We start from the raw sequence: 64209 nt of genomic DNA, 5'->3' as shown, positions 1-64209 counted from the left end.
CCGCTCGGCCCGCCGCTGTCAGCTGGAAAAGATTGAGCTGCTACGTGCTGCGGAGGGTGCTGCCTGTGTGTGTGTGTGTGTGTGTGTGTGTGAAAACATCTGCACATTCAGTGAGTTAATTACCTGCACCAGTTCCCCAGTCCATCAACACACACACACACACACACACACACACACACACACACACACACACACACACACACACACACCTCTGTAATAAAAACTCCAACATTTGAGAAGATGAGTAATTTAAAGGATCAGTTCACAAATAACAAAAGAAACCACAAAAATCAAACTAATCACAGCATTTTGTTTTTGTTTCTCTGCTGATATTTGCCTTTATTGATCGTTTGCTTTTTACCTGCTGAGATGTTCAGACCTCCATATTGTCTGTTTCAGCTCCATCTTTTACAGGTTGTTTGACTGGAGACTCAGCTGTTAGCAAAAAGCACAGTTTACTCAGGCACATTGTATGAGTTTTGGACGTTAAAGGGGACCTATTATCCTTTCCTTTACTTTCAGACAGACATATATGATGTTAAAATGTTGGATGTTCATGTTAAATGTGGTCAGAGAGTGAAACAATGAGGTAAATGTATATGGGAGCTTCTCACTCAGGTTTCAGTTTGCCCTAAATGCATCATTTTCAACATTTTCTTCTATTTCGAGACTTGACATAACCCTCACCTTGACACCTTCATCCTTCATCTTGACACCTTCATCCTTCATCTTGACCCCTTCATCCCTCACCTTGACCCCTTCATCCCTCACCTTGACCCCTTCATCCCTCACCTTGACCCCTTCATCCCTCACCTTGACCCCTTCATCCCTCATCTTGACCCCTTCATCCCTCATCTTGAGCCCTTCATCCCTCTCCTTGATGCCTTCATCCCTCACCTTGACCCCTTCATCCCTCACCTTGACCCCTTCATCCCTCATCTTGACCCCTTCATCCCTCTCCTTGATGCCTTCATCCTTCATCTTGACCCCTTCATCCCTTCCCTCAATTTTTTGTGTTGTTTTTGTTATTATGTCTTTTATGGCGTTTTCATCTTGTTATGTATTTTTATGTTGTTTTCATCTTTTTACATAATAATTGTCTTGTTTAAATACTCAAGTAAAGTACAGATACTTTATTTATCTACTTAATCACAGGAAAAAGAATTTTTACTTACTTACCTCCAACCTGAAAATATGTCTGAGTATTAAATACTTTGTTTTAGCTTGAAATATGACCTGATGTCCCTGATGTCAGATTTTCACCATCCATCGTCTCACTGTCCCGGGACAGCCCTAAAATCATCTCTGAACAAACTGTCCATAAACGTGTCTCCCTGTAATTTGGACGAACCGACTCTCCAAACATGAAATTATTCAGACAAATGGTTTTAAATGTCCTCTTAATGTCTTCAGCTGTTTGACTTTCACTCCACAGATCATTGATTGATCTATTTGGACACGAAATGTTTCTTGTTTTGGAATAAAAAAGATTTATTCCTCCACTCGTCCTCCTCGTCTTCGTCTCCTAAACTCCTTAACCGAGCAGACAAACATCTTCATTTCTTGTTTATTTCGCTGGTAAATCCCGGCCGCTCTCTGTAATTAAAATGCGACTGAGACGACAGCAGCTTTACTCGAGCTTTGATAAGAGCTATCAGTTTGGAGTTACTTTGGCTATTGATTTGATTAAGAGGCTTATACATTGTTTAATGAGTTTTCCACTTCACTGCGCTCCCTCTAATCAGGCACTCTGCCAGGTCCCTCTCAGTCTGTCCTCCTGTCTGTCTCAGTGTGTCTCCGCCTGCTCAGACATCCACCAGGCTTCACTCTCACTTTAAAAAGACAAACGTTCCCCTTCTGTGGACTTTTCACTGCAGCTGAGACGAGATTATTACTCCAGGACTTATCTTTTTTAACTATTTATTTTGCTTTTTGCTGCTAAACTCTTTATTAACTGCACTGAGAGATAAACGTTCTTTAAATCTGATGAAATGTATCTGTAAACATGAATAAAACGTGCAGCAGAGAAATAAAATCATCTCTTGCATTTTAATCTCTGTGGATTTGAACGTGGTGGAGCATTCAGATGTCTTTTACGTGTTGAATCAGTGTCCAGGTGTGGGTGAGGTGGGCAGCAGGTTCGGGGATTTTCACGTCACAGATCTTAAATAAACCCACGCTACATCTTTAAGACTCATTTGAGGGTTTTGTTTGGTGATTTTCTGGTAGGAATATTTTTTTTTCTTGATGCTGATTCATGGAGGAAATAAAATCATCGATGGCTCCAAATAAACATAATAGTTTCTATGATCTCTGTTCACATCAAAATTAAATCTGTTCTTGTTCTCTGTTTCATATAAACAGTATAACATGATCAGAAGAAACCCATCGTACCCCATCAGACTTTGATTGGCTGTTGCACAGTGTACATTTTTACATTTATTATTTTATTATTACATGTATTATTATATTTATTATTTATATTAACTGTACTAAATCATAAATGACCATCATATGTCATCAGAGGTTAAGAAAACATCCTTTGAAATTTACATTCAGGTGCAGAACTTTTGTTTTTGTTTGTCCGTTTTACATGTGTTAGAAGTAAAATAGTATTAAAATTAATGCAGAGTTTTCACTGGATGAATAAGTGTCTGTTTATGAGACGTCATTAATGATCCTTTAGAAGTCATAGATGTTTATAACAGTTAAATTGATCAAAATGTTAATGGAGTTTGGCAGCAGTGAACTCCAGCAGTGCGTTTTTGTTTTCAGGATAACAAACTGAACTTTACATCTTGAGAGTCATTTTTCATCTCGTTATGGATTTTTTGGATTGTTGCATTTTTTACGTCGTGTTATGACTTTTACGTCTCGTTACTTATTGTTAAGTCTGTTTTTGTTCCGTCTTTTATATCTTTAACTCTGTTACATCTCTTATGTCATTTTTTAAAAATCTGTTAACTTTTTGTCATTTTTTTCTTGTTAAATCTTTTTTCATCTTTTGTTTTCTACATCTTGTTTCCTCTTTTACGTATTGCTCCAGTGTTTATTATCTTGTTGCCTTTTTTGTTCTGTTACATCCTGTTACATCTTAGTTAATCTTTTACTCCTTGTTACATCTTTATGTCTTTTTGTTCTGTTCTGACCTTTATATTATGTTACCAACTGCTAACAGACAGAACAAGTTTCAAAGTTTCATGTTTTGTTATCCCTTTTACATCATTTTTCATCTTATGTATTTTTATCTTGTATTGTCTTTTACATCTTGTTACGGCTTTTACATTTTGTTGCATTTAGTTACGTTGTTTACATTCTGTTACCTCTTTTATGTATTTTTATGTCTTGTTACATCTTTTATGTTTTATGTCTTTTTAGGTTTTTTACATCTTTTTCTTTTTCGATGTTGTTTCACATCTTGCTACATCTTTTTTCTTCTTTCGTCTTTTACATCTTATTTAATCTTTTTTGTTCTGTTACATCTCGTTAGCTCTCTTATGTCGTTTGTTGTCTTGTTACTTCTTTTACGTGTCGATACATAATTTTTCTCTCGTCCCGTCTGTCCTGTGTGACGTCCTCTGATGGATCCACCAGGATCCACGTTATTGTTTCGTCCATTTAGGTTGAAATCAGTCTTGATGTTGGAAGTCGGCGCACAAAAGAAATATCAATAATTAACCACAGATGCATTAAAACTAAAGTCTGTTTTGAAAATGTGAGGAGTAAAAAGGTGTCAGAAAAATAAATTCTCATGTAAAGTACAGATACTTTTACTCAGTTACTTCCCACCTCTGCTGACCAAACAGTCCATACAGCAGAAGTCAGACATGTTTTTCGCTTCATGTTTCTGTATTTGTTGAAGTTCAGTGTCTCCTGCTGCAGCTCTGAGCTCTGAGCTGACTGACAGACATCTGAATGATTTATACAAACAGGTTCAGGCTCATATAAACGGCACTGAGAGGAGATCCTGTGTGTGTGTGTGTGTGTGTGTGTGTGTGTGTGTGTGTGAGAAGAGTAATATGAATAATATTCTCCTGTGAGGAGCGGAGATCTAAGCACTTATATATCAGTCTCATTTAACACGTGACGCCTCTCAGCACCTCCGTTATGAAAACGGCCTTCGCACGGCGCTCAATCTCCGCCATGATTGACAATTACAGCCGCGTAATTCTGCCTCCTTCACTCTGTGCGGCCCGAGTGACAGCAGACAGATAAATATGTCATAAATGGCGTGCGGTGGTGGCGGTGGGCTCCCGGGGGCTCTCTGGGGAGTAATCTTCCGCTGCCTCTCCCGGCCACTCTTCATCATTAGACAGAGAGTCACTCACGGCCTCTTTACCGCCGGTGACAGAGCGAGCCGGGAACAAAGCCCTGCTCGCCACCGCCAACAACCCACCATCATGAGATTGCCTTCCCCTCCTCCTCCTCCTGTTTATTTTTTCCCGCGGTGAGATAACTCGATTTGATGTCGACAGCGTCCCTTTTTTCTCGCCAGCTTCCAAGAGGGGCCGGTGTCAGCCATTGTTAGCCTCCTGAGTTATTAGCAGCCTTCAGCTCCGCCGCTTCTCGCTGTCACTTTCGTTAGCCGCGGCTAGCTTGACAGTTGCAAAGTTAATTAGCCTCGCTAATGGGGAGCCGGTGTTCGGCCGGATGTGACATTTGAGGTGTGTCGAGAGAGAAAACAAACAAATCAAGCATTTCATTAGCGGGCGGTGACAGTTTCTCTGTGTGAGCTCCTCGCCGCTCCTCTCTGCCGAATCTTTACTCCTCCTCTCGTTAAAGCCGCGCGGGACCCTCCTCTGAAAGGAACCACACACATTAATAATGTATTGGTGTAACGGCGTGGAGCAGAGAGCCGATCTGAAGCCGGGTAATGACGAACGGGGCGCGAGGCTCTGAGGCCGCCGCCGCGTGACGCTCCTGATTATATTTACTGCTGTCAGCTGCTGTCACTCGGTGGTAATGAGAGCAGCGGAGGCCTCTGAATATTAGCTGCCCGTCAGGGGGAGGTGCTGAGAGTAATTACACAGCCCAGGTGGTGACAGGACGAGAGTGACGCCACGGCGGCGTGTTAACAGCTCCGGACTCACCGAGCTACACCTGACAAACATCAGTGTCAGTACCTCACATCCCTCAGTCTGCTGACAGCCGATCAGACGCTTAATGGCGCTCCTTTCTGTAACGAGAGCCGCGTTTCATTCAAGTTCTTCACAGGGAGACACGGGAGAGACTGACTGACTCCTGTCCCGTCCCGTCTGTCCACACACACGTCCTGCTCTGGTCAGGAGGCTGCGACCAATCAGCAGAGAGACAGGAGACGATGGAAAAAGAATAAAGGGGTGTTACTGCGATGGCTTTTTGGATTTATGTTAAATATTTGTCATATGATGCTTGATAAATATTCAGTGTTATTAAACATATATGGATGATACTGATGTGTTGCACAGAGAGTTTATAGCTGTTTCTAATTTTCAACTCTTGTCCCTAATTGGATTTTTAAATGTAGGCTTAAAGTGTAATTAAACATATATATACCAGAATAAATATACCACATACATATACTACAGTACACCAGTATACACTACTATACACAAAAACATTAATGACATCTTGATATAAAACTAATTTCTAAATAATGTGATTTAACATTTATGATGCATTTGTCAATCATGATACATTTCATGTAAATTTTTTGAATAAGCCTATATATTCTTTACCAACTGATAATGTTAACTACACATAACAACCACTAACGTTAGCAAGACAGACAACCGCTAATGTTACCTGGACAGATCAACTGCAACGTAACAAAATGAAAAACAACAAGACAAAAAAAGACGTAACAAAAACAAAAATGCAACAGAAAATGATCTAACAAGATAAAAAACAATAAACAAACAAAAAAACAATAATAAGACATAACGATGAAAAAGACGAGGGAGACGGAGACTCTGGTGAAGAAAAACTGAGGTTCAGTTGTCTTTGAACAGAAACAGTAGAAATGTCCTTCAGAGGACGACTTTTTACTTTTATACTCTGAGGACATTTCAGAGCCTGAACCTTTTTACTTTTACTGCAGTAAACAGGTTGAATCAGTACTTCTACTTTTACTGAAGTATCTGTACTTGTACTGCAGTAAAGACCGTGTGGACTTTCATCAGTGGTGATTGGATTGTGCAGAGTTTTTGTGAATTGTTGTGACCAACTTCCTGTCGAGGCTGATGAATAAATAACTCCAGTCCAACATGTGGAGAGTTTTTAGCTCTGGTTTAACCTTCAGTCACTCAGAGTGAAAAATCTGAGTCCTGGTCATCAAAAAGCCTTTAAGCTAACAGCCACTCTTCATCTTCATCTTCAGAAACCTCATTTCTATCCTCAGTGATCCTCAGTGGACGTCTCCATTCCTCCTGCCGTCTCCCTCATTCACACTCTTTCACTTTAATTCCTTTATTTTCACATTTCCGAGCGTCTTGTCTCTGTAAATAGCTGCTGTCGTCCTCTTGGTCGATAAATCACAGGCTGAGCTGCTCCTCTTCGTCGCCGCCTCTGCCTCGCCGTGATAACCGGCCTCATCTGTGGCTCAGCGCTGCAGATTTATAGCTCTTTGATAAGCAACAAGCTCGCCATCACTCTCAGCCAAACAGGCCGCCGCCGCCGCTCACATTTACGCCTTTATGCTTATTGTGTTTGTGTGTTTTTTTCCCCCTCAGGAGGTCTTCACAGGCTGCCAAGGCGCTCATCACACACAGCCTGTGTCATTATTTACTATTAGATAAAGAAATAAAGAGGAGAGGTGACAGGATCTCACACACACACACACACACACGCACACACACACACACACACACACACACACACACACATTCATCTGTAATTCAGCCACTAAACACGAGATTAATATTACGTTGAGGTATTTGTAAAATTAAAATATTCTGTTTTTGTCGAAGGCCGTGGCATGCAATCAAATTTTGATGTTCGGCCATGACACAGGAAGTTGCTTTAACTTTAGTGTAGAAGGTCCAATCTGCACCAAACTTCACGTGTTTGATAAGAGTCCAGGACAGAACACGCGTTGCTCAGTGATGCAGAATGGCTCACTAGCGCCCCCTCCAAAATATCAAGGCAGCAGCACGTTTCACCTCCAAGGACAAAAATCTGTAGGCACATGTATGATGTCCAGACATTTTTTGTTTTTCTACGTTGTTTTTGTCTTGTCTCTTCTTTTCTGTCTTTTTCTGTCTTTTTTGTCTGGTTACGTTTTTTTGTCTTATGTCTCTTTTCTTGTTACATCTTTGTCTTTTTACATCTTTTTTTTTTTTTATCTTTCTTGTTCTATTAAAATACAAGAAAGGAGAAATAGAAATGAAAATCAGAATCATCCAAATAACACCACTGCTGGTTTAACTGAAGTAGAATATCTGAATTCTTCCATCTCTGATTCCTTTTTAACATAAAAATATGGATTTGTGGAGTTTTAACTGCATGTTGACACACTTCACGAGTCACTGTAATAAATAAGACGAATCAGACACTTTCTCCTTTTCTCTACACGTTGTTCCATCTAAAAGCATAAAATCAGACGGGTGAAGCTTCACTGCAGCACAAACTGCTGATGTCCTGATAACAAACTTCCTCTTTGTCCAGCACAAAGTTATCAGGCCGAGCGCCAGAGGAGGAAACATTACAAATAACAGGAATATTTGGGTGTATTTGCATATAATCTGGAGCTGGTATCTCAGTAAGAGATGTACGGTGGCCTCGAGCTTCATCCTGTGACCCCGGCGAGGGCCCGACACAACGTTCCGCTTTGTCACAGACAGAAGAATTAGAGTAAAACACGGCACCCTGCTCCTCTGCTGCACCACGTTCTCATGATAATTAGTGTGATTTCCCTAATCGTGTTCCCAGTGAACGCAGCACCGATCTGCTGCTTAAAGTGACTCTGCCTCATCGCCCAGGAAGCTGCCGCCTCGCGCCACATTATCACCGCCATGAGGTCATAAATCAAACGACGGCTAATTTACCTTTGAGAGGGAGCGATGAGAGTGGAGCGGAGTCAATCTGGCTGACATGATAATAAGTGGAAACGAGGCTTCGGACGGTCGTCATCACATATATCTGTCAAATGTAAATAACAGGCAGAGTGAGGGGATGTGTGTGTGTGTGTGTGTGTGTGTGTGTGTGTGTGTGTGTGTGTGTGTGCGCCATACGCTCCCTTCATGCAACATTAGCTGCTGCTGCCTCAGTCAGGACTCTGCCATTTACATGTCAACACACATCTGTGTGCACGTGCCGATGACAAACGGCTGTTAACACGGTGAGCGTTAAAAACGCCGCTGACGGACCATCAACAAGAACCCAGACAGCAGCGAGGACCAGCAGTAACAGATTACAGGGAACAGGATTCCACTATTAGGATACAAAAGAGGTAACTGTATTCCATTACAGCTACAGAAAAAATAACGTAATCAGATTACAGTGCAGTAATAATAATACTTCAGAGTCTCAACACCACTCTGATCTGAGTGAAACCAACTAATCTGACAGGTGAAAAAATACGTTCACGAGGTGGAGATTTCACCATGAACTTATCTCAGCATCGAATTTAAACAAACATTTACAAGTAAAACCAACCGATGACGTGAACCACACAGAGCAACCGCTAACATAAGACCTTCTGCTAACATTAGCTATACAGAACAACCGCTAACAGTCGCTACACCAAGCAACTGCCAACGTCAGCCACATTGATCTACCGCTAACATTAGCTACACTGAACAACTGCTAACATAAGACCTTCTGCTAACATTAGCTACACAGAACAACCGCTAACATAAGACCTTCTGCTAACATTAGCTACACAGAGCAACCGCTAACATAAGACCTTCTGTAACATTAGCTACACAGAGCAACCGCTAACATAAGACCTTCTGTAACATTAGCTACACAGAACAACCGCTAACATAAGACCTTCTGCTAACATTAGCTACACAGAGCAACCGCTAACATAAGACCTTCTGTAACATTAGCTACACAGACCAACCGCTAACGTCAGCCACATTGATCAACCACTGACATTAGCTACACTGAACAACTGCTAACGTTAGCCACACAGACTAATCAATAACATTAGCTACACAAGCCCACTGCCAACAACTGCTAATGCTAGAAGTAATCCAAAAGTAACAGGAAGTAATCTACATCATTTTAATATTGTGATACTTGGATTAGTTTCCTGACTACATTTGTAAACAGTTAATGAGTAATTTTATCAGACGTGATTTTTAAAGTAACCTTCCCTGGTTCTAATATCTGGGTCAAAAGATCCAGGGTTCTGTATTATGAGGACATGACACCTGAGTTATCAACCTGACAGGAAGCAGCTCTGAAGTTTCTGTAGACAAAGACAGGTTGAGACATTTTGAAATCACTAAAAATAATCCACAAATATCTGTATGACAGCATGTTTATTATTTCTAAAAGAAACTGTAGTGAAGAAAAATGAAGAAAATTTTCCAGCAGCTTTTTGACTTTTTAAAGGCACGTTCTCATGTTTTTTGCAGCTCTGTTGTTCTGTTGGATTTAACTCGACATCATGAAGCTGATAAAGTCTCTGAAAAACGCTGTTTTGCTGTAATTATGAGCCGAGCCTGAACACACGCACCTCAAAGCAACGTGGCCGGTAAACATTTGTTTCCTCTCTGACAACATTTATTCATCAGATGCTAATTTCATCCGACACGTTCCTCAAAGGCAGCAGAACACATGTCGGCTGTTTGATTCGTCCGGCTGTCGGCGCCGAGTCGCCATTGATCAGGAGGAAACCGTCCTGTTCCTGCGCCGCGTGTTTTCACCAGAGCAGACGACGGAGCCGAGAGGTCGACGTGTTCAAATCAAGGCCCGATTCATCCTGAAATATACAGAACCAGTGTTCTTTACTGTTCTTTAGTGGTCTTCATTAAGACTTAAAGCTGCTCAGCACAGGTGATGTCTCTCTCCTGACGGCACGACCGACACCCTCAGAAATAAGGGTTCCATAAAGGTTCTGCCTAAAGGGCTCAAGTTCTACCCAGAACCATTGCCTTCTGGAGAACCCTTTTTAGAAAAAAAAAAAAGAGTTCTTCAAGGAATTTTGGAATCCTCAAAGAACTCTTTTACAAGGTTTTTTGTACCCTAATATAAAAGGGTTCTTGGTAGAACCCCCTGGGTTTTTTTCTAGATAAAACCCTTGGACTATAAATATGGTTCTTGGTAGAACCCCACCAGGTGGGTTCTACATTAAACCCTTGGAATATTAAAGGGTTCTCTGTATATGAACATGTCTTCGAGAAAACACTTGGGCCATAAATATGGTTCTTGGTGGGTTCTAGATTAAATCCCTGGACTACAAATATGGTTTTTAGTAGAACCCCCATGGTGACGGATCTTCTTAGTTCTTCTGTTCTCCGTTATCTTCATCATCCGTCTATCAAATCAATCTGAGCCTCTGATCCACTGATAACTGTTTCACTCGGAGGAAAACATGAGAACGTTTCAGACAAGATAAATGATGCTCTCGTATCTCAGAACATTTTTCATTTTTTAAATTCAGAGTCTGTTTTTGTTAATTCGGTCAAAACGATAAACTGTGACTCTTCTTGTTTTTGTGTTAAAGAAGTTTTTTTGTTCTGCAGAACAAAGAGGATCAAAAGTTTAAAATCAAATGTGAATAATGAGTACAAATATCTGTCACTGCAGTACAAGTACAGATACTTCTGTAAAAGTAGAAGTACTGATTCAACTTGTTTACTGCAGTAAAAGTTAAAAAGTTCAGGCTCTGAAATGTCCTCGGAGTATTAAATTAAAGAGTCGTCCTCTGAAGGACATTTCTACTGACGGAGAGTCTCTGTCTGTCTTTATGTCAGTTTCATCTCATGTTTTTCACGTCTTCTTACGTCTTTTATATCATCACATCCAGTTCTCTATTATACGTCTTTTTCATGTTTTTCTGTCTTCTTAGGTTCTTTACAATGTTTTTGTCTTCACACATCATTTACATACTTTATCTCTTTTTATGTCTTTTGTCTTTTTTATCGTTTTTATCTTGTTACATCTTTTATGTCATTCATTGGAAACACCGACTCCTGGTTTCAGGTGTTTACTGGTGCGTTGTGCCTGGATTTTTTTTTTTTTTTAAATCAGGGAGATGTTTTTGAAAATAAACACAAAAATAAATGAAAACGATAAGACTCTAATCTATCAATAATTATTACAAACATAATAGTCAGTCATCGAAGCAGCAGCAGCTCCACAGTTCTTCTGATTATTAATTCACATTTTCTGCCAAAGTTTCATCATGATTGTGTTGCAGTGAATTTAAGGCTCAAACTCTTTTGAAAAAACATTTCCTGATGTGTTCAAGGACTGTCTGTCATTTGAAATTTTACGGTCAACTGTCGAACAAAAGCTGATAAACAAAAGACATGTCCAAATTCGCATGTCCGTGTTTGTCTTTTTGTCTTGTGTGGTTCGTTTTCCGAGAGCGTCGATTGTGAATCAGATTGTTTTCAGAAGCTGCTGCTCAAATCTCAAAGGTTGGAGCGTCCCTGAAGGGCTCACAACATGCCAGGCTCTAATCATGGCCGACCAAAACATAACCGAGCAGGAAGTCGCTCTGGGTAAAATCATCGTCTCTGAGCTGGAAACTCTAACATACAAACATTTTATCAGCCTGGACTCGTCCTTCAGTCGATTCACTTCTGTTTACACGCCGGTTTCACTGTGAAGGGAATTTGTACCGAGCTGTTTTTCTTTTATGCTTCCTGGAAAAACAGGATCCATTTTCTCTTGGTTTGTCTTGTTTTCCTCCTCAGGTCCGTCCGGGGAGTGTTTATTGTCTGGGTGAATATTTCATGACCCTGGCCTCTGATCCACAGGAGCACAGTCTCACACTGCTGCTCACACACCACATGAATAAATGAGAGGAGACAAGAGGAGAGGCCGGCCGGCTGTCTGAGACCATGTTTTCCTCAGCAGGTGAATCCATACCGCGGTCTGCCGCGGTCTGCCGCGGGCTTCAGCGTCCGTAGTTCTGGGTAAAGGTTCAGATCGACAGGTTGTGTGACGATGCCGGCTGCCCCGTTCACTGTTTTAACCCAGAAGGGAACGACTGAGGGGTCAAAGGTCGTCACATGTTCTCAGTGTTCATGAATCCACGACCAGCCGACCTGCTTCACTGCCTCCTTCAGCAACTCATTTAAATAAAACGATAGAAGACAAATATCATTCATCAACTCCAACAAAAAAAATCAGTCATTTTACCTCACAGAACCAGAGGTGGGAGGTAACTAAGTACAAATACTTTGTTTCTGTACTTAAGTAGAGTTTTCAGGTCACTGTACTTTACTTGAGTATTTATTTTTCTGACATCTTTTACTTTTCCTCCCTACATTTGAACACATATCTATTTCTTACAGTCCATTTTCAAAACAGGCTCGTTACTTTAGATTTATTTTGCATCACTGTTCACAGCCTTCAAACATCAACACTGATTTTTTTCTGAATAGAGCAGGTGTCTGCATCAGTGTACATCACAAAAGACAGACGTCACAAGTCCAAAAAGAAGACAAAACAAAAAGAAATAAAAGATGTAATGAGACTGAAAATGATGCAGCAGGGTGAAAAAGAGGAAAGCATACATAATACATAATAAGTCAAAAAACATAAGTTAAAGGTGAAAACGGCATAGCAAGAACAAAAACATTTAACAAGATGAAAAAGACAACAAGATAAAAAATAATGTAAAAGACATAACAAGAGAAAAAAGACATAAGAAGTCAAAAACAACATAAAAGAAAAAAGAGATAACAGGTTGTATAATAACATAAAAACAGAACAAGATGAAAGACGTAACAAGAGCAAAATAAAATGTGACAAGGCTAAAAAGACGTAACACAGTAAACAAGTTGAATCCGTATCAGTACTATCTGTACTCCATCTGTTTGTTTGTTTGTGACTTCAGTAAACCTGAATTAAACCTTTAAAATACAGAAGTCACACAACAACACAAACACACTAACAGATGGAGGCATCAGACCAACAACTGCTGTGTTCTGTCAGATAAAATCACTGATTTCTTCAGTGGAGTTTGGTTGGTTTGTAGAGAGTGATGTTCATCTTATGTAACGGTGGTTTCCTGTCAGAAAAGTCTGTCTGACAGCGAGGTAACGTAATTTAAAAGAAGGTACAAAATACATAAAATAGTAATTAAACAGGAGTCATTAGAAGTACTGCAAAAGAAAATGAAAAGCACGATCAATGACATGAAAACATAATGACAGTGACTTCGACTGGATGTTAATTATCATCTGAAACACCAAACAGAGGACTGTGGACCAAAAACGTGCCAGCAGAGACGTCGCTCCCAGCAGGACTACAGGTCTACTGCAGGATTATTAGAGTTCAAATTAAAGCTGAATGTTCTCTGAATGAGACGGTGTCTGTATACGAGTCATCAGAAATCATTAATAATCTCTTTTAAAGGAGCAGATGGAAATAACTATTACGGACAGTCAGTGAACTCAGAGTGTGTATTTTCAAAGCAGTGGGCTTTTGTTTTCAGGCTAATCAGCTGATCAGCTGATCAGCTGACAGCGGAGGACTCGTCCTCACTTGTTATCACCAAATTTATGATGTTGTACCTGCCTTGTGGTCCTGCAGCCTGCCTGAGCTTCAGTGTGAGGAGGAGGCGGGTGGAAACAACTCACATATTGAACTGAATTTAAACTTATTTAATTCACAGTCCGCGACTCCAACTCACTGTCTGGTGTGCCGTGCAGCTGCAGTGGTGGACTGAGACACACTTCATCACGTTATGTCCACTGGAAGGGGATCATTACTACATGGTGTGTGTGTGTGTGTGTGTGTGTGTGTGTGAGCTCATGTCTTCGGCCTGAATGGATTCGTCTCTCTGAGGACACAAAGGTTGAAAATCCACCATGAGATCCTGAAAAATTCCATATCTAATGTTGTTTCAAGGCAGCTGCACGCCTCAATCAGAGCGTAATTACTGAAATTAAAAGACCGATCCAATAAATTCTCTCCTCCTGAAAGGGTTTGATCTGCTAATTTGTTAGATTTTTTTATTTTATTTATTTGGCTCTGCGCTGTTTACTGCTGAGATTCTTCTACATTTCACCTCTCAGATGACAAACAGAGAGCAAGCAGGTCTCTTATTTTTATTTCCCTTTAAATCAGTTCTCCTTCATATCAAGTCTTTTCTGCGTGTCCCTTTATTTTCTAAGCACCACGTCTTCAACAGCAGGAGACAGTGGGAAAAATCTATTTCTTTATTTTTATTTAACGGAGCAGTATGTAGCAGTTGTGCACTGGTGGACCAAAGGGGAGGGTGAGGAGGACGCTCACATCCTCTGGTGCTCCTGTGTTTGAGACGAAACATTATAAAGTGCATCACAACCTTTCTATAGACACACCTGGTCTGAGTCCGTCACTGTTTTCTGTCCCTTTATTGCAGATCTGAGCTGACTGAGGGAAACTGAACCGATGGACAGTTTTAGGAACAAACACTTCAGAATAAAAGCTGTTTCTGACTGGAGCAGAGCCCCGAGTCTGTGCTGGATATGAAAGCTACTGAGAAATTATTTCCAGAAACTCCAGCGAAGACAAACATATTGTGTTTCAGAGGGAACAACAGATGGAGACTGACGGACGAGAGAGTTTCAGTGAAAAATAACTTCAGTCGCAGAGAGCCGAGCCAACCAGCACAACTTCAACAACAATAAATTTGGCACTTTTTAAAGTCACATCAAAGTGATGAAGCATCAGATTCTGTGTTTTAAAAATTTCGGTCTATTTTTGCAGCTCGTTTGTGATGATTTGTGATTCCTCAGATTTTCTCCTCGTCCCGCTCAGATCAAACTGAGGCTCTGACGGATTTTGGAATTCGTTGTCGAGGCGACTTTAAGAATTTAGATCAGTATCAGGTTTTGTATTGATCCTCTTAGTGCAGCTGAGCCTAACAATGACAACTCCATTACCCATAATCCTCTGATATCCAAGCACATATGACACCTCTTTGACCTCTTTGAGATTTGTAAAGTTTGTGTTTACATGTTTAAGGGTTTATTATAGGATTGTATAGTGGAAGCAGAGTTTTCAATAAAGTTTAGTGTCACTTTCTGGAGCAGCGTGATGTGTTCACTGACCTGTATGAACTCTAAAAGGAAACAATAAGAGTGATGATCCCAATCTTCTCTATTTAAACACTGTTATTGTTTTGGAACAAAAAACTGTTTTTGGCCTCGGGAGTGAGACACGCCGGAACATTAGAGAACCACTGATGTAGAAGATCTTATTTACATTGTGCTCTTTAATTTAAAAGATTTTGTCATTTATTTAGAACATTTTGTTATGTTTTTAGAACATTTTATTCTTCATTTACAGCAATTTGTTCTGTTCATCTTACCATACATCTTACTTACTTTTTTTATTTAGAACATCTTGTTATTAATTTATAATATTTTATTTATTTAGAACATTTTCTTGTTCATTTAGAAGATTGTGTTAATTATTTAGAACATGACAAGTAACCAGGCGGCTTCACAACAACATAAGATACAAATATAGAAATGAACATGAAATGAAATTTTTGGAGATGAAACTCTAAATAATTGTCACCTGATGTTTGATGTTTGTTTCGTGTCTCAGTGAAACTTGTTTGTTCAGGAGCTTCATGTTTTGTCACAGAACTGATTAGAACACAAACACAGTAACTGAGACCTCCATCGTGTTTGAAAAAAACTAATTTGATGAAATTTTGTTCAGAATTCAGAGAGATGCAGTGGATTTTGTGGTGAAGTTTGCAGCTCTGACTCGTTTACGATCGGACCTTATTGATCTGGGCTGGTGTCTAACCTTATCGATCAGAACATATCAGGTATGGAATTAATCCGCAGACGCTTCGACCAAACTTTTCTATGGATGTCAGTTTTGAGCCACCATAACAGAAGAGTGAGGCTTGTTTTTAGCCTAGCAGTTGTTGATAACTGTCGGCTGGTTGAGAGGAGTCAGCAGCTGTTTTTTTTTTTTTTTTTAATAATTCATACACAAATAAAAGAGGTCAGAGGAGAACAAACACTGAGACAGTCTAACGAGAGGACAGTCGATCGTTATGGAAGTCGGCCGCTCTGCTTTGTTTTCCGGTAAACTTTGGCGAAGTGTGTGGTTCAGTCGAGCATGTGATTACCCAGCAGCCACTGGGCGTCCAGGCCAACACTCCACTGATAAATATCCCCATCCAATTACAAGATGTAATAATTTTGCACTCAAGTTGGTAATGAGGTCTAATGCCGGCCCCGTGTGATAATTCCCCTGCCGGATGCCGGCTTGATCAGATGTTGAGCTTTGTAATTAGACTGGCAGAAAATCATTATTTGGTGTTCAAATAGAAAATGAGGTTGGTGGGAAGTCAATTTGGCGCGGCTCTGTGGAGCGTAGACGGGAATTTAATGATTTAATTACAGTTGTAAGCTCCTTGGATGAGACTTCAGTGGAGCCGAGACTCTGGCCAGGCTGCTGCACCGAGGAGGAGGACGAGGAGGAGGAGGAGGAGGAGGAGGCGGAGGAGGGACTAACCGAGCTCTTGACATCAGTTTAGGAGCGAAACGGAGGTGTGACTGCAGGGCGAGGAGGTGAAATCCCTCAGAGAATTAATTCTCCCTCTGCTGCTCAGAGATTTAAGTATCAACTATTTTAAAAATATTTTCATCAATAACTATTATAAATATTATATAATCAATAACTATTAGAAATATTATAGAAAAATATAACACTCAGCTTTTATCCATAACGATTAAAGGTTCAAGTAACTAATATTAGGTCTACAAAGAGAAATTCTAAATATGTGTCCAACTTGTAATGACAAAAAATTAACTGTATTCTATTACAGTTACAGAACAATGTAATCAGATTACAAATACATTTTGTAAAAAATGGGATGATTAGTGGGATTGCAATTTTAAAATAAAGGATGACATACTACCATGCACAGTGTTCACCCTGCTACACAGAACAACCGCTAACATTAGCTACAATTAGCTTCACGGGCCAACTACTTACATTAGCTACACAGAACAACCGCTAACATTAGCTACACAGGTCAACCGCTAACATTAGCTTCACAGGTCAACCGCTAACATTAGCTTCACAGGCCAACCGCTAACATTAGCTTCACAGGCCAACCGCTAACATTAGCTACACAGACATGACATGTTGCGTTCCAGGCAATGGCAGAGGACAGAAGTGAAATTTCCAACTTTTGACCTCAAAGCCGTCCAGGTTCTAATCCATAAATCATAAAATACAACAAACAGATTTTCTCACTTACCTGTTGTGGTGTCCAGTTCCATTCAGAAAGTTTTCATTATATTCGTCCTCCTGCTGCTGTTCTCCTTCTGCAGAGCAGCTCACCTGTCAGAGGATAATCAGCAGCACGAGACACACCTGGTGTGTCCCCGCCTTCCTCTCCTCCTGACACACCTCTGATTCCTCTCTTTTTCTTTCTGTTCTTTGCTGCTGACTCTAAAATTACATTTAAAGGGAAAATTCATCACTTTTCATCCATCAGTGATGGTAAATGTCATCAACTGAAGCAGTAACTTCCTCAGTGCTGCTATACTGACGGAGAAAACTACAAAACCTGTTGTTCTTCCTGCATCCAGTGATGTCACAGCGATGTCAGTGGTTTTGAGGAAGAACGTCAGGCAGCTTCACCTCAGATTTCTAGTCCCGCACTGTAACAGCTACAGGTTTGGGTGATGATAACACGCCAACATGGAGATCAAATGCTCATGTGCAATGCATCTTGGTACATGTAGGCACTGCTTGCATGGGTTCTGCAGCAGGAAATCTCGGTTTTCTGTCAACATAGCAGAGCAGAACTGAGGAATTTTTCAATTAACTACAGCGGGGATACTTACATTGGTTTGTCCAGATAATTTACAAACATAAATAATAATGTTATTTATCAGATGACATGAATAACTGTGAAAAGGTCCATGACTCACCTTTCTTTTCTTTCACATTTACTGATTTATAAACTTAACTTGGTGTAAACATTGACAGATACTTAAATCTGATATTTTAATAACTGTAACTGCATTTTAATTGTAAATTCTTTGCCAAAATTTGAAAGAGTTCATACAACTTTATTACTCACGTTTATTAAATACTTGATTCTCACTGATCACTTAAAGCTTTCTAAGGTCTGTTATTACCTGCTGTGTTTAAAGGGAACTCATGAACTCATAATTATGATGCAAAGGTTGTAAAATAAAGCGCTGTGAACGCAGAGCGAACAGCAATAACAAGATAAAACAACATAAAAGATGAGGACAATGAAAAAAAGAATGAAACAGTAGAAATGTCCTTCAGAGGACGACTTTTTACTTTTATACTTTGAGGACATTTCAGAGCCTGAACTTTTTCACTTTTAGTAAACAGGTTGTATCAGTACTTGTATCTGTACTTGTACTTCAGTAAAGACTGTGTGGACTTGTAGTTCCTCTGTTCACTGACTGCAGCAGGAAAACAGTCACCTGCCCACATAAAGAAACCTGCTCACATTTACATACAGATGGCAGATTTGATGCATTAATCACTGCGACAACAGAGAGTGAACGTCCGTCTCCAGTGAAATGAATCAGGAGGTTTTTCACTCAGTGTGATCCTGATAGGCCGAGCAGAAGAAGAATAGAGCTCTGATTGGTTTCATTGAGGCTGTAAGTGCTTTCATTTTCTCCTGTCATCTCTCATAAACGTTTGCTTCACGTCAGAGATTTCTGTGTTCGTCTGGGACCGACGCTGCGTTAAGAAACCATTAGAGGCAGAGCCGCCATGAAGCAAACAGGAGCTCAGTGATGGAGGACGACTGTTGGTGTAAATCTGACGTCTGTTGTCTCTGTCTTTGTCCTGCAGACGTCAGAAGATGGACCAACAGTCCAGAGACGGAGGTAACAACCTGCTGGGGACAAATAACAACACAGACATCTTTAAATATTCTGGGTAAATGTGTGTTAAAGGGACAGTTTCTATTTCACGTTGACTGTGTTACCTGCAGTAGATAACGACACGCCCCCAGTTTGGAGAAGCAGCAGGAACATCACTGTAGAAAGCCATGGAAAAGACACAACAACATAAAAGAACATAAAAAGACAAAACAAAAAAGACAAGACAAAAAAAAATGCAAAAGAGGCAACAAGATGAAAGATAAAACATGAAGGACGTAACAAGACAAAAATGTAACATAAAAGATTTAAAAGACAAAAAAAGAACAGAAGACAAAAATAACATGAAACAAAAATTATGTATTAAGACAAAAATGACATCAAAGATGTAATAAGACAAAAGCAACAAAAAAGATGCAACAAGACAAAACAGACGTTTCTCACCAGGAGTAGCACTCTGGTGTAGAAAAAGTGAGGTTCAGTTAGCTAGTTAGCATCTTTTTTTAGCTGCAGTGCAATTTATTTTAAGAAACGTAATCGTTTGTTTGAAAAATCATGTCGTGCTTGATGTGAACGATCAGACAAGTCGAAATTTCATCTCAGAAATATTTGCAGTCATGTGATGTTTATTTATGATCGTTGCAGGTTTAAATCTCCTCCAGGATGTTTAACTGTATTACTGACACCTTCCAGAAAACATAATGAAACACCTGCATGTATTCAGCTCAGAGATCCTCCATCGTACTCCAGTCTCTTCCTGTTCCTGTCCGAGCCGTCATGTCCAGAACAGACTGGACTCTCCGGCTCGGTCACGACCTCGTTGACGTGACTCATTGACTGTGTTTCAGCGAGAAGCTGCTGCAGCGTCAATCTGCATTTACAAACTCATTTCCTAACAAGAAACACACTTCACAGCCCTGAGCAGACATTAATTTCACCTCTTCAGCTAATCAACAGCTACTTAACAACAAAACCTGTCAAACTGGAGTCTTTTCAGGAGCTGAGTGTCCACTGAGAGGCGTCATGATGGTACACAAAGAGCGGGGACATGACTGATGTCTGTGGACCCTCCTCCTCCTCCTCGATGGGACAACAATGTGATGACCTGCGAACTTCTCTGACCTCTGACCTCCGTGTTTTCCCACAGCTGTCAGCGCTCACAAAGAAGGGGCCAGCGGCGAGGACACGGCGGGGCTGCGCTGGCGGTCGATCGGCCATTTAAAGGCTGAGAATGAAAACAGAGCCGTTAACTCATCGCCGCTCATTGTTCGGACCAAAATGGCCGTCGCCATGACGCCCAGTCGATGGGAAATGAGGCCTAATGAGCTGAGAGGACACATCAAAGGTTCACACAATGAAGGAGACCCAGCAGCTCTGTGATGTGTTACTGCACACACACACACACACACACACACACACACACACACACACTGGCTTCATTGTTCACACGGTGCTGGTGGAGGGACAGTATCTCTGTCTCTGTGAGGACATGTCTGCACTGTGGACTATGTCTCAGTGACTCTGTGGTTAAGTGTCTTTGACAGGTTTATTCCCATTTTTCTGCACAAAACTGCAACATTTAAAACTTTGTAAAAGACCAACACCATACATTCAGCTTCTGCCATCTCCAGTGAGAGAATGTAACTAAGTACATGTACTCAAGTACTGTAGTTAAAGCTTGGGTAGGCAACATTCTTCCAGTGTCACTGAGAAATAAATTCCTTTCGGCATATCGTAAATTAAGTGGTCTGAGGCAGAACTAGACTTGCACCTCCTCTGGGCTCTGTTTTCAGCTTTTAGGGAATCTGGCCCGTAAAATAGATTTAAACCAATCACCGGTCATCTAGAGACCAGGGGCTCCTATTGGCTGTTCTACTAGTGCAGCTGAGCCTGCATGTTCCTTCAGTGAGACCCTGACTCAATTTCAGAAACTCCTTCAGGAAAAGTCGCTGTAGGTGCTCAGAGATGGGAGCTCTGCAGGAGAGGGCCGGTGGCAGAGTGGAGCTTCTGGAGGAAGAAACACCTGAGTCGCTCTGATGTCGACTCCTTTATTGACAGGAGGAGAGCTCAGAGTGTATGTTCCAAACTTCTGGGGCTAAAAAGTGGATTTTCTTACTCCTGCTTCTCAACTCCTCTGCAGCAGTGACCCACGAGGAAATTGTGGACCTGTGGACTCGACAGATGAGAGCTCAGCATTTGTTTTCTAAACTTTGGGATTAAAGAGTGGATTTATCTCCATGTTTACTTATAAACCTGCAGGCAGCAGTGACCAAGGAAGAGCCAACCACGCTGCTTACAGTCGGATATTTAGTTTGTCTGTCCATGTTGGCTGCTGACCGGAGGAGAAATGTATTTGAAAGTCACAGAGTGAGAGTCAAGAGAGGAAGGATGTAAAGGAAAGAATTGACTTCTCTGGTGAATACTGTCAGCACTGATGCATGCAACATATATGGGGCTTTGACACTGACATTTTTGGCTGCTCTGAGTCAAACTGTGTTTGTTTTCTGCAACCTGGACCTACTCTGGAACAGGGCCAAAACAAGTCTGACCCGTCTCCAAGCAGGCTGTGGTCACATCTCACTGCCCGTCAGAAACCCAGGATGAGTCTCGCTCAACAAGCGAGTGTTGTGATATTGTCTCTTTATGTTCGGCTCTCAGTAATTCTGTAGCTTCTAACTGAATCTCTGTGTTTTGAAATGCAGTTTCTCTTCTCTGCCTTTATATTGAAGAAAATGCAGACATCTCTTTGGTCGATGTCTCCAAAACTCTGCAACACACAAAAAACTATCTAGAAGGAAAAAGAGCACTACAGGTGAGAAGAGAAATATGTATTTTTGATTATGGGGTGAACTGTCCCTTTAAGGTTATTTGAGAAGGTTCTCTCTCTCGCTACAGATGATGTACATGAGTTTCCTCTCTGTTGTGTGTTCTCTGTATGTTCTCTGTATGTTCTCATTAACTCTCAGTGGTCTTTAGTCACACATGGATGACATCACAGCCTGATAGTCGCCGCGGTGCTTTGCTAATTTCCACATTAAGTGGCGTGAGCGTTCGTTCAGTGTGTCCTCCTGCTTATCACCTCCACAAACGCTGCTGCTGTGCCGCCTTATTAAGGCTCATAATGAGCTTTATATGCAGCGAGCCGGCCAATGGAGTGGAAGGTAATGAAGATGGTTATGAGAGTGTGAAAGAGAGACATGTTTCACCGTGTCAAACATTTACAACTCCGTCCTTACAGAGACAACCAGACTGAGCAACTTCCTTTTTAATTGAAAGTCACAACATCAAACACACCTGCATCATAATAAACTCTGAGTCACACACAAACAAACATTTTAATTTTCAGGAAAAGTAACTATAAACAGGACAACTGAATTTACTTTTAAATGATTTTGTGAAAACTTCACATGAAGTGAATTTAATTTTATTCAAAAAGCTCAGATTCCCTCTGATGTTATTGTCATGTTTGTGTCCTCTTGTGAGTTTTAGCAACAGCCCCCCCCCCCCCCCCCCAAAAAAAGAAAAAATCGTATTTTAAAAATTGTTCACAGTGAACTATGGTGACTTAATATTTTAATATTTGAGTCGGCTGAATCAAATATTTTAATTTGACTGTAACCAAAAAGTACATGTAACTCTAAGCTCTGATAACCTCCAACTTTTAAGTTTATCAAGTAAAATAAATTGAGACGACCGACTGCCTCAAGGAGTGGTTGATTTCAAAAGTTTAAAAAGAAAACCAAGCAAAAGCAAAATGAAAGCAACATAATGTAATAATCCAAAAGAAACTATGCAGGGAAAAAATGCAAAACAAAAATCTACAAAAAAAAAAAAGAAAAAAAAAAAAAAGAAGAGTACAGACAAACCAATGAAGACGAACTAGCAAATGAAATAGACAAAGACAGGAAGTAAAAACAACAAAAACACACAAGGGAAGACAACCAAAATAAAACAGGAAGTAACTATAAAAAAACCCCCCAAAAATCTGACAGTAATTACGATTATTTAATAGAAGTCCCAGAACCAGTCAATTTATTTGGAAAATTCAGGTCAAACTGCAAAGAACAATCTAAGTATGAATGAAAAGTGGCGCCATCTTGGAGGGCGGTGTTTGTCCGAGTCACAGCTGGAGGTCCAACACGTCATGAGAGGCGGACGGAGGCAGCGTCCCAAAGTCCAGGTTGAGCTGTCCCTGACTGCGAGACCGAGACAGCAGCAAAGATGGAAGACTGTACCGCTGCGTCTGTCGTCCCCGATAAAACCTCCCACCTGAAAACACACGGGCATTCCTGATTGGGTCTGACAGATCATGTGACACTGCAGTTTTAAAACTTCCAAGGACTAATAAATTTAACTGTCATTTGAAAGAACCACAAATGAAGTCATAATATAATGCTTTATTATTTTTAAGATTTAATTTAGCCTACTTGTTGAGGCGCAGTGGGGATTTTAGAAATCTAGAAATTTCTAGAAAACGTGTCATTTTAGGGAAAATGAAACTCCTCAGCACATCACATGGAAATTTGTTCCTCACCTGACTGACAGTCTGGTTTGTTGAAGACGTCAGTGCAGCCGCTCCAGTAGTGAACCGCCATCTTCCCGTGATAATCTCTGATGTTGGTTTTAGCATCTGATGAACACGAGAAGAAGAACATGATGAAGGTACCGTCAACATATTTCCACCTAACTGTCAGGAGAACATGTGGATTAGAGTGTTCCCACCCACTGGTTCAGAGAAAAGTGTTGTTCCATCAGAAGGTGGCAGTATAACGCTACATTAATAAACAGAGTAGAAGAAGTCGAGGTCGTGAACCTGAAACTACACTAAACCACGAAGAAGAAACAAAAGGACACAAGGTGATAAATTTTATAATAAAACCTTCGTAAAACCATCCTGAAACCTGCAGTGTAGGAAGAACGGTGCTAACTAGAACCATAAAGGGTTCTTCGGCTTGTCCTCATAGGAGAACCCTGTTTGGTTCCTGGTAGAACCTTTGATAAAGGTTTCACTTAGAACCCTTTCAGAGGGTTCTACCGAGAGTGCAACAAAACAGGTTATACTGAAACCATCTGTGATCCCTTGACGAGAGTTCTTCAGGGATTACTATGATTAGATTAGAACATTATATATGAACTATTTCAGATTTTAAAATGAAAAAATATTAACTATGAAGTCTTTTATACGGAACCCTACATGTAAACCATCAATAATATTGGAACAGTGCTATAAATAAGAGTACAGGTGTTGAATACAGCAGTTTTAATGGTTCTTTGTTCTGCTGTGTTTCTGTAGGATGATCTGTAACTCTCTGGTTTGATCCATATTTCAGTCTCAGTCAGTTTAATCAGGACACACGTGGCGGCGGCGCTGGTGGCGGTGGCGGCGGCTCATGTTGAGGAGGTTGGAGACCGAACAGTCATCATGTTGCACCACAGAGGAAGACGCTCCTCGGTGCGACTCTGACGAGATAATGGTTTCACTGTGAAACTGACTCTGGTCATTACAGACACTTTAACTCCCACCAGCCTCCACCAAACGCAGTTTAATCCTCCACCAAACCTCACCGCAGGAAACTGAATCTGCACCCCGACGACCAGCACGGTCCAACACAGGAGGAGGTGAGCCCACTGTCTCGACTCCAGTTACTCATCTCCTACATTTCCCACAATGCTTTCTGACGAATCGAATTCTCTGTCCTCGCAGAGTTTTTCTCAAACAATTAAGAATAAAAGTTGTGTTGTTTTTTTTCTGTGCGGTTCCTCCACATCTTTCTGTGTTCTGAGGGACCTGAAACAGGAAGTCTGGTGTTTTCTGTCACGTTCTAAATCACTTTATCATCCAGATATATCGTCACACTCCAACCCCAGAAATGATGAGATTAACATATGTCTGAACGTTTCAACTCAAAGAACTTACAGTATTAATGCAGGTCATTGGACTCAACATTTGAAGTTACACAAAGAAGACGAGACTAAAACTGACATAGGAGAGCTGATGCTAAGCTAACATTAGCTAAGGCTGAAACCCACTGTTGACTCGTTTTGGACTTGAAACTTTACTACAAAGACTTAACTATGTTCTCATAAATAAGAGGGCTGTGACTACGTACTGAGAAACAACAGGGCTGTGATTATTTGCTAATAAATGATGATAACTAAATGCTGGTAAATGGCAGGGCTAAGACTATTTACTGATAAAAGACAGGGCTAAGACTATTTACTGATAAAAGACAGGGCTAAGACTATTTACTGATAAACAACAGGGCTATGACTATGTACTGATGAATGACAGGGCCGTGACTATTTACTGATAAAAGACAGGGCTATGACTATTTACTGATAAAAGACAGGGCTATGACTACACGCTCTTAAAAATCTGCCCTCTTGTAGTCGTGAAGTAATGAGTAACTTTTTGAAGTCGAGGCCGATGATGTGGAGGTGGTGATCAAACGAAGCAGAGCCAGAGAATAACAGGAAGTGAATCCCTTCCAAATAAATGAGGAGTTCATTTGCATAAACAGAAATCTTATTTTGTTGATTTTCATGTTTGTTTTATTGTGTCTTTACTTCAATTTCAAGTGAAACACAGTGAGTGTGTTTTGATTGACAGGTCAGATCACCTCAGTGACAGCAGATATTTACGTTTTCGTGTCAGGTGGTGGCGGTGGCCGCAGCGGCGGTGGCAGCCGGCCTCAGTGTCCATATGGAAACATCTTTTATGTCTGGAGACGGCGACCCTGTGGACCATATGTGTGGGTGACGGTGAATTGTGCGCTCTGACTCGTAGCATATGGCGGTCTGTGGTTACAGGGGGATCAAACTGAGGGGCGGGGAGCTGCTGGAGCTCCACAGGGATCATCACGGGTCCATCAGGCTCGACTCGGGTGTGCCTCATTAGCAACAATACGAACTCCGCCTCTCCTCTTCCTGTGTGTAAGTGTGTGTGTGTGTGTGTGTGTGTAAGTGTGTGTGTGTGTGTGTGTGTGTGTGTGTGTGTGTGTGTGTGTGTGTGTGACTGGACTTGTCAATCTGGGCGTTTGGGCGTCTCTTTTGTCTGGCAGAGGCGATTTGCATCACTGCTCTCTTTGCCTCTCAGAGAGTCTCTGAGGCGTGGAGGAGAAGAAGAAGAATCCCTCGCCATTTGATTCTGAACGGTTGAATTTTAAATATGAATAAAATCCTCACAAAGTCAAACGAGATGAAAACACGTTTCTAAACCACTTCAGTTCATCAGAGGACAAATTACTGAGGCCGTCCTGCAAACGCTGGAATATTTTCAGTATTTATTAGAAGATTTAATACAGAATTAAATGTCTGTTGTTCTCACAGATAATCTAAAATATGTCTTTTCCTCCACATATATTCATGTTTTTATGTTATTTTGCATTGATCCCTTGAACGTGGTTGTCAAACATTTGTGACAAAGATAAGTTATGAAGGCAACACATTTTACAGCTTAAAGTAACTTCTATTGTCCAAACTGACATCAGGTCACTGAAACAGTAAACTGTCTCTGATATTTTAAATAATTATAAATAATAATTGATTTAAAAAGGACAACTATATCATCACAACACCTGACTTAAGGAAAAAAGAGAACTGTGACAAAACTGCTTATTTTAAAATATCAGACTCTTGGCTATTAAACCTTGCAACTGATGATTAATTTTTATTAAACTTTAAGAGTCGACAAAATGTTCCATGTTTTAATTTCACAGCATTGTCATTGTGAGCAGACATTTTATTTTTTCAAGTGTCTCAGAGTCTCTTAATGTTCATCAAAATACACATTTTTAAACCATAATTCTTCTTTATCTTTGATTTAGAAGAACCACAGAGTCGACATGTTATGGTTGAGACGCATCTGATAGAAATATTATTGATTGAATTTTTCTAAAAATAGAAAGTTTTCCAGAGTTTCAGCAGCATTCTTGCCTTTTTTAAACCAGGAAGTGAGACGGGGTCCTTAGGGTATAGCTGACCCTTTTTATGCCTGATTAAATCATCTGGGACAAATATTTTCAGAAATAATATATTTTAAAACAAATATGATTGTAATAGCACATTGTTACACCTATGTTTTCAGTAGGTATTATTAGTTTAAGATTCTGAAGAAGACTTGAGCTGTGATTGGTTAGAATCTGAATTTAAGGTGGACCGACTCACTGTAGGTGTTGATCAGGATGTGGACGATGTGCTGGTGGCCGTGAATGGAGGCGAGGTGGAGCGCGGTGTAACCCTGGAGACAAACACAAACACACACTGTGAAAAAAAAAAGAGACTTCAAAATTTCAAGGCAATGCACTGTAATGCTGATGTAAGCTAATGCTAATGCTAACTCGACTTGAGTCATCTGAGAAGTTTTAATGTTTCCATCTGTTTTAAAACAAGAACCCTGTGAAAGTGTTTATGAAAAGTTAGCTAACAGCTGCGTACATGATATAACATTAATGCTAACAGACTGAAGCTAAAGCTAGCTTACATCTCAGCTAACATTTGTCAGATGGTGAAATACAGCAGGTATATCTACATGATGGATGACAAAAATTCACTCATTAACGTGGGAAAAGGAAGCGCAGGGACTCGATTAGTGCAGCGGACCTTGAGACGGGTCACCCAGCCAGACCAGCTGGACCACGATCACCACAGGAAGAGAGCCGGGATTAGAGCTTTTAGAGAGACGACCAAAAAGACACCACCATCCAGACTCATGAAACGCAGAGTATCTCACCTTCAACATGGAGAGAGATGGAAAGCTGGACATCCCTAGTTACGGTTGCTAACTTATGACTGGACAGTTGCTGTTTGGAGGCGGTGCTTAGAGAAGGGTCAGTTGCAGGAATTAAACTTGACAGCACTGAACAGACAAGATATCTTTATATGCTGACAATCTTCTGTTGTACGTTGTGGACCCACTGACCTCATTTCCACGGCTACTAGAATATCTGAACGAATACAGTGGTTCATCAGGCTACAAGCTAAACTTCACTTACTGCAATTTAATGTGCATCACACCCAAATTAGGCAAATCATTGTTTTTGAGTCTTTTTACACAAGTATACGTACTTCTACTTCAGTAAATAATAGTAAATGTACTATATGTAAATGGATGTGTTAGTTGTTTATCTGTTTTAGAACTTAATCTGACTGAATCAAACCAAACTGTGATCATAATTCAGTGGATTTCAACCAGAAAGAAGCTGTCAGCTGCAGTAACAGTCAGGTTTCGTGTCTTTGGTTTGTCTGGAAGGATGTCTCTCAGTGTCCATCAGCCTGTCTGCTCTCATTTCACTGACGGAAACTCATCCTCTCCTCTCTGCTGTCGATGGATGCGAGCGCTCGGCGGCCGTCGTTTGTACACATTAACACCGGCGAGTCCCGGCGGACCGGCCGCCCGTCATCCTGAGCTGCTGTCAGTGTCGGAGACGAACAAACGCTCGCTGCCTGTCAGTCCAGCGTTCACGCCGGAGTTAAATGACAGTAAAGAGAGAGGAGGTGGTTTGAAGTCGGTGTTGATTAAGAGAACGGGTCTGTAGTTTACAGAAACTCTCGTCGGCACGCTGACTTTAAATGGGCCCTGGAGGCTGTTTGATGTACACAACAGAAAGAAGCTATCAAACGCTGTCACACGTCCTCCTCACAGGCTGCCGTACGTCCTGTCAGCGTCTTCACCTGCACGCTGAGACACACATCATGTCTCCATGTCTCTATATGATGAAGAATATATGGTTATTATGTCTTTAGGAGGTGATGGGACTCAGGTGACGACAGACTGACTGATCAGAGGAGACTTCCTGTAAAAGATACTTTATGTTGTTTGGACAAATCGCAGCTAAACACTTCAGACTAAACGCTGACAAAACACCAACAGAAGCTTCCTAACGAGCACAGACACTGAAACACAGGACTTCCCCATACAGGAGACATGAGGACGGTTCTGCGGCCCAGAGGTGGGAAGTACAAATACTTTCTTACTGTACTCAAGTAGATCTGCCAGGTATCTGTACTTTATATGAATATTTACTTTTCTGACTTTTTACTTTTACTCCAAATATCTGAACTTTCTCCTCCTCACATTTTCTAAACAGGCTCGTTATTTTAGTTTGAATGACTTTGAGGTGAATTATTGATTATTTAGGATTTATAAGGACGTCACACAGGACAGATGGGATGAGACAAAAACGACTTAAAAGATGTAACAAGCCAAAAACAATGTAGGAGATAAAAGCAACAAACATATCAAGAGAAAAATAACATATGATGAAAACAATGAAAAAGATGTAACGACAAAAACGACATAAAAGACCTGACAAGATGAAAAATGACTTGAAACTCCTACTTTTACCGGAGTCTTGTTTTTACTCAAGTATCTGTACTTGTAGTTGAGTAAAGAGCATCTGGACGTTTTCCACCTCTGCTGTGGCCGTAAACAGTATTTGACATTTTGCTGAAAGGTTGAGCTGCTTTCATGTGTTCAGATGCACTTTGAGCTTCATATCATCAGTAAAGGCCAGTTCAGCAGGAGGTCCTGAGACTGAAGGAGGATCAAGGTGACGTGTCGGTCCTGATCCAAGATGTTTCTCTGAGCTCTCACACTGAAACATCAGCTCATAAATCATCTGGAATCAGAGACTTTTAGTGTCAGTGATGCAAAACAGACTTTAAATAGTAATATTCAAAGTGTCTGTAGTTGCTTCATCATTCTTTTAGTGTGTGGATGATACTGTCTGAACATAACCTGCTCCTGACCAGTTCAGCATCAGCTACTGTGATGATCTAAAGAGAGAAAACTATACATTCATCTCTCTGCAGCTCTCAGGTCAAAACAGTCCAGAACAAACACACCCAGCGAGGGAAAACCACAGAAACAGAGAAACATGAGGACTAAACAGCCAAAGAACAGGTGGAACAATGCTAATGAAAAAGAGCAGGAAGGACAAAGACAGGAAGGAAGGTCAAGAAACATGAGGGAGGACCAGGACTACAAAATAAAACAGGACATGACCAGATAAACCCAAAGACCGTGACACTATTAAAGAGGAAGTATAACAGTATGAAGCACAGCATGCATCAGTTTTTACTGTTTGAATTTACGAATAAAATCTTTAAGCAGGATTTTAATTTGATCTGAGAAAAAAAATCTTAAATTTCACCTTTAAATCTGCTGAAAACTCCTTAAATCTGAATATTCTGCTGTGAATGAAGCCTGCAGCAGCTGTGTGATGAATTTGATGTGAAAGTGAAAGTGAAAGTGATTTGACCTCCATCACTGTGAGAAATGTGATTTGTCTTCTCGCTGGAAGACGTTTTCCTCAGATTCTCCGTCTCTTCCTCCACATGTGTGACGACCGCCGTTTTAACCACATTTGTATCTGGCGTGCCGTTGTGTACATTTTAAAGGTGCATTAAAAACAGACTCACCCCCTTCAGAGCGATGCGGGCCGAGCAGGCATGAGAGAGGTCAAAGACATACAGCAGATCAAAGACACAGGCAGCAAACTCATTTCACACCACCGCTGGAGGTCATTAGGCTGCGGTAAATATTTCTCAGAGCTCTATTTACTTAAAAAGCGTGACATCTACAGGGAGTTTGGTACGACAGCTCGTCTTTGTGGAGATTTGTGGAGCTATAATGGTTCAGAAACTCACTTACATGCTGGTGTGGCGGACGATCGCAGAGGAGGGAAAAACAGAGAGAACAGATGTTTGCTTCAACATTTGGAAATCAGGAGAAAATGTAAATATTCTAACTGTATTTCCTCCATAAAAGAACTGGAGGGCGGCTCTGTTAGCGGGTTTAAAGGAGCAATAACAACATTTTTATTCACTGTACAACAACAACTGCACATAAGTTGTTCAGAAGCTTCTTCCAGAGATGAACTGAAGCTACATCGAGATCAAACTGGGTGAAATATGCAGGGTTTTTTTTGGTTTTTTTGAGGTTCAGCCATGATAAATTGAACATTCAGCAGAATTTTTTCTGCTAACTGTAAAAGAAAATGCCTCCAATACAACCTAAAATATTATATTATTATCAGTACCAATCTGATATCACAGAATTTATTTACCCTGACACAAAACCTTGATTCCCACATCGTCATGACAACCTAATAAGATGAAAACAAAATAAAATATGTAACAAGACGAAACAGGGACAAAGACGACACAAGACACAAACAACAGAACGAGACAAAAAACAGCTTCACAAGACTAAATGACATCACACAAAAATGATGAAACGACGTAAAAGACACGAAATAAAAAACATAAAAGACAAAGGAGGACAAAAACAACATAACAAGTCAAAAACCACAACCAAAAAAATGACAGAACAGTGATGTAACAAGATGAAAACAAATTAAACAAAATTACCTATTGCAATAATTTTTTTTCCAGGATGGCAAAGAAGTAATCCTCCTTACTCTATCTCTGATTGGCTTGCATGTGAAATGTTGTTCATCCAATTATAGCGAACAAAAGGTTTTTACAGGGAACGTTTAAAGTTCAGTGAAACTTTCATGTCTCATTTAATAAAAAATCAAATCACCAGGAAGTCGACTCGTTATGAAGATCGATTAAAATATATTCTTCAGTCTAACTGAAGAGTAAAAATCAAAACATCCTGTAAATACAGTTTTGTTACAATTTTCAAGAATGACTGGTATATTTTTAAAATTCAAATAAAGACAGATTAATTCTGCACACACTGAGACGTTTAAAAAAAAAAGGTATGAAAATATTCAGCTTCAGGTGAGTATTTAAAACTCTGCACACCTGAGACGAAGCGAAACCAGAGACTCGGGGAAAATCCATTACAGAATCACTGAGAAGAATCCAGAGCGTTCACCGAGACCTGAGCTATTTTTCTCCTCTTAATGCCGCTCTATGGATTATTGATTTTTGATTTGCTGGATGCTGGAGCTGAGGGTCTTTTTATCAGAGCCATTACCTCCTTAACGATTAGAGACAAAAAGTTAATTATGTAATTATGGAGCCAATAAGTGACTTGTCTGCTTTGCTTTGCTCTGCTGGGGTTTAAACATTATCTGCTGTATGAACATCAGAGCAGATTAACACTCACACAGCCAGATGCTAAATTGAATTCTCCAGGCCCACGGCTGTCTGGGAAACCATTAAGTAATCACAACATTGGCCCTTTCAAATCAATCTACTGCACACTGTGTGTGTGTGTGTGTGTGTGTGTGTGTGTGCGTGTGCGTGTGTGTGTGTGTGTGTGTGTGTGTGTGAGATATTTTCACTCCATGTTAATTGACTGTGAAAGCAAAAAGAGAAACAAACAGAACGCCTGAACTGATCTTTAAAATGAATGAATGAGTAAAAAGCAGAGGTGGGAAGTAACTGAGTACAAATACTTCATTACTGTACTGAGTTTTCAGGTATCTGTACTTTACTTGAGTGTTTATTTTTCTGTTAACTTGTTATTTTTCTGAACACAAATATCTGAACTTTATCCTTCTCACATTTTCTAAACAGACTCGTTATATTTAATTATTGATTATTTTTATTTTGTATCACTGTGTGCCACCTTCCAATGATGTATCGAGATGGAAGAGATGGAAATAAACAAAAAACAACGTAAAAGATGGAATAAAATGAAAAACACGTAACACAAAAAAAGTGTAAAAGAAGAAAAAGATGGAAAAAAATTACTTAAGACGAAAAAGATGAAACAAGATAAAAAAACAACATAAAAGATGTAAGAAATCTAAAAACAAAAATAATGTAACAGATGAAAAAGACACAACAAAACAAACAACATTTAACCAAGTGAAAAAACACGAGACCAAAAGATGAAGAATACAAAAAACTATGTAACAAGATGAAAAACACATAAAACTAAAATAACATAAAAACTAAAAAGATGTAAAACTACATCACAAAAGGAAAAAGATGTAACAAGACAAAAAACATATGACAAGATAAGAATGGTACATTAAAAAAAAGACGGAACAAAACATAAAAGATGTTACCAAAATGAAAAACAAGACAAAAATGATGTAAAAGAAGGAAATTACATTAAAAAAAAAACCTACGTAACAAGATGAAAAAGATGTAATAAAACAAAAAACAATTTAAAACAAGACGATAAAGATTTAACAAATGAAAACCACATCAGCCAAAAATGATAAAATCTGAAAAACACAACAAACTGCGTAACAAGATGAAAAAGAAGAGGAACAACAGACGGATGAAGAACGATGTGACGAAAAGCTGTAAGAAGCTGAGACAGACAGACAGAGAGACACAGAGACGGTCAGTCCTTCAGAGGAGGACGTTCCTGTGTGACGGTCAGGAGGTGAGCGACACTCTGCCGCCGTTTGTTTGTGTCGGTCAGCCGAGGTTAAATCTGTGAACTACAGAGGACTGGAGGACTGATTGGAGGAGAAAGGCCTCATGGGAAGTCCACTGTACATAACCTCGGGGTTAAATGAGAGCAGGAACGATATAATTGGATAATCAAAAATCCCCTACAGGCTACAGAGTGTGTGTGTGTGTGTGTGTGTGTGTGTGTGTGTGTGTGTGTGTGAGAGAGAGAGAGAGAGAGAGAGAGAGAGAGTGCAGTAAATGTGTCTGTTGTAGTGTGATGTTGTTGAACAGGATCTTGTGAAAATCCTCCATGGATTAAAGCAGAGACCTTTATTTTGACGGGTCAGATGAACATTTCCAGTATTACTTGTTTTTTTTTACGTTCTTTAATTGCCGGTCATGTTGTCTTTATGTTCTTATTGGACTAAATGTTTTTGTACAGAGTGGACATTTTTATAAAGTGAAATATTCTGGAAAAATATGTTGAACTGTTCCTTTAAGGGTGAATTTTGGGTGAAATGTGTGTTGAAGAGCTGCAGGCGGGTCGGGATGATGCTGTGTTTGTTTATTCAGTTATTAAAGTGCGTGACGAGAGCTGATTCTGACACACACACACACACACACACACACACACACTCAGCTCACCGATCTGACGTTGACGTCGGCTCCGGAGCGAAGCATCATGTCCACGGCCTCCTGACGGCCCTGCTTGGCTGCCCAGTGAAGAGCCGTCTGAAAACACACACACACACTGAAACAGTTAAACACAAACACACACACACCTTCAGCATGAACACACACACACACACACACACACACACACACACACACACACACACACTCCTCCAGCAAGACATCATAGAGCTCTGACTGTGGAAACACTGGATATGAGATCAACCACCAGCAGGTCAAACAATCAGTTCACTCAAATATCAACATGTCACAATAAAAACAACGTCTCAGTATCTACTGTGACATTACAGTTATTTTATTTTATTTTATTTTATTTTCTACTGATGGTTGCATTCATTTTGTTTTGCAATTAAACAAACATAATCAATTTTTATCATATTTTATTAAAGAAGGGAAGCAGAAGCACTTTAAGTTAAAACAAAGAAATTAATTTTAAACAAACAAAAGCAGAAATATTCCAACTTTTTTGGAGAATTTTTATTTTGCTCTAGAAATAAAAAAAAAAGTTCCACATTTTTTCTAGAAATATTCCAACTTCTGACGTTTTTCTCAATATTCAATATAGTCTGACTTTTTTTCCACAAGTATTCTGACTATTTTTCTAGAAATATTTATTCCAACTTTTGCTCTAGAAATATTAAACTTTTTTATAGAAATATTCTGACTTTTGACTTTTAAATATCCAGACTTCTATAAATATTCCAAGTCTTTCCTGTAAGTATTCTGACTTTTCTTCTCAAAATATTTTGACTTTTTTCCAGAAATACTCTGACTTTTTTCTATAAATACTCTGCTTTTTGCACTACAAGTATTCAAAAAAAAAATTCTTGAAATATTCCGCCTTTTTTTCTAGAAATATTCAGGCTTTTGCTATAGAGATATTCAACTTTTTTTTCCTGGAAATATTCAATCTTTTTCCAAAAATGTTTCTATGAACACTCCTTCCAACTCCTTGAAATATTCTGTTTTTCTAGATGTTTTCCAACTTTTTTTCTAGAAATATTCTGATTTTTGTTGTATAAATATCCCAGCGAAGGTCACCTGACTATTGTTACCACGCCTTAAAGTCATAAAACGTGCCGGACTAAACAACGTTAAATGGCACACAAAAATCGCGCAGACACGACACGTGAGATGTCTTTGAATGTGGCGTGCTGTTTATACGCCATCACATGAGATCACGTTGCAGAAACCTGCAGAACGTGAACTAAATTTCCCCAAAAACCAAGACAGCGTCTTTAAATCACTTGTTTTGTCCAAGAAAAATCCAAAGATATCCAGTTTCACACTGGACAAAAAAGCAGCAGACTGATTATGAAAAGGTGAAAAAAGGATGAAATATTTTTTTTCTCAGTCAGCTCACCAGTGTATTTACTAAACCTTCAGTTCTTCTCTCTGTATTTAAATATTTGTGTGAATCTCTCACAGAATAACGCGACACACTGAGCAGTGAATGTTCCTCCTGATGATCCTCGTGTGTTTGAACTTTTCTTCTTGTTTCAGAGGAGAGAAAGTCGCTCATTTGAATAAAGTCCTGCTTTGAAGTGAATTCATGGTTAATTACTTTAAACAGATTTGGCTGCGAGCTGCACACACACACACACACACACACACACACACACACACACACACACTGCTCTGTAATAAAACAAGCTTTAATTCAACCCAATGGGAGTTAATTCTCTGCTAAAGAGCCACATTCAAGGACAGTTATCCCATCTGCATTGTGTTAAAACACGTCACTAATCACACGTGTTAATGTTCTCTGATCAGTCTGTGTGGAGGACGAGTTCATTTACACAAAGCTGTTTTCATATTTTTCTAATGTTTTGTTCAGTTATTATCTGTAAATTGTGGACAATCTGCTCAGTGAAAATGATCAAATTCTGACAAACGCTCACGTCGCCTGATTACAATCAGTTCAAATACAAAAACCTGAAACACACTCAGCAAACAGCTTCACCATTCAATATTTGAAATTACACAGAGAAAAACGATGAGCTGAGGCTGATAGTTAGAAAGCTAATGTTAGCTAATGTTAGCTAACGTTAGCTAACGTTAGCGTTGACTTGAGACTGAGTGCAAACACTGACCACAAACTTATAAACAGCAGGGCTACGACTACATGCTAATTAACAAAAGGACTATGACTACACACTAGCAAGGCTATGACTATATACTGGTAAAAAAAAGAGAGCTATGATCACATGCTAATTAAGACAGGGCTAAGACTAAGTACTGATAAATGAGGAGGTTAACAAAAATGAATTGCAGTATGAAAAACATTTGAAGTTTCACAAAGAAAAGTAAGTTGAGACTAATATTAGCATTAGAAGGCTAATACTTAGCTAACGTTAGCTTAGCAGCTAAGTCACTTTGAAAACCAATGACGCTGGATGCTGAAACTCGCTGTTACATTATGACTTGTTTAGGACTTGAAACTCAAAGTTTAGGACTTGCATGACTAGAATTTACAGCGGAGATGATTAAAAGGTTTTGACTGAATCTATTAAAGGAGAAGAGACTGAGTCTGCTAATGCTAACAGGATCTGACAGGATACATTTCAGCACGACCACAAACTGAAACTACTGAACTTACAAACTTGATGTGTCCGAGGCATTTAAAGAGAAGAAACAAAATAAAAACAGACATTAAACTTTATGACAATAAAACAGTAAAGGTGCAAATAAATGTCTTTCTACTAGCTTCAATCTGCTATGACGTGTTCTTCTAGCATAATTTGTTGTCTTAGAAAATGTGCTTTCTGTCTTATTTTGACATTTGTACCAATTAACATGTGATTATTGAGTGATAAAAGTAAAATAACTTGAATAGGAGAAAGGAGCCGCGCTGCAGCTCGAGGCGTCTCATCGTGTTATTCATGGTGTTTGTGGTGAAACTGTGACGTTACGTCTTCCTGATTCGTCTCACGTTCATCTGTTCACACCTCGACCCTCTTCTGTCCACGTCTGAACTGGATTTAGACGAGTAAACATCAGCCTGCGGTAATCTGCCTTTTTAAGATTAAGATCGCCTTCTTTCAGGACGCTGGGAACCATAGAAACCGTAATCTGTGTGTCCCGTCTTCTTTGTATCCGTCTACGCCTGTGAAAACTGTTTCACAAGCAGAGTCACTGACAGTGAACGCATCACAGAAACACTTAATAACTTAATAATGAAGCCTCATACACGGACTTTCATACACTGAAATACAATAAACAAGCTTCCTGTTTACAATTTTTTCCAATGGATAAAATGTGATAAAGCGTCCTGTGTGTTCATCACAACCTCGTGTGCTCCTGCCCCACCGCGTACATGTGGTGCCCTCTTTATTTTTCGGCCCTGCCCCTCAGACAGTCTCAGTCCGTCACTGCTCTGTGATAATCTGCAGGGAAAACACTTCTCATACTAAAAGTGGGATCAGAAGTGTGTGTGTTTGAGAGTTCCTGGCCTGTTTGGACTGACTTCTTCCTCCTCCACCTCCCTGCGTCTCTGGACCTCCTCCCTCTCATGTTGCTACTGTAAACTGGATCAAACAAATGGAACATTGTTTTCTGCTGTTTTCCGCCTGTTTAATTTCGCCACACTGATGTTCCTCATTCAGCCAACAACTGAGAGCGTGAAAATCGAGCGGGGCACAGTCATCAGGGAGGCGGTCGGGTGCAGGATGGTTAATGGAGGTTTATTTTGGCGGTGTGTCCGTGTCGGCGTGCTGATGCAGGCTGACCGCTGAGCGGCTGCCAGGCCGCTTCGACAGCGACGACGGTTTTCATTAGAAGGTGCTAACTGAACCCCGCCTCGCCCGCCGGCCTCTTCCGACACTCGCTGAGATTGTTTGTGCCTCCACCTGAGACACACACACCTGAACACACACACACACACACACACACACACACACACACACACACACTGACAGCACTGCTATTAGGAGCTGTGAGTGATACTCCGGCACGTCGTCCTGAGGCTTTACTGAAAGAATTCTTTAAAAAGATCACAACAGATTTAATCCAACATGTTTACATTTTTGACTTGTAGTTCAGTTTCTTCTGTCAGAAGGTGGAGGTTTGGTTTCAGAATTGGCTCGGACAAAATTTAGTATATATCACACATTCTTGCAAATTGGGATGAAACCGCATTTTGATGGGAATTCGAATTTTTTATGCTGGAAAATATATTTTAAAAGATGATCTGTAGCGCGATGTGGTGTTTATGAATATTCATCTATGGAGCTGCACAACATCAACAAATTATGTCTTTTCTTATTGTGCATCAAAAATTATATTCTGTGCATTTAATTAATTCTGAAACGTATGTAAGAACATTTCTGCCACTGAAAGAAAAAGTATTCCCATGTTAAGTCATAATTATGAGATAAAAAAAACATAATTATGACTTTTTATCTCTTATCATGGGGATACTTTTTCTTTTGATGGTGGAAATGGGCCTCCACAGTGAAAATACAGAAATGAATGAAAATCAAAATGGCTGCCGGCTAGAATAGTGATCACGTTGAGGTGGAAAAGTTTGAATGTCTGCACTGTGGTTACAGCATCTGAAATGGTGCCCTGTATGTTCTGGAGAAATTAACCTCAGTAATCAGACAGAAATCAAATAAATTCAGAGAAATATGCACTTCCTGGACAGTTAATACTATAACTCTTGATCTATATTGTTAGAATTTATTTAATTTACTTTGATTATTTCATATAGCTATATAAATGTAAATGTATTTGTCTTTTTCTTAATTCTGTCTTTTTTCCCCTGAATATTTGATGTTGAGGGTTGAGGGAAAACTGGTCACCATTCACTTCCATTGTTTGGAAGATTCTGTGACTCTGTTTCCCTGTTAAACTCCAGCAGTGTTTTGCGGACTAAAAGAACTGAATGAGTGAGTTAAATGCCAAATAATGTTTAAATAAATCAATGGCTGTGTGCAAAGTGTGAAAAATCAATTCAAAGATGTGAAAAACAGTTTAAATATCTGCTTCAGAGTCTGCAGTGATGTGATGAGTTAAAACATGCAGAATCAGTGTAATGGCCCTTTAACTGCAGAAACACCGCCGAGCCTCAGGCTCTGCATGTGACACATTTACACATTTGCAAACATGATGGACACCTGTCTGCCTCAGCAGGACGCTGCAGCCTCCATTAAACAGTCGACAGGAGCGCCGACAGTGACCCGGCACAAACCGGATACCGCCGGCCAACAGCGGGCCTCCGTGCGCCGGGCATCTGTTGGCCCTTTGGTGGTGGAGGAGTGACAGGCAGAGTGAGTTAGCGCCGCGCGTCTGAAAGCAGCGGGGAAAAGGCACATCAAACAGGCGTAAATTTCACTCCTTCCGTTTTGATCAAGTGAAGCATGAAAAGGAGTGTAATACTCTCAAGTGGCGCGAGGGTTAGACCATTGATGTTGTTATTTCTGCACGGGGAGGTCCGCGCGGCGAATGGGAGGAGGAGGGGGGAGGTGTACACAGCAGTGAGGCAGCGCATTAGGCGAGGCCATATGGAGGGGTCCTTTTGCAAAAAAGCTCTTGAATAGGAAGCTTAGAGTCCCATAATGCCGTGTGAAATTCTACTTCTGGCATCGGCGGGGAGTTTTCAAAGCCAGCCTGCAACAGTTCGACCATATGTGCCGGTTTGAAACACGCTCCCTTTTATTGGGCGTAGAATCACACTTTGACTTAACAATGAATCTGAAGAGCATATGCTGGGACTTGAGGAGACTGATCTCAGAGCTGCTGTAAGAAAATAAAGACAATCAGAGATGGATCCGTAAATGAAATGAAGAGAATCCTTCTTCACCCCCCCCCCCCATTGACTAATTTCCAGATTCTCACCACTAAACTGTGAAATCAGGTCTTCAAGAAAGAAAACACGCGGAGGAGAGAGGAGAGGAGACCGGCGACTCAAACATTCGAGCGAATGAAAGATCTTCTGGCTGATTGTGTGATGATCAGTTCCTCCCATCTGCCGTGGAGCCGGGCAGCCTCCCTTCAGGCTCACTGTTTGCTCAAATATTAATTACCATGTAATTACAATATCATTACACATCCCCATTGTCTGAGCTGCTGGGCCGCTCAAATCACAACAGCCTCTAATGAGCATGAATTCTACATCCTGCCGCAGCGTCCGACCGCTAATCATGGACGGATTATCAGACAACAAGCCCCTGGGCACAGACAGGGACAAGGACCCACCACCCCCCCTGCACAGGAGCAAGACACAGGCAACACAAGGTGACCACAAAGAGACACATGAAACAACCACAGACAGACACAAAACAGCTGCAAAGACATGATATGACCTCAAAGAGACAGCAAGATACAAAGAGACACAAAACAACCACAAAGAGACACAAAACAACCACAAAGAGACAGAATATGACCACAGAGACACAAAACAACCACAAAGAGACACAAAACAACCACAAAGATACACAAAACAGCTGCAAAGATACACAAAACAGTTGCAAAGACACGAGATGACCACAAAGAGACAGCAAGATACAAAGAGACACAAAACAACCACAAAGAGACACAAAACAACCACAAAGAGACAGAATACAACCACAGAGAGACAGAATACCACCACAGAGACGCGAAACAACAATAAAGAGACACAAAACAACCACAAATATTCACAAAACACCCACAAAGACACAAGATGATCACAAAGAGACAGAAAACAGCACAAGATGACTACACAGAGACACAAAACAACCACAAAGAGACAGAAAGCCACAGAGAGACACAATCACACATCAAAGACACATCTTTTTGGTCATTCTGCATCTTTTCAATGTTGTTTTGAGACTCTCTGCACCTCTTTAATGTTTTGCATCTCTGTAGTTGCCTCATGTCTCTTTGTAGAGTGTTTTTGTCGCCATAATGTTGTTTTGTGTCTCTTTGTTGTCATCTTGTGTCTCTGTAGTCATTTTGCTCCTTTTTGATGTTTTTGTCTCTTTGTGTTTGTTTTCTTTGTCTTTATCGTCATTTTGTCTTTCTGTTTTTTGTGTTTCTGTGGTTGTTACAATCATTTTATGTCTCTGATCATCCAGTTGACTTTCAAACAGGAAATATTAATATAACAGTCACTTCAAACAGAGGTTCTGGCCCAGGGGCCCCTTCACGCCTCGGGCCCCTGGGCCTGTGCGTGGTAGACCCGCTCAGTAATCCATCCACGCTGCTAATATTAACCTGCCGGCAGACGCCTGCAGAAGGGAAACAAGAGGAGCTGATAAAAATAAGCATGTGGAGGTTTTTGTGTATGTAGGACAGTGTTTAGCTCGGTGTCAGGTGAGCTGTCAGCCTGTTTGAAGGGACGACTACACGCCTCGCAAAGCAATGATGCCTTTTTTTTCTTTTTTTGCCTTTTCATACACAAACATGCCAGAAAATTGGACGTCCGTGTGAATCCCATTTACATGAACTGCATTTTGCATTAACACACCCCCATCCACACACACAGCCAGCTCGCTTCAAAGAGCCGGCAGACGTCCGAACATCCGACTCTTTCAGACTGTTATGAAGGCAGCCAGACGGAGGTGAGGGAGCTGCTCTCTCTGATATCACTGCTCAGCTAATTGAGGCAGAAGTGTGTGTGATGTTGAGTCCTGCTTGTTCGCCTGTGTTTAGATGATCAGTGTTAACGCGGCCAAAAGGAAAAAACAACTTACCCCCTTTGTGTACAGCAACGTTTACATCACAGGAGGTCGTCAGAGGGAGTCGGGAACCAGTCGGAAACACAGAAACAAAGAATGAATTTTAACACTTTGGATGCTTTAGTGCAGCAACCTGTGTGTTCAGCTACACGATAATGACAGGAAACGAACAGCATCTAATGTGGCAAACAACCATTTCAGCAGTATCAGCTCATTATGGTACACAGTTTTATTATGTAAAGTAAATTCCTTCAGGCTAAAATAAAATAGTATTTTAAATAATTTAATCAAACTAAAATTAATAGTCATACAAACACTTATTCCCCGTAATAAAAGGTAGAGTGAACATTTGAAGAGTTTATAAAATATGTTTTCATATAAATGAAACTACATAACAGTTGATACAAGCTAAAATCACTAATCAATTATTCTAAATAAAATTTATTTGAAATTGTTTTAATAATGATTTCAGTCACTTTTCCTGTAAAAAAAAAAAAAAAATGCTAGTTCCAGATGTTTTTCCTTTGAATGATTCTAACTGTCATGTATCTGTAATAAAGTCCAAGTGCTAAATATGCTAAATGCTAAATGTTAAAGTTAGCAATTGGTTAACAGTGACATAACAATAGCCTACAGCTAACATTAGATAAACTTGCAATTAGCTATGAATTGTAGAGGGTTCATAGATAAATGGCTGCTAAAGCTAACAGTTAGCTACTTTTATCTGACTGTGTGATCACCAATAACCCCTAGCTTTTCAGTTTTTTATCTTTTCAGTTTTTGGCTAGCTAAGCTAACTGTTGTCTATTAATTAAACAAAGTTCACTGACAACAGACAGCTAACAATTAGCTAATGTAGCAATTTCCCTCCCACTACAATTCATACTGTTCAACTACAGCTAGTAGCTAGCGATGAACTCTAGAGAGTTCATAGACAAATGACACCTATGGCTAATAGTTAGCTACTTTCATCCAAATTTATGACCACCGCTAACAGTGAGCTTCTCGGTTTTTGGCTAGCTGTTGCGTATGAACCAAACAGAGATCACAGTTCACACTTAGCTAGTGTAGCACTTGGTTCCACACTTCAGTTCATGCAGCTGAAATATAGCTAGCAGTTAGCTATCAATTTGAGAGAGTTCATTGATAAATGGCAGCCATAGCTAACAGTTAGTTAGCTTGCTTTTACTTTAAACTGACTGTAAGAACTGTGGAGTTTTTAATTAACAGTGAGGTAAGTGCTAGCTTGTCATTTTTGGGCTAGCAAGCCTTGTTGCCTATGAATAGAATTCACAGTTAGTTCAGGTAACTGTATGAACCATAGCTAACTGCCAGCTTGTTAGTTTCTGGCTAGCTAATCCTGCTCTAAGAACTAAATAAAGTTAAAAGACAGCTATAGCTAACAGTTAGCTAATGCAGCATTTGGTTCCACACTACATTTAACACAGAACAATGACAGACAGCAGTTAGCTATGGAGTGAGCTACAGCTAACTGCTAGCTTGCCATTTTTGGGCTAGCTAACGTTGCTGCCCATTCAACAGAGTTCACTGATAAAAGACAGATACAGCTAACAGTAACAGAGTACTGAATACTTTTACTGTGAATACTTTATGTTCCTGCTGATACCCTGATACTGTGTGTGTGTGTGTGTGTGTGTGTGTGTGTGTGTGTGTGTGTGTGTGTGAGGTATGGATTATCTTCCTCCTGATGGGATTGGTGTTTATCTGACTCATCTTCCTCGTCTTCACCTGCCGTCTGATTCTCAGCAGCTTCTTATCCAAACTAATAGGATCATTACTTCACAGCCCCTCATTCACTCATCTCAATAAGCAGATTACTGACTTGTTTGCTGCTCTTTGAACGTTTCATTTCCTTTAAGCCAATTGTTTCCTCGGAGCTCTCGTCTCTCTCAGAGTTTCACTGACAGAGCGCTGAGCCGAGAGGACGCTCTTAACACACAACTGTTGGCTGATAAGATGACGAATAATGAGATTTATCCTCCTCACACACACGTTGTTTTAACCCTTTTAATCCCAACTGTTTCCCAAACATGAAAATATACAAATCTTGTGTCATTAGTAACCATCTGAAATATTTTTTTGTAAAAAGGGGATAAAAAAGTGGGTTTTATGGTCCCAGTGTGACCAGTGGGATGTTGAGTAGACTGATATTAACATACAGTACTTCTCCAAACAGTCATCAAAATTTTTATATATCCCATTTTTATATAACCCAACACAAAACACACAACTAGAACTAGAATGCTCCATCACGTTTCTTAAACCGTGGCCCGTGGGCCAGTGGTGGCCAGGTAACTGTGGAAATGTGCAGGTTTCTGAATGCAGGGGTGAGGTTTTATCCAGGTATCACTGCAACTCTAAAAATGTTAAACTTACAGTGATGAAGTCCTGACGGCAGCAGAAAAGAAGAACGAGAGACGTTTGAACAACGAGAAACAAACTTCAATCATTCAGTTCAACATCAAAATCAACCACATGTCACATTATTATAATTTTTAACAAAATCACGCAGCCTTAATGTGAATTATTTTACCTTCTTCCACACGAGGCTGGACTCCTGCGAGAGCAGCCGGCGCTGAGCGGCCACGTTCCCCACAGCTGAGCTCCTCAGCCAGTCCTTCTCCAGAGGGTCCAGCTGCACCCGGTGGAACAGAGACTGAAACACAGTGTTCACATCACAAATACTGGTTTTACACCAACGTGAACATGTTGAAACAGGTTTTTTTAAAAGCAAGTAAAGATGTTTGGACGTCTTATTTAATTGATCAATTGGTTTGAGTCATTTTTTTAAGGAGAAAAAGTCTAAATTCTCTGATTTCAGCTTCTTAAATGTGAATATTTTCTGCTTTCTGACAGTAAACTGAATATTTTTGAGTTGTGGACAAAACAAGACATTTGAAGACGTCACCTTGGACTTTGATTTTTGAGTTTTGAGCCCAAAAAATATTAAAATACATAAATTAAAACATTAAGTTAATTCATTGAACTGAAAGTAAATGTTAAAATTTGTCTAGTTTCAGTTAAAGATTATAGATTATTTAAAGTTTGTTTCAAAACTTGAAAATTTGAACTTGTAAGTCATCTTATCTTTATTTTTTTTACAGTGTGGTTCTGATCACAGAACGATCATAGTTTGTGTTAAAAAGGTCTTCAGCAGGTCTGAGGTTCTCCTCTAGACACGAGAACCTGGTTACAGTCTTTCTTATGACTGAACAGAGTTTCTGAAAACATTTGAAGTGGGAAATAAACCGAACATTGATGAATATTTGATCAGAACTGCCTGCTTTCACTGTTTGATCAGATCTTTGTGAGCTGTGTGACTTTTTTCCAACAACTTTACTGATAAAATGAAGCGTGAATTGATTTTGGTGTGAGAAGCTGGAGCTCTGCAGCGTCGTACGCAGCTCCTTCACTCTGTAAATGAATGGCAAGAATAAAGTTGTGATGTTGCAGTCAAATCGAACTAATCCCTGTGAATTCTGCACATCCTTACAATTGTTTTCAGTCATCACTGTAGCTTCCTGTGAGTTCCAGCTCTGAAAAGAACATGAGGTTTTTCATTGTTATTGACATTCATCAACGTTCTGTGCATTTCTAGATTTTGTCATTTCAATTTTAATTTGCTCGCTGTTCTGACTGAACTTTATCTCCAAAAATATTTTATTTTTTTATGGAATAACCCCCCAGGTGACCTTCTTCATTTACAAATAAAACATATTTTGTTAGAATTTTTGTAACCCTGAGCCTTTTCAGTACATTTTTATTCTCTCTTTTTACCGGATTGTACAAAAAACACAACTTTTCATTGCAAAAAAAAATAGATAAAAACAAAACAAGATGCACTGCAATTTTTGAGAAAAGTTGCTTTGAAATCAGGCTTTCAGGGCTGCAACAATCCCCAAAAACAGCCATGAAATCCTGGAGGGACTGATTATCAGAAACGTTTGTTTATTTTCTGCACTAATCCAAAAATCCGATGTAAAAATCCCATTGGCTGTTCTGTTTAGTGATGCTCACTTCAGGGTTGGACTACAAAAATACATCATCACTGCAGCTCTGTGAGGCTGCAGATCTAAATATTTGACCTACAGGTTCAGCCTTTATGTTCCAAACAGCTGGTTTGCCAATAAATCACTAAATATGAGCGTCAAACACAAATCAGCAGCAGAGACGTCATTTATTCTGGAAGAGTCTTTTTAGAAGTTTCTATCGTCTGAGAGCCTCTGTCCTGTCAGGACGAGACACTCAGACACAGATTTTCAGCGGAGCGTTCCTTTAATGTTTTGGTGTTTTCCGCCCTGTAAGCCGGCGTCCTTGTTGTCCTCTAGGCGTGGTGGGCGCCGCCGTGCTGCAGGGCGGGGGTCCTGATGCCATTAGTGGTGTTTATTGTCCAGCAGGGCGCCGTGAGCGCCAGCAGGCCTTTTAATCAGAGACCGTCCTCGCTGTCCACCTGATAGGTCCATGTTAATTACACACAGAGGGAGGCTGTCCTTCAGCTCACACACACACACACACACACACACACACACACACACACACACACACACACACACACACACACACACACACACACACACAGAGTCTCATGGTGTCCTCACAGAGACAACAGGACAAACACACAGCTAACAAACAGCAGTCTGAGAGGAAGGCGAGCATCAAACTGACAAACTCTGAGCTTTAGTTTAAATAAAGTTTAAATATTTAAATCTAATTCTTTCTAATTTTTTTGATGCACACAAACACTATCATTATTTAATCATGTTACAGATGACGCTGTTAGCGAGACACCTGAAGACGTCACTGAGGACCACTGAGTCAGAATTTACTGATGGACATTTAATCCAATTCATCTAAGAATTACAATATTCTCTAAATAATCTGACTACTACTAGTACTACTACTACTCTGACTCAAAATATTTACACTTTTTACTTTTTCTTACTATTCAAACCTTTTTGCTTGAAATATTCCAACTTTTATAATATTTTCACTTTTTTCTCAAAATATTCCAACTTACTTCTTAAAATACTCTGCCTTTTTCTCCCTCTTAATATCAAATTATTTATTTGGTTGGACAAAACGAGACATCTGAAGACGTCACCCTGGACTTCTGTTATTTAGTCATTTTCTCTACAGATCAGTTGATCGATCAGTAGAGAAAACAATAATTATAATAATAATAATATAATAATAATTTGTTAGTTTTCTTGTGTCTGATTTCCAGTTCAGAGCAGATTTCCCTGCTGGTTCCAGTCAGAAACAGTAGTGGGAGGCCGTCACAGCCAATGAGCAGCCGGCGCTGTGTCCTGTCAGGGAGGAGGACGGCAGTCATTATGGGATATCGCCATGGGAACAGCGTGGAGGGGGAGAGAGGATCTGTTTCAACCCAGTTTGTGTTGATGCTGATGGCTCTCTGCTGTTCAGCGTGCGCACACACACACACACACACACACACACACACACACACACACACACACACACACACACACACACACACACACACAGTAAACAGCTGGAGTTTGAACTCACCATGACAGATGAGGTGGTGACACTCCTGCTGTCGTCGTCTTCACTCTAAAAAACAACAACAGAAAATTAACTTATAAAAAACTGATAAACAGTTTCACAGATGCTCAAATCAACAAAGTCAATTCATTTACCCAGGTACTGTAAATTAAAGGGTAATTCTGGTCTTTTTGAATCTATTTTTTTTATATATATATTTTTAAGTCTGACTGAGGACAAAAACTTTTGGATTTGTCCCAAAACATTCCCACATTTTTGTCAAAGTATTCAGACATGTTTTTCTTTAAGCATTCCAACTTTTTCTCCCAAGTATCCTGAAATATATTCAGAAATATTCTAACTTTATTTCTTAAAATTTTCCAAAATTCCTTTGTCTACACATTCTTACTGTTTTCACGAAATATTCCAATATATTCTGATTTTATTCTCAAAATATTCTGTTTTGCATAAATATTCCAACTTTTTTTTTCTTTGCGTAAACTTATTCTTGAAATAATTCAACCTTTTCTGTGGATGTGGAACAAATATCTTACTCAAAATTATTACAACCCCTTTCTTGAAATATTATGACTATTTCCTTCAAGTACTACACCTAAATCTGTAATTATTAATTAACACTGACCCTGATTATCAGTCAAATATTTCTCATCTCCTGCTCTTGGTTGAAAGTGTTTAATAAAATCAACATGAGCTGAGCTGCAGTAAATGTTTGAATGGTATAGTGTGTGTTTGTGTGTGTTTGTGTGTGTGTGTGTGTGTGTGTGTGTGTGTGTGTGTACAGTGTGTGTACACAGGAGGACTGCAGACATGCATTAATAATGATCTTTGAGATAATTGAGCTCAGAACTCATCTTGTTGTGTAATTGTTTGCAGAGCGAGTCATTATATAAGACTCCTGCAGACCGAGAGTGAACCTCCCTGAAGGAGCGCTAAAGGATAAAATCTAACGAATCCATTCAATCCCTAAAAAGACTGTTACAACTCTCAAAGGCTCCGTAAAACACACTTCAGAGAGGACGCGGCCGCTTTCATCTCTCAACCCGACATCTTTATTTACCGTCTATTGTCAGCGTGGCAGATTGGAGAGGTCCTCTCTTCAACGTGTTAATGAGCACCGTTCCATTATCTGATTCATTCTTTCATTTCCTACATGAATAAATCTGTTTCATGTTTCCCTTTTTCAGTCATTGTCTCACTGATTTTCTTCTTTCAAGCTCTCCTCAATTCTCTGGTAGCTTTTCATCTGATTTCTCTCAACAGTAGGAAAACTAAAGTGCAGTAATCAGAGCGTCTGAGGGGTTCAGTGTGGAACTTTAAATCTGCAGAAACAGGCCTGAAGCTCCTCCTGTCATCACAGAGGACGAATTTGACCTCTGACCTCAAATACACTACTGCTGTCACCTGGTGTTAGCATGTTCACACCTGGTGTTAGCATGTTCACATATATTCACACCTGGTGTTAGCATGTTCACATATATTCACACCTGGTGTTAGCATGTTCACACCTGTGTAAGCATGTTCACGTATATTCACACCTGGTGTTAGCATGTTCACACCTGGTGTTAGCATGTTCACACCAGGTGTTAGCATGTTCACACCTGTGTAAGCATGTTCACGTATATTCACACCTGGTGTTAGCATGTTCACACCTGGTGTTAGCATGTTCACACCAGGTGTTAGCATGTTCACATATATTCACACCTGGTGTTAGCATGTTCACACCTGTGTAAGCATGTTCACGTATATTCACACCTGGTGTTAGCATGTTCACACCTGGTGTTAGCATGTTCACACCAGGTGTTAGCATGTTCACACCTGTGTAAGCATGTTCACGTATATTCACACCTGGTGTTAGCATGTTCACACCTGGTGTTAGCATGTTCACACCAGGTGTTAGCATGTTCACACCTGTGTAAGCATGTTCACATATATTCACACCTGGTGTTAGCATGTTCACACCTGGTGTTAGCATGTTCACACCTGTGTTAGCATGTTCACGTATATTCACACCTAGTGTTAGCATGTTCACACCTGTGTTAGCATGTTCACGTATATTCACACCTGGTGTTAGCATGTTCACACCTGTGTTAGCATGTTCACGTATATTCACACCTGGTGTTAGCATGTTCACACCTGGTTGAACATGATTAAAAGCTGTCTGTGACATCATGAAGATTTGGCCTCTACATCTGTTATTTGTGAGGTGAAGAGGAAGCAGATTTGAAAACGGGTCATTTTTTAACATTTAGGCACAATCTCTGTTTGTAACTTTGTGAGATGATCTTCACAGATTGTGTTCCAAACTTCCTGACACACATATTGTCCTCTGTGGCACACCACCGCTCCACATCAGGTGAAAACTAAGAATCATGGGTAATAATAGGTAAAACACTGCTTGACGCAGGCCTGAGTCGTCTCAGCACAGCAGGACGGCGGCCGGTGTGAGAGAGTCCTGGTGTTATGATGGACGTTCACTAACTGTGTGCTGCAGAGAGATGAAGGCTGGTCTGTTGGTGAGGAGGGAGCAGGAGTCCCACGAGGACGGAGACGAGGAGGAGGAGGAGGAGGAGGAGGAGGAGGAGGCAGCTCTTCATCTCCCTCATTAGTCATCTAACAACACAAACACTCACTGAGGTGTTTCACTAAATGACTATGACTCACTGCAGAGGTGAATTAAAGGTAAGAAAACAGACGTGTTTGCATGTTTGGGATGAAAATACATTAATATGTACAGTTCATTAAAATGAGACAGTTCAGCTCATGTTAGAGGATACTGAAGTTTTACAGTCTGTCATCCTGAAACTCAGGGTTACAGTGTTTCTGTTTGTCCAATACCGACTTACTGAGCTGGTAAAACGTCCTGAGCAGCAAAATAATAAGAAAATATGGAAATACAGGCAGAGGACTGCAGGGTCTCTGCAGATAAAACAACGAAAAAGTTGTGGTGACAAAAACGTCATAACAACAAGAACAAAACGACATAAAAGATGTAACGAAAAAAAACGATGTAAAGGACATAAACAGATGAAAATTATGTAAAAGACATAAAAAGAAAAAATTGCGTAAAAGACATATCAAGACAAAAACGTAAAAGACGTAAAAAGACAAAACATATTAAAAAACAAACAGACAAAACAATATAAAAGAGGGAACAAGAAAAAATGATGCAACAAGACAAAAATGAAGTAAAAGATATAAGAAGACACAGACGATGTGTAAAAGATGCTGCGACAAAACGGTCCTAACACCAAAATGACGTAAAGGATGTAAAAGACGTAAGAATGTGAGACAGAGACGGAGACTCTCTGGTGGAGAAAAGGTGAGGTTCAGTTAACTTTAGACTTCGAGGACATTTCAGAGCCGGAACTTTTTCTCTGTTGCTGCAGAAAGAGAACCTTTAATCTGCACAAACACAAACCAGAGTCTCGGCTTCAGTGAAACAAACATTGAGAGTCCGGTGGAATCTGGATCTCTCTCCCCCTCTCATCCTCACCCGCCTCCCCTCCGTCCTGAAGCCTCTCACAGAAGCAGCAGAAAATAAAATGACTCCTCCTCTGTGGAGGAGACATGAACGGGCTCCCGTCCCCCCGACTGTCCGTTCGTTAGCATAACAAAAGCCTCTCCAGCCACTTCCACTCCTCCGTCTATTCATCCTGTCAAAACACGGCCGCCTGCCTCCTCCTCCCCCTCCCCTCCTCCTCGCCCTCAGAGCCTCTGACAGCTACCGAGGCGGGACGACAGCCTCCCACCTCTCATCACCATTTAGGAGCGGCCCTTTTGTTTGCCAATTGCCCGTCCTAATTGGTGGCGTTTACAAGCCGCTCCGTCAAACCGGCGGGCAGCGAAATCCTGCAGAGGAGGAGAACGGAGAGAAGAAATGATGGAGGTGGGGGGTTTCAGAGGAGACGCAGCATTAAAAAGAGAAGAAGAAGAAGAAGAAGAGATGTTTTCATTGTGGTTGAACTGACCCTTTAAAGTCTTGTGTTGTTGTTTGTGTCTCAGTCACTTTGGCTCATAAAGACAGACGAGAAACGATCAAGAGAAAATTTAAAAAAAAGCCTCTAATTGTTCATCAGCTTCCTCTGGGATTAAAAAGAAAAAAAAGTGTTTTTATTGGATTAAATAATCTCACTTTGTTTTATCAGACCAATCTGAAGACTCATTGATCACCTGATCAGTGTCACACAGCTCTTGTGATCAGGATTATCAGCAACATTAATGAGAATTAAAGACATTTCTGAAGATCAGGAGAAGAGATATTGATCCTCAGGGGGTTAATTCACGTTACAGCAGCACACAAACGTAAAAGAAATAAAAGCTGTGAGACAGTTGAAGGTCACTGTTGTGTGATTTCTCTGTTTTTAACGAGAGGGTGAGATGAATGTAAAGGCTCACTCTCAACAGCACTTTATCACATTTTGTCCACTGGAGGCGCACTTTAAAGGGCACTATTACTTTTTGTTTACTGGAGGAGAACTCTCAAGGGCAGTTTATCACATTTTATTTATTGGAAGTGCACTCTAGAGGCCACTTTATCATGTTTGGCCACTGAAAGCATAATCTAGATTTAGACAATTTAGCATGTAGTCTTGGACACTGGGTCGCTGTAGAGGGCATTTATCATGTTTGATCTACCACAGGGGCAGCCCAGTGACAACACTGACAGAGAAACAGATCGCAGCTTCAGCTCATGTCTTTAAAGTACTGATGTGGTGAAAACTGATGAAAAGTTACAGGTGAGTGTGTTTGAATATTAAGCAGTGCTCCTCTGTGTGTGTGTGTGTGTGTGTGTGTGTGTGACCCGTTTGTTCACTGATACACCTGCATCGTAACACAACAGAAAACCATCAGCTGATTAAGGTGTTTGAATGTGACAGAGCTGAAGCTGATGACATGACGTGTGTGTTTGTCGGACTTGGAGGAAGTGCCGAGACGTTGTGGTGAACTGTGTTAACTGGGTGACGGGTGAGGAGGGGAGGACCGTTTCTGTTCATGTTCAACTTTCATATCCACATAATACATTTACTCCACTACAGTACACCACAGTGCCTCCGACTGAGGAGTGAAGTGTGAAAATATTCATGAAAAAAAGATACAGAACTAATTAAATCTTTCTGACTTCAGGTCGTCGACTGTAAAGTGAAATATTTACACAAACGTCATGAAAAGTTCAGATATTTGTCTTCAGATGTATGAAGTAAAAGTAAAAAGATGTGTGTGAAATATGATTTATCACATATTATTAAAACAATAATAACAACACAGTGGTAATAAAGTGTCCTTAAAGTGATTTACCTGTTAGACTCCCACTGTATTAATAACACTGTATATAGTATATTATAGTTTTACTCGCTGTAGTTCGATGTTGTATCAGTCGAGTGTCTTTAGCCTGTCAGTTAATCGTCTGAGACGTTTCCGTAGAGACGACCTGCAGCCATAACTGATGTATTATTACAATGAGGCAGATAAACCCCCGAGGGCAGGACTTCCCCTCTAATCAAGCAGCAGCCCTGCAGTCAGTCTGAAAATTAAATGTTCCTAAACAGTCCAGTGAGACGGATAGAAACGTATTAAAAGACTCTGATGAAGTCGCTTCACTGACGCATGACTAAGCTTTATTACTGAGGAGACTCCTGACTCCTTAATCCTGCTGCAGACGCTCATTTTTATTCATCATTTCATTATGCTGAATTTTAAAGAAGGAGAAATGGATATTATATCACACGCTGGATGTTACCTGTTACATCTGTGTGTGTGTGTGTGTGTGTGTGTGTGTGTGTGTGTGTGTGTGATCTGACTCAGTCAAACTGTATGTGAGAGGATCTTCATGATCAGGTCTTCACTGAAGTACCTTTAGGATCTTTGGTTCTGGGTTAAAGCGCTCGTATTCTGCTCTGTTCTAGATTTCTATTCTATTCTGAAGCTGTCAATCAAACATGAGCTGACACGCCCACACAGTCTGAGAAATGATCTAATAAACTGTTTCTGTTTTCTACCTCAGGCCAAGTTTTCAGAGGCACTTGAACACGTCCGTACGACCCTTCAACTACACTTTAATACAACAGTATTTTGGCGGTGCTTTTTGCTGGGAGGTGGCAGCGTCCTGTTTTCGGAGGTTAATAAATTATGTGAGATTTCTCGCGTGCGTCAGTCTGACGTTGTTTTTCTGTTTACATCTGGTTCGGTCTCATCGTCAGTCAGCTGTGATTCGTCTGAGAGCCGCTGTATGAATAAAGTTTGATTTTTAAACGATGACACCACAGACAGAACAAACCTGTCGGACGAGACCTTCTGTTACTGTAAGTAATGAGAAATCTGCCGCTCATTAACATATTAATTGAGATTTTCCAACAATCCTGTTTTTCTGTGGACGAATTCAGACGAGTCTTTGAGTCGGAGGGCAGATTTAATGAGAACGATAACGACTTTCTGCTCTTAGTCTCGTCTTTTAGGACAGAAAGCACTTATCTCACCCCTGCCTTATGTAATCTGCCCTCTCATTCACCGCCGCCGCCGTGCGATTGTTTGAGAAATGAAAAAGCCATTTTGGAGCGAGTGGCGGTGTGAAAGGAGCCGCCCGTTCGCCGGCGTGGCCCTCGCCGTCGAAGCCTTGTGGAAGGTCAGCGGAGGTCAAGGGAATTATGATTACGCCGCAGCCTCGGCGCTCGTCCGCCGGGCTCCACGTTGGCCCCGCTGACCCGCCCATAAAGAGGCTGATGATGAAAGCGATCGCTCCGCAGACCAACAAGAGTGTTTCTGTTAAGAGGGGAGTGTGACTGATGTTCAGATCAGGAGGTTCATCTCGACAAGATGGAGGTCAGAGTTTCAGTTTCATCACATTTTTCCACACCTGAGAGTCACACAGGTGAGCCGACAACACCAAGCAACAGATCCTGCACTGTAAAAAAAACTTAACATATCAAGATTTCTGAGCCCAAACTATAAAACTGAACGCTCAAATTAATTATTTTTAATAAAAGGTGAAAACTTTAAATTTGTTTGGAGATTCTACAAACTTAAAAATGTTGAGTGATGTCAAATTTTCTTTTTTTTATGTGTTTTTGAAAATTATTAATTTCCATAAATAAGCAAAATTAGGTCCTTAAAACAAATATTTTAAGAAAAAAAAAAAAAATTATAATTTATCTCTGACTCTTCTGTTATGTCTATTTGTTTTGTTCACTTTCCCCTGAATGTTTGTCAATAAATACAGCAGAAGAAGAAGAAGAAGAAGAAGAAGAAGAAGAAGAAGAAGAAGAAGGCGGCGACTCACCGTCCTGCAGACGTTCTGCTCACTGGTCAGAGATAAGGAGTCGCTCCTCAGAGACAGCAGGTCGCTGCAGGTCATGTCTCCTCCGTCACTGCTGGAACTCAGACTGGGTTCTGTCGGGACCACGGGGCTCAGAGGGATCATCAGGTCTGCGGGTCTCTGTGGTCTCCGAGGTTCCGCCGGTTCTACTGGACTCACTGCTGGTTCTACCGGGGGAGCTGATGCTGCTCCCACAGACTGAACACACACACACACACACACACACACACACACACACACAGGAGACCCATTAAACTGAGATGTTCACTGAGGCAGTGATTCACCTGGATGGTTCCTGCTCCAACACACCTGGTTCTAATGATCAGCTCGTTATCAGGTTCCTGCAGAGAACTGAGAACGAGCTCATCAATAGAATCAGGTGAGTCGGAGCAGGAAACAGCTGAAACATGCAGCAGTGTGACCCCAAGACCCCAGAGCCCCAGAACCCCAAGACCCCAAGACCCCAGGACCCCAAGACCCCAGGACCACAGGACCCCAGGACCCCAGGACCCCAAGAACCCAGGACCCCAGGACCACAGGACCCCAGGACCCCAGGACCCCAGGACCCCAAGAACCCAGGACCACAGGACCCCAGGACCCCAGGACCACAGGACCCCAGGACCCCAGAGCCCCAGAACCCCAAGACCCCAAGACCCCAGGACCCCAACACCCCAGGACCACAGGACCACAAGACCCCAGGACCCCAAGAACCCAGGACCCCAGAGCCCCAGAACCCAAGAACCCAGGACCACAGGACCACAGGACCACAGGACACCATTTAGGTTGAAATCAGTCTTGATGTTGGAAGGCGGTGCACAATGATGCAAAATAATAATCAATAATTCAGCTCAGAGTCATTAAAACTAAAGTAACGAACCTGTTTAGAAACTGTGAGGAGAAAGTTCAGATATTTGTGTTTAATTGTAGGGAGGAAAAGTAAAACGTTGAGTTTTCTTAAGAACGGTAACAGAGAGTAAATCCTCGTTCTGTCTCCTGCACACACACGAGCAGAGACACACCAGGAAAGAGAAAACAAAGACAAACTCGTCTCCTGGTGATGGAAAAAGGGTCAATCAACTATTTTTAGCAGGTTTAGAAAACCTGCATGTTCACTTTGATTTTGGTGTAAAAAACCTGTAGAAACAGGACTTAAGAAACGTTTCTGCTCACTTTTCGAAGCCCATTCAGTCTAATTCTGCTGTGACTGTGAGATGAAGCTGCGTCCTGTCTGACTTGGACGTGGTGATGCTGCAGGAACAGTCCGACACAAACAAACCTGCTCGGTGTGAACTCAACACAACATAAACCAGCAGCCATCACTTCCAATCTTCACTCACGTCCCTCAAACGGCGCCGAGGTGCCGCAGAATTACCATATGAGAGAGTGTTTACAACTCAACAAAATGTCCGTCTGCGTTCATCTTCATGCGCGGCGAGCGCAACCAATCAGCTGCCGGAGCCTGTTGACTACAATTAGGCCCCAGTTGGCAACAGACAGCAGCAGCAGCAGTTTAACATCTCACAGAGCGTGATTGTCCTTTAACTGTTTAGGATGGTCGTCCCACGAGAGCTAATTACGCCTCCCCACTCACCATTGTCCACGACACACACACACACACACACACACACACAGATGAAACACGTCACACGGATCATTTTGATTTCAGTTAATTATTTCAAGTACAACATCACTTTTACTGTAAATAATAATGACACTACTTTGCACTTCAAAACAGGTTCCTGCTTCGCTTTTTATTCAGATTTAATCATCACATGGAGGCCTCAGGTTTACACTGTTACACTTGTTCAGCGGTGAACAGCAGCATGTTGTGTCACCGAGGTTCACACACACACACACACACACACACACACACACACACACACACTGAAATACTGTCAGAAAATTTTGCATTATTTTCAGAGGGACGGCTGCAACTGGACAAATATCAGACACAGCAAGTAACTAAAAACTACAAATACTCTTTACTTACTTTAGTTTTAATGACTCTGAGGTGAATTATTGATTATTTTTATTTTGCATCATTGTGCGCCGCCTTCCAACATCAAGACTGATTTTAACCTAAATGGACGAAACAATAAGACGTAGAAAAGACGACTGACTGGTGGATCCATCAGAGGACATCACACAGGACAGACGGGACGAGATGAAATGACATAAGCGACAAAAAAATTAAAACAAAAATGACCCAACATGGCAAAACGAGACGTAACAAGAAGGAAAACCACGCAACAAGACAAAAATGATGTATCAAGACATGAAAATGAAAATGTAGCAAGAAGAAAACAACGTAAAGGACGTAACAAGCAGAAAATGACGCAACAAAGATGAATAATAATGTAACTAGATAAAAAAAAACTATGTACCAAGACAAAAAACGAAATGATGAACGAGGACGTAACGAGACAAAGAACGATGTAACAACACTGAAAATTACATGGGATGAAAAACAATGTAACGAGACAAAAAATGGTGTAACAGGACAAATGATGACATAACAGGACAAAACACAACATAACTAGATGAAGAAAAGATGAAAATCAATATAAAGTGAAATAAATAATGATGTAACGAGACAAAAATGAAAAAAAACGTGAAAGACGTAACAAGCGAAAAACGACCTAACATGAAGAAATCAGGTAACACGACATAATGAAACAGAAATGAGGTGACGTGACGTAACAAGATGGAAACGATGTAAAACACGCAACAAATCAAGAGACATAAAAGACATAATATGACAAAAAATAGGCGAAAAGATAAAAAGACGTAACAAGAAGAAAAATAAGTAACAAAGCAAACGACACAAAAGACGTAAGAAGCTGAGACAGACAGAGACGGAGACTCTGTGGTGGAGAAAAGCTGAAGTTCAGTTGTCTTTACACAGAGACAGTCAGTAGAAATGTCCTTCAGAGGACGGATTTTTACTTTTATCAGAGCCTGAACTTTTTAACTTTTACTGCAGTAAACAAGTTGAATCCGTACTTCTACTTTACTGGAGTATCTGTACTTGTACTGCAGTAAAGACTGAGAGGACGTGTGTCTCCTCTGCTCAGACGGTGCTTGTTTGTATTTGTCTAAGTTGTCTTCATGTTGACATTAATATAAACTTTTGGATTAAATATCTGTTCTGTTGGTTCCTGTGAAGACGTGAAGTGAACGTGCAGGGGAACATAAAAACGTCTGTCTGCCCGCCGCCTTTGGATTTTAATTAACAATCACACGAGTCCTTTGACTGAACGGCGAAGTCATCAGAGAACACGTGAAACATACGTGTTTGATGTCGAGCGTTTAACGAGCGGCGTCTCTACATGTATGTACGGCGAGGACACGTGACGTGTTGGGGATCCTCCTGAGGTTTTGTTTGGGGGGTCTGACTGTCATTAGAACAGGAAGAGACCTCAGCGGAACGTGACGTGGAACGCCCTTAATTGGTGCCGCTGACTGTCAGCATGAGCAGCATCAAAGTGTCCCGCCACTTCAACGCCACAGACAGAACGTACAGAACGCCGCTGCAGCACGGCGAAGTGAAGCTCTGCCAGTGAGGTGTTTTAACAATTAAATCAGTATCATATGAATCACCAACGAAGAAGAACTTTAATTTGTGATTAAAACACGTCTTGATGAACTTGTCTCACACTGATGAGGACACGACGTGATCTCATGGGACGGCATATATATATATCTGCTGTCATGGACATTCAACGTGTCAGTTAACAGCGTTTAGTGTGGTGCATTTTATGTTTGGGATGTGGTAACCAGAGGTGGAAAGTAACTAAGTACAAATACTTAGATACTGTAGTTACTTGGAGTTTTCTGTACTTTATGTCAGTATTTTTCTGACAACACAAATCTCTCTCTTCTTTTTACTCCTCACAGTTTCAAGACAGTTCTGATGCAGCTGAGGGGAATTATTGATTACTACGAAACTGACATAGCAACACAAAAACAGCAACAAAATAAAAAATAACAAGAGGATAAAGGTGTAAAAAGCTGAAAAATGACATAACAAGAAGAAAATTATGTAATAAGATGAAAGACAACAGAAGAAGAAAAATGATGTGACAAGATGAATGATGAAAGTAGATGAAAAAATATGTAACCAGATAAAAAACAGTAAAACGACAAACAAAAACAGGACGAAAAATTAACATAAGACAAAAAACAACGTAACAACAAAACTGAAATAACGCTCAGTCGTATATCACTGACCCGTAAGAACCTGCCTGAGAAAATCTTTTTTAAATCCCTTCTTGAAACACACTTTATCAGAGAGTTTTAACTGTTTTGAACTGTTTTTATTTCTTTATTTTCTGACTCTTGTCATTTTACACTGAATTATTTCATCTGGATTCTTTTAAAAACTGTTGACTTTCCAACTGGTCTGAATTATTTTGCTGCCTTTGTGAAGCACTTTGCAAAGTTAATTTTTAAAGGTGCTCTATAAATAAAGATTGCGATTATTATTAAGATATGTATTATTGATTCTGGGGTGAACCGTCCCTTTAAACATCGCTGTCAGCTGCAGGCGTTCGCTGTGATGACCTCTCTGGTAATCGACTGGATTTAGCGCCGTTTTCTCTGCGGCAGACATGATGTGATGCTGCAACAGCGTGGTGAGGAAGATGGAGGGTTAACTGTGATAAGGTGCTGAATGGACCCCCTCCTCACTCCCGTCTCACCCCCTCCTCACCCCCGTCTCACCCCCCCAGTGAACACTCAGGCCTGTAAATTGTTTATCAGACACTAATGCAGGAGTCTAATCCTATTTGCATTCATATTAGTTCCCCGTATCCCCGTATCTGAGGGAAGGACTTATTTGAATTCTTCTGAGGGCTAAATAACTTTATGCATGATATCAGTATCTTCATAATTCACATCAGTAAAGTCAATTTGGTTTAAGTGCTCCTCCGCCGCCGCCGCTGCTGCTGCTGCCGCCGCATGCCGCTCGGCTTCTGAGGAAACTTATTTGGAGGCGGTTCGGATCAGTGAGCGTGTACACATGAGGGCGGGTAATGGGATCTATCAGAGAGAGACGCTCGCATGTTTAACCCCTCAGAGGCAGATTTACTGTCAGTCTGCTCGCTGAACACCACGTTAACCATCTCACTTTCACCTCAGCCACTGCTTTTATCCAATCATGAAGGTTTTTACTGTATTCTGTGTTCGGCTGACCCTGTTTTTCTTCTTTTTGTCTTTTCACTTCCTGTCCTTGCTGCTGGCTCGACAGTGACCGCCCACTTTTTTGAACGGTTCAGGTGAAATTTCCAGCTTTTAAAGCTGGAACTGAGGGCGACACTGCTGGTTTTCTTTTCTCTTTTCACATTTTTGATTTTGGTGTTTTTTTTTTATGTTATTCAGTTTAAGGTTTTACAGAGAATTCATTACAGTAAATCCAGGTTATAGCTGAGATCTGTCCAAACTGTGACCTCGTTCACCTGCAGGTCTGACCTGTGCGACCCACACATCATATATTTGGACTGCTGTACTCATTTTTAGATGCACAGTCCTCACATATCGCTTCAGATAAAAGCAGGACTGTAGTTTGATCATCTAATCTGCTGGTGTCGTATGCTGTGCAGGTTCTAAAGCTCCTTCAGGCAAAATGTAGTTTTGCACTAAATAAATCAAACTGACCTGACTGCTGATTATTTCTCCAGGTGTTTGGTCTTTATTCAGATTACTGTGATAAAAAAAAAAAATAGGGAAAAGCAGCAAACTGACAGGCTGAAAGCAGCAAAAGTTTGGTATATTTTTGTTTGAAAAAAAAATTCAGATTGTTCTTCTGAAAATAAATAATCAATATATAGACAAACTCTTTTAATTCTACTACGTCAGACTAAAATAATCCTGTAAAGTTTTTGTAAAGCGACAATTAATTTCAGAGTCTCTTAATGTTAATCAAAATACACATTTTTAAACCATAATTCTTATTGACCTTTGATTTAGAAGGAGACTGAGACACATCTGATAAAAATATTGTTGAATAAATCTGTCTAAAAATAGAAAATTTACCAGAGTTTGAGCAGTACTCCTGACCTTTTTAAACCAGGAAGTGAGACAGGGGTCCTCAGGGTATAGCTGACCCTTTTTATGCCTGAATAAATCATCTGGGACACAACTTTAAACTTTAAAGGACCAAAGATGATCATAATAGAACTTTTTACACCTATATTATCAGTAGATATGATAAGTTTGAAGGATTTTTAACACATTTTAAAATTGTTTGAAGTTGTGAATTCTTCTCAGGGAAAAGAGTGTTTTATGGCACGGAGCAGTATACACACAGCATACATATAAACCCTTAAATAATAAATATATGGAGAAAAATGGAACTAGACAGTTGGTATTAAAAAGGTTAAAGTTTTATTTGGTTGGACACTTCTCAGGACTGTGTGCGTTACATATAAATTGATTCTGTTTGTAATTATTGATCTGTAAATCATGAGGAAGTTGATTGTTCCAGTTTCTGAGCTGTTAAAAGTGTTGTTGAAAATGTCGAGAGTGAAAAATCAGGATGTTTGTGATGAAGCTGCTGAGATTTTTTTCTCATCTCATTCTGGAAATCTGAATATTCAAAATAGTTCACAACGAACAGATACATTATTGAAAACATTCAGAGTCTTAAATCCACGATGTGACGTGTGGAAACGAGACTTGAATATATAATTAAAGCGAGAAACCCACAAACTGGAGAACAATATGAAAATAAGAAAGAAAAGCTGGTTTTGAAGAAAGAGAAAAAGCGTCAGGTTGATGAAGAGGAGCTGTCAGGACGACGCAGCTTTGAACTTGATCAGAGGCTTCGTTTAAACAAAGAACAAAGGCAGCAAATGTGGAGAAGAAAGCTGGAGGAGCTTCTACCTGCGAGTGTGGAGACAAAGACGAGACATTTGGCACCGCCAGCACTAAACTGGAGCGGTTGAATACAGATGAGTCTGTCTCTGTTCTCACCTCCTCTGCCTGAGTGATTACCAGCGCTGGGACGCTGCCACCTGACTCCCCCTCCGCCTCCTGATTGGCTGCTGCAGCAGCGGCACTCGGGTCCTGGTCCTGGTCCTGATGCCCGGCTGCGTCCTGATCCTGAGGTGAGACTGAAACAGACGGAGACGAATCAGACTTTATGTGAGTGAGTTTTTGGAGTTTTCAAAGTGAGTTATTGGATAAAAGGAGGAAATCTAGAGGGCGCTGAAGATCGCCATGGTTTCTTTTTGAATCATTTTGTTTAATCAGTCACATTTAACATTTTAGATGTTTTTTGTGTTCTGCGGGATTAAAGCTGAGCTTTAACGCTGCCACTCTGTAGTCTTTTTGCTACACAGTGGGTGTACCCACAGTGACTCCGCCTCCTGTGACATCATGAGTGTACAGAGGAAAACCATGTGTCACAGGGGATCAAAAATATTAACTTCAGTCACTTAATGTGGCGGAGGTGGTCTGTTTTTTCTCTTCTCTGTATTATTCTCTGTTCTGGCTGTTGTCAAAACCATCATCTAACAACTGCGTCACATTTAAAGAACATTAATATCACCATCCTAAAAAAAACATCCATCAGTTACTGAGGGCTGCTGTTTAATGTCCTTAATCCAGTTATCCATCTGTCACCAGCAGCAGACACGGTGTCTAAAAGGGAACCTCAGACCCACCAAATCTCTCAACAGGATATATGAGTGTTGGAGATGAGCCAGGCCTGCGCAGAATCGATCACTGCAGATCACCGGCTGATCACATTTGTGTCCTGATTTGAGCCCGACTTTCTCTGATGTCCTGCATAACCTCACGATCGAGGCGGCCGCTCAGCTGCTCTCCACTGACTGCGAGCACCTGAATGTCACATGACCGATGAGCTGACAGGCTCTGATTGGCTCTTAATTTTGACAACAAACACCACGTGTTTCATGAAATACTAATTTTCTGTGTAATTGTAATATTTAATATTTTACTGTATCAAGTTTTAATGTGTCAACAAGCAGATTTTTGTAGCTAATGATAATAATAAAGGTTACATAAATGACTCATCAAAGAAATAGACAAAGCAGATAAAAGAACAGATACACAGGATCACATGACAGTAGAGGAATAGAATAGAATAGAATCTCTTCTATTTCACCTTCAGTCCTGTTTATTCTCTAAAGTCTGCTGGAAAGTGTCCGACTAAACTGCAGCTTTTTGTCTCCTCATCCTGACCTCGTCTCCTCTCCAGGCGAGGTGCAGCTCATCTCAAACAAACCTGAGATTTTGACCAAAACTGTGAAAAATCTCATGAGAGTCTCGCAAATTTGGGGTTCCCTTCTCAACACAGCCAGCAGACACCGACAGTGACGGACACGACGTGCCACCGCAGCAATGGCGACGCCACAGCACGCAAAACCGCCACCACTGGTTTCTCTTTATTGCATATAAGATTTAAGCGACTGTGAATTTTTCAGACCATCAGTAGGAAAGTGTTCACACAAATCTATTACTTTGTGATTTCTTCCTCTGCGTGCTGTAATGTTACTCCTCTGACAGCAGCTCAGCGTCTCTCTGTCTCCTCTCACGTCAGCAGGCAGGAGACCGACAGCTCTTACTGTCTCTGCGTCTCTGTCGCTGTGAAACTTTGCAACATCAGGCAACAGAAGAACCGGCAGAGAACACAGAGGCAGAACGAGGTCAGGAGGTAGAGAACATGGCTGCAGCACACTTAGTATGATGACACTCATGAACCTTCATGAATATTTAGTTTCTAATTGTGAAAAAAACACCAAAAAAAGCAAAAATCAATGATCAGTATTGCCAATCTGTCAATCGATCAGTTAATGAAGCTGTAAAAATGTTTAGCATGTTGCATCTGTGGTTGTTGTTGCTGCTGCAGCAGCTGCAGACGTCGACCCCTCACTTACTCTCATCTCCTCCATGTGCAGAGGAGTAAAGGTGTGATCACACAGGAACAAACGCTTCCTGTTGTGGTCTCCAGGTCTGAACTTTGACCGACTGAAGAGACTGTTGTCCTCATATGTCCTGTTACTTGTGACTTGCAAAACTGCAAATACTGCAGTAAAGAATCAGAACCAGCTCCTCCTCACCTGTGTCCAGGTCCACCGTCTGATCCTGACGGGAAACATCAGACTCGCCTCCTGCAGCTCGATCACACTCCTCCTCGACTCTCTGCGCCTCCAGCTGCTCCTCAGGACGTCTGTTATCTCCTGCTTCATCTCCAGTCCCGTCTCCGTCCTCGGCATGGATCCTGTCCGGACTTTGTTGCTCCTGATCTTGTTTGGGACTCTCAGGACTCTGGTTGTTCTGGGGCACTCGGTCCAGGTTCGGGTCTTGCGGTGACTCTTGGATCACTTCGCTTTGGGATTCACTCAGAGGGCATTCTGGGAAATCTTCCTCCATCGTCAGCAGAGAGTTCAGCTGTGGAACGACAGATCCAAACACTCAGTGATCACAGTCTTTATATTTTACAGTTTCATCCTTTGATTTGTTGTTCTGCCCCTTTAACAGTACAACCAAAATGTCGCTTCAGACCTGACGTAACGTAGTCATGGTAACCCCAAGCATGATCTTATCCTTAAGCTAACCACACTGCGACCGTTTCACCACATTAATCACATGTTAGAAACAGCCACAGGTTTTTCCTTCCAGTGCCTGAACTGATTCGAGTTCAGAT

At 40.7% G+C, this 64209-nt stretch overlaps 1 protein-coding gene across 1 annotated transcript; it reads right to left on the bottom strand.

Annotated features, from left to right (window-relative positions):
* Positions 1 to 22972: 22972 nt before the first annotated feature.
* On the bottom strand, positions 22973 to 63951 carry LOC146317123 (uncharacterized). Its single transcript, XM_084733744.1, has 11 exons — positions 63623 to 63951; positions 61512 to 61651; positions 54504 to 54737; positions 47234 to 47278; positions 44238 to 44360; positions 44081 to 44092; positions 41699 to 41701; positions 33975 to 34061; positions 27168 to 27240; positions 23536 to 23631; positions 22973 to 23270 (listed from the first exon to the last, which is right to left on the bottom strand). Exons 1-11 carry the CDS (start codon positions 63933 to 63935, stop codon positions 23122 to 23124), a joined length of 1275 nt encoding a protein of 424 aa, XP_084589870.1. The 5' UTR covers positions 63936 to 63951; the 3' UTR covers positions 22973 to 23121.
* Between the last annotated feature and the right edge of the window lie 258 nt (positions 63952 to 64209).

Source organism: Lutjanus erythropterus, chromosome 13, assembly GCF_056507025.1.
Source record: "Lutjanus erythropterus isolate fLutEry1 chromosome 13, fLutEry1.hap2, whole genome shotgun sequence".
Lineage (NCBI taxonomy): Eukaryota > Metazoa > Chordata > Actinopteri > Lutjaniformes > Lutjanidae > Lutjanus > Lutjanus erythropterus.
Note: the sequence above shows the minus strand (reverse complement) of the source record. Positions and strands in the feature narration are given on the sequence as shown.

Excerpts from the sequence above, each read along its gene's own strand:
- LOC146317123 (XM_084733744.1), bottom strand. The coding sequence starts at position 63,935 with ATGGAGGAAGATTTCCCAGAATGCCCTCTGAGTGAATCCCAAAGCGAA. Across the intron at positions 61,652-63,622 it reads GACGGTGGACCTGGACACAG|TCTCACCTCAGGATCAGGAC; the intron begins GTGAGGAGGAGC and ends CGTCTGTTTCAG. Across the intron at positions 23,271-23,535 it reads CAAACCAGACTGTCAGTCAG|GTGGGAGGTTTTATCGGGGA; the intron begins GTGAGGAACAAA and ends GTGTGTTTTCAG.